General features: G+C 46.7%; 2 protein-coding genes across 4 annotated transcripts; one reads left to right on the top strand and one right to left on the bottom strand.

The window, feature by feature from the left end:
* Positions 1 to 18691: 18691 nt before the first annotated feature.
* TMEM218 (transmembrane protein 218) lies at positions 18692 to 35084 on the top strand. 2 transcript variants are annotated; one of them, XM_047072363.1, is made up of 5 exons: positions 18692 to 18739; positions 19630 to 19734; positions 29805 to 29914; positions 30795 to 30897; positions 34161 to 35084. In XM_047072363.1, exons 3-5 carry the CDS (start codon positions 29805 to 29807, stop codon positions 34293 to 34295), a joined length of 348 nt encoding a protein of 115 aa, XP_046928319.1. In that variant the 5' UTR covers positions 18692 to 18739; positions 19630 to 19734; the 3' UTR covers positions 34296 to 35084. The 2 variants fall into 2 exon arrangements, with proteins under 2 accessions (XP_046928319.1, XP_046928318.1); XM_047072362.1 differs by lacking the exon at positions 18692 to 18739 and adding an exon at positions 18771 to 18820.
* Positions 35085 to 37849: 2765 nt separating this feature from the next.
* On the bottom strand, positions 37850 to 67100 carry SLC37A2 (solute carrier family 37 member 2). Of its 2 annotated transcripts, XM_047070898.1 has the most exons (18): positions 66707 to 67097; positions 53193 to 53274; positions 52671 to 52764; positions 52461 to 52539; positions 50623 to 50758; positions 50126 to 50202; positions 49070 to 49236; positions 48426 to 48469; positions 47964 to 48116; positions 47530 to 47620; positions 46132 to 46194; positions 45726 to 45811; positions 45165 to 45213; positions 44885 to 44958; positions 44519 to 44597; positions 44278 to 44375; positions 43925 to 43989; positions 37850 to 42168 (listed from the first exon to the last, which is right to left on the bottom strand). In XM_047070898.1, the coding sequence occupies exons 1-18, from the start codon at positions 66763 to 66765 to the stop codon at positions 42153 to 42155; spliced, it is 1512 nt and encodes a 503-aa protein (XP_046926854.1). In that variant the 5' UTR covers positions 66766 to 67097; the 3' UTR covers positions 37850 to 42152. The 2 variants fall into 2 exon arrangements, 1 of the variants encoding a protein (XP_046926854.1); XR_006960563.1 differs by lacking the exons at positions 37850 to 42168; positions 43925 to 43989 and having other exon boundaries at positions 44355 to 44375; positions 44519 to 44785; positions 66707 to 67100.
* Between the last annotated feature and the right edge of the window lie 3411 nt (positions 67101 to 70511).

The following is a 70511-nucleotide window of genomic DNA, read 5'->3' as shown; positions in this document are numbered from 1 at the left end:
TAAGGCCCACTAGTCACCAAGACTAAGTAAACCCCCCCCACACACACACACACATATACACAGAATCTCTACCTGAGCTTTAGGGTATCATTAAAAAAAATTTTTTTATGCTTATTCATTTTTTCAGAGAGAGACAGAGAGACAGAAAGTGAGGAGGGGGAGAGACAGAGAGAGGAGGAGACACAGAATCGGAAGCAGGCTCCAGGCTCCGAGCTGTCAGCACAGAGCCTGACACAGGGCTTGAACTCACAAACCATCAGATCATGACCTGAGCCGAAGTCAGATGCTTAACTGACTAAGCCCCACAGGCACCCCTAGGGCATCATTTTTAAGTACTACTGCCAGGCAATAATTACTGAAAATTTGAGTGAAATCTCTAACACAAAGAACTAACAATCCAAATGAGTAAATTTAAGGAAACAGACAATGCAGAAAGAAAAGGCAACTTCAAAACTAGAATAACTGAAACTTAAGAGAATCAAGGGATGACACTGTATTCATAAAAAACATCAGGGGGCGCCTGGGTGGCTCAGTCGGTTAAGCGTCCAACTTCGGCTCAGGTCGTGATCTCGCGGTCCGTGAGTTCAAGCCCCGCGTCAGGCTCTGTGCTGACTGCTCAGAGCCTGGAGCCTGTTTCGGATTCTGTGTCTCCCTCTCTCTCTGACCCTCCCCCATTCATGCTCTGTCTCTCTCTGTCTCAAAAATAAATAAACATTAAAAAAAATTTTAAAAAAACATCAGGATGCTGAGGAAGAGAACAGAGAGCGGGAAAGAGCTTTTTCACATTGAAATAAAATATCCCCAATAAAACACTAAACAGAAAAGCTGGAAGAGGGCTGGGAAATTCTCACTGAAAATAGAACAAAACAGAAAACAAAAGAGAAAATAGAAGCAAAGAGGTAAGTACATTTGAGGATCAATTTAGAAGGTCCACAATCTAATAGGAACTCTAGAAGAAGAAAAGAGAGAGAAATGATAGGAAGGAATCACCAAAGAAATAATATTAGAGCATTTCCCAGAACTAGAGCTCACAGTTCCCTGGGCCGACAGGGTCTCTGGTGCCCAGCATGACAAATGAAGAAGTGGCACCAAGGATTGTCATTACAAAATTGCAGAAAGAGAAGGGGCAAAAACAAAATCCTATTCATGGAAGCGTTATTCATAATAGCCAAAAAATGTAAACAACCCAAGTATCCATCAATTTTTTTTTTAATTCTTTTAACGTTTATTTATTATTGAGAGACAGAGACAGAGCATGAGCAGGGGAGGGGCACAGAGAGGGGGAGACACAGAATCCGAAGCAGGCTCCAGGCTCCGAGCTGTAAGCACAGAGCCCGATGCGGGGCTCGAACTCACAAACTGCGAGATCATGACCTGAGCCGAAGTCAGACGCTTAACTGACTGAGCCACACAGGCGCCCCAAATTCTTAACAGATAAACAAAATGTGGTGTATCCATAGAACAGAATACTATTTGGGAGTACAAAGAAATGTGGTACTAAGACATGTTATAACATGGAGGAATCTTGACGATGTTTTGCTGAGCAAAAAAGCCATTCACAAAAGACCACATGCTGTATGATTCCATTTCTTTCTCTTTTTTTTAAAGTTTATTTATTATTTTGAGAGACAGAGCATGAGCGGGGGAGGGGTGGGGAGAGAGGGGGAGAGAGAGAATCCCAAGCAGGCTCCACAATGTTACTGAAGAGCCCAACGCGGGGCTCAATCTCACAAACCATGAGATCATGACCTGAGCCTAAATCAAGAGTCAGATGCTTAACCGACTGAGCCACCCAGGTGCCCCAGAAGTGGGTATTTTTGTGTGTGGAATGTGTTAAAGAGTTAAATTACCATCTGCTAGGGGCGTCTGGGTGGCGCAGTCGGTTAAGCGTCCGACTTCAGCCAGGTCACGATCTCGCGGTCCGGGAGTTTGAGCCCCGCGTCAGGCTCTGGGCTGATGGCTCAGAGCCTGGAGCCTGTTTCCGATTCTGTGTCTCCCTCTCTCTCTGCCCCTCCCCCGTTCATGCTCTGTCTCTCTCTGTCCCAAAAATAAATAAACGTTGAAAAAAAATTTTTTTAAATAAATAAATAAATAAATTACCATCTGCTAGAGGAAGAAGACAATGATGATGGCAAAGTTGGGGAGGGGGGCGGGAATTAAGCATTAGAAGCACCATGCTGTTTAGAAAATACAGACTAGATACCAGAAGAGAAATTTAATTTCAGAAAGGTCATAAGGCCCTGAGTCAGAGTAGTGGCTGGTGGGGATGGATTTGTGAAACTTGGAAGCTGGATTGAGGACCCAGTAAATGCAGAGAGCAAGGGGAAGGGAAGCCTAAAACAAATAAGAAACACACAAAATCATTCCATAGTTTTAAGCCTGGGTTACAATAATGGCGGTGGTTGGGAAAAAAGCTTGGGAGAAATTGGCTGCTTGGAAGAAAGATAAAGGTGGCCTCTACCTTGTTCTGGGGGGTGGGGTCCCTTCATCTGCACATCCTTTGGTATGCCTCTGTGGCTTCTGGAGGCACAGCGTTTTTTTTTAATGTTTATTTATTTTTGAGGGAGAGAGAGAGACAGACCATGAGCAGGAGGGGACCGAGAAAGAGGGAGACACAGAATCTGAAGCAGGCTCCAGGCTCTGAGCTGTCAGCACAAAGCCTGATCAGGGCTCGAACTCATGAACAGAGAGATCATGACCTGAGCCCAAGTCGGACGCTTAACCCCTTAACTGACTGAGCCACCCAGGGGTCCCAGTGGAGGCGTTCTGATTGCAGCTGTTCAGCAAACAGAAGCTTAGAGCATCTCAGATGTGTGAGATTCTGGCACCAACAGGGGTCTTAGAAACTACTTAAATTAATGCCTCTGACATTCAGCCCAGAGAAATTAAATCCAAGGAAACAGTTAACCAAGGGATGGTCAACTGTGTTAAGAGACTTAGAGAAGGAAAGAACTAAAGACCAAGAAAAGGCCCTTGGATCCAGCAATCAGGTGATCATCAGGAGAATCAGTGCCCTGGAGGGGAGAAGGAAGAGCCAGAGGGCAGGGGGTGAAAAGTGATGTGGGGGCTGGGGGAACAGAATCTACCTGACAGCGTCTTGCACATAGTAAGGGCTTCACAAATATTAGTTGTTGGTGGTTTTTCTTTTCTTTTTTTTTTTTTTTCAGAGAACCATGATGATATAAATGAAAAAACAAAACAAAAGCTGGTAGCTTTGTGAGGATAATGAAGTACTTAAAGATGATGTCTGAAGAAAAAATTAGTCGTGGAAACTTGCAGCTAGATGGGGGGGGTGGGGGGGTGGGTAGGCAGTGACATTTACTAAAGACACCAAGAAGAGCAATGCCTGATGGATGCAAGGGCCAGAGTACCTGGGTGGACTTTAACAAAGTATGTCACCATAACAATTAGCTGTGAAAAAGAGGACTAGTCAAGCTAAAAGAAAAGAGGAAAGAAAAAGCTAAAAGGAAAAGAAAAAAGGATGGAAAAATATCCACATGAATTTTGATAGGGAAGAAAGGAACACTGAAAAGCCCCACGTTGGGTGATCTCTTTCCAAGGAAAATGGGAGTCATGAACCACCGAATGGAAGCAGGTGGGGTTGCAAGCCAGAAGAAGACGGAAAAGCTTTGGAACAGTGGTTCTCCGCCCGGAGTAATTTTGCCCCCCACTCCCGCCTGCACCCCCAGGAGACCTTTGGCAATGAGACTGGAGACCTTTTTTTGCTGTCATGGTTGGGGAGACGGTGCTACTGGCATCTAGTTACGTTTTGTGGAGGTCAGGACGCTGCTAAACATCCCGCAATACACAGGCCAGCCGCCCACAACAAAAATGATGCTGCCCCAAATGTTAATTGTACCAAGGTTGAGAAACCACACTTTAGAGCAACTACTGAGGGAATTTCACAAAGAAGTCAACAAGAAATGTGTAGGAGGATGGCTCAGCAGCTGTACAGGCCAACCCAAGCTTAAATAGCATAAATTTTAGTAAATCCAATTGATGCTTTTTTTAAAGTTTTCTAGTTTACATTAAGCAGAGAGCACTCATATAAATAGACTGTCTCATTTTGTAGGGCTTTACACACATTTGTCATGAATCAATTGTGAAAGGTATAAATATGTAACATTCATTACCTTAAAGAAATCTTTGAGGTAGGTACCTTTTTTCTGGTTTTCCAAATGAGGAAATAAAAACACAGATAATAACAAATAAAAACAAATAAAAACATTTACCCAAAGTCACATGGCCAGTACAAGTAGAGAAAGGATTTAAGCCCTGGCATTTTAACACAACTATCTATTCTTATTAGGATGCCATGCCTTTCGGGGACCTCTAAAATCAACCCTGTTTCTCATCTCACACCCTTCCAATGACCTTCCAATTCTGGAATGTGAGTGTTCTAGAAAAGGGGTTTCTTTCAACAGCTCTGCACCAAACATATCTCTGCCCCTTAATGTGCAGGACCCAGTCTTGAGTTGAACAATCCAAATCCTAGATGCTAAGGGCCAGGAAGGCAGTCAAGATTTCCTTAGAGAGAAGTCAAGTATTTGATATATGACCTCTGAAATAACTACTTTGAATGAGATCAGCCCCTAACCCCTTAGAAATTCTGCAAACGGCCAGTCTGTTTTGTGAACCCACATGTTAGCTATACCCCTCTTTCTGAGATTACAGAGTGACTGAATGCCTCTGAGCATTATTCATTCTATCTCTAAAGGCCTTTATGACTATTAATCCCTGATGATATGCTCTGCTCAGCCCAGGTTTGGAATTATCAGCCTCCTAGGTCTGTGTTCATCAGGACTTGGCAAAAGTTCATCAGAACTTGCTAAATTTCTGCCTTCTACGTGCCTTAATTCAAGAACTCAGGGAAACCTAATGACTGGCTTACGACTAACGCTGTTATGAAAAATGCCCAAGAAACAGATGGGAATTAGACACTTCCAAGCATCATTAATTCATCCTCAGAACCAGTTTGACCTTTGACCCAGGTCTGGCTGCTGCCAGCAAGAGGGCTATAGGCTTGAGACTTCTGGCCTGTGGGTCTGTGGTAGCCTCCAGAGGGAAGGCTGTTGCAGTGGGAAGTGGAGGCACAAACAGCTTACCTCAAGGACTCGAGGTGGGGGGCAGCGAGAGGGGGCACAGGGACCAGGATACCCAGCAGAGAAAGACTGCATCCCTGCTCTGACCCCATTATTCCTCTCCCCAGCCTCTGTCAGCTCCTCCTCTAGGTCAAGGGGCTCACAGAAGACTCTAGGCCATCCATCTTCCAGCTCCTTCCTTTCTCTCCAGTTCTTCTCATGTCTCTGTTATCTGGCTCCTCTCCACTCCCCCCAACCCCAGGGGTCTCATGCTCTGCCCCATCCTAGCTGCCCTTGACCCCATTCAATCTGCATCCCCTGAGTCACCTGTTTTCCTTGTACACTCACTCTCAGAAAGCCTTTCTTGATTACATATTGACATATGAGAAAGACAGGTCCGGCATTGGAGAATGTTTTTATTTCAGTGTGAATTACTAAATCATTTAGGGTTTTTCCCCCTGCTCATGATTCTGGTTGTTGCTTAAGTACTTATTAGATAGAGCTTGTTCTTCTAGTCATTTTGTGTATTTCCCAGATAATTCACATTTGATGACTCCTGTTTACTCTGCAGCTATGATAAAATCATGACCGTTTTAGGGGTGCCTGGGTGGCTTAGTTGGTTAAGTGTCCGACTCTTGATCTCAGTTCAGGTCATGATTTCATGGTTTGTGGGATCAAGCCCCGCATTAAGCTCTGTGCTGACAATGCAGAGCCTGCTTGGGATTCTCTCTCCTTCTCTCTCTCCCCCTCCCCCCACTCATGACCTCTCTCTCTCTCCAAATAAAAAAATAAACATATTTTAAAAATCATAAAGATTTTAAATACTAGGACCTTCAGTTGACCCTCACTGACTAATAAATATTTGGGATTTTGAGATGACAGCATGATGGGGGTTACAAACCTCATTCAGGGCAAGAGCCTCCACTTAATCTGATCTTATATCCCTTGCCATTAGAAAAGTCTTGCTTTGTCTAACTTAAATGTATCATGCTCTCCAGAAATCCAGATTTTCATCATAGTATCCTTCTGGGAAGCATCTCTCAGCCCTTTACAAGAGTTACTATCCCAGCCTTCTCATGCTGTAGTAAGAGGACCTGGGACAAGAAGTAAAATCCATCTGTTCTTCTAACATCAAGAGGGAGAAGGAGCTTAATCAGAGTCAGGTACCTGAGAGAAAAGGCCAAGGATAGAGCCCTGAGGCTTTGGTCCCCAAACCTCTGCACCTCCGACGGCTATACACAGAGGGCTTCTCCCCTTCCCAAGTCTCCATGTTAGTCTCTTGGCCACTGCCTAATGCCATTCCCTGATGTCATTTCCTTTCTCTGATCCACCCCCTCCGTAGCTCTAACACCGAAGTTATGTTAGCTAGCTGGTTTACTTTGTCTTTGATTCTATCTCCCTGTTACCAGGCCTGTCCTGGTCCCTTTCTTAACCAAGAGGCCTGTGTTCATGAGCCCTTCATGTTGCCTGATCTCTGAGAAGGATACAGTTGTGCATGTCTGAAGCTGACTGCATCTTGATTTCCTGTCAGGATGATCAAAACTGTGTTCTACCAGGACATAAAGAAAGATGATCCAGCCAGGGCTCCTCTGGGGCCGAAGGCAGAGTCCCCAGGGTACCTCTGAACTCTTGAAATGATTTGGACTTTGAAGTGATCTGTTTAGACCCTTAGGTTAACTAAGAGCGGAGAAATATAATGTCTGCTGCCCTTTGCTTCTTCTAGGAGCTCCATAAGGAAAAGAAAAATAGAGGAGTCTAGGAGACCCACTATCCCAGTGAGCTGGAGAAGAGGAGTCACCAGCCAGGTCAGCCTCTCACCCAGCCATCACGGAGGCTTCTTGGAACACTTCTCATCCAAAGAAAGACCTACAGCAATGAATGTATATGGTAGGTGCCCTGTCAATATTTGTTGAATAAATGAAAAAGAAGTTTTAATATCTTACAATATCTCTTCACTATTTAGATTACCCTCACTCTGAAGTAGATGGAGGCAAAAGAGACAGAAAAGAAATTAAAATGAGTTTGGCACCGAGACAGAGTAAAGCTGTGTCTAAACACAAGATGGAAATCACATCCTCTCTTCGTGCCCCAGATTCTCCACATGCAATGACTCGGGAGGTAATATTGGCAGACAGAAGAAAATGAAAACTTATTCTAGACCCCCAGCCCAGTGACAGTGTTCCATCTCCATGATCCAAAGAGCACCCAGGCCTATTCTGACCCAAAGAGAGAGACAAAAATTCCTTCTCAGGAAACCCAAATTTCTGCAGACCTGAAGAACTTGCTATATCATGGCTTTAGCTAAACAACACTAGCTCGATTATCAAATATTAGAATTGGAAGAAACAAGCATTGATGCAAGTAAAAGAATATTCTGCTGCTGATTTAAAGACAAGTGAATCGCTAAATATTTTTATTAGCAGCAAATTTGCTGCTTGCTGGAACTAATTTCACGCCCCGTAGATATGGTGCTTAAGCTGGAAATGGCGTTAAATTGCTCTCTCCTCGAGGCGCGTAAGGCTTCTGGTAGCAACCACCGCTAGATGGCACAGAAAAGGTAGCTCCTCTAAGATAAGCAGCTTTGGAGCCAATCATGGGGAAGTCCACAGGAAGTCCCGCCCTACATTTCCCCTCCTTCCAAAGAAAGGTTTGTGTCTCAAATATCCAAACCTTCTAAAAAACGAAGTTGACTGGAAAAGACCATTCCTCTCAAGGTTCTTGAATTTCCCAGTTCAATCTTTTCTCTAAACTCACGCCTTTAGTGAATACATCCAATCAGTCAATCAACTGTAATTTATACAATTTCTTGCATGTTAGTCCTGTCTCTTCAAGGGCACCATATAGCTCCTTGAAAGGAAAGATTACATTTTATCACCAGAACAGAAACCACAGTGAGCAAACAGGTACAACTTGCAGATCAGGGAGCTAGAATAGAAGAACTGAGATAAAGATGGCAGTGCAAAGGATGAGACCGGGTTAGAACAAGACGGAACCAAACACGCAGAGGTTATGGGAGCCCCTGGAGAAATGAAAGCAGGTGAGCAAGTCAAAGTGGAGGCAACACCAGCTCTAAGAGTCAGAGAATTGCTGGGGCTCAGAAGCCACAGCCAGAGGACACATTAAACAGTAAAGGTCAGAGCAGGCTGCAGGTGAACAAATAGACCAACAAAATGCAGGACACAAATGCCTAAGGAGAAAAAAAGGCAAGAAGCCAAAGGTCAAAGCAGCAGTCAGGAAACGCATAGAAGCTAAAGAAGTAGGAGCAAAACATACACAGAAAGATCGAGGTGCTTATTACATAGATGCTTAAAAATCAGGTAACGAGAGCCCACACAGGTTCACTAAAATAAATTTTGCCAAAATGAACTCATTTCCCTGTAGAGTTATGAAATTGATAAATCAGATCATGTTATTGATTCTCTTACTGAAAGACTTCTGAGTTAGCTACAGAATGAAGCCCAAACTCATGGTATTTGAGACCCTTCATACGCCATCTTGTTTCCTGTCACTCATTTCCCTGAACCTGGCATTCCGCCCCCATTAGGAATTTGCTCTTTCTGAACCATTCCGAAGACATTCACTTCTCCATGGTTGGCTTATCTTAATCTCTCCTTTCTCCAGGTCCTCTGTAAACTCTGCTTATATTGCTAATGTGGAATATGATATAATATATATGATATCTATTATATTTTACATTGAAAAAATGTATATACCTCTAACATAAATTACATATTTAAATTATATACATATTAAATTTGGAGCTGATGCTTATATGGTTATCATCTCTGCTAAACTGTGAGCTCTTTAAGGTAAGAACAATATCTTGATCATTTTTGTGGCCTCACCACCTAACACAGAACCTAGCAGTTAGGGGGTCAACAATAAACATTTGTTGATTTGAATGGGAGTAAATGCCAGACATATATCTTCAAAGTTATCATTATGCATAATGTTGTAAAATGTGTCGGGGGGGGCGGGCCCTGGGTGGCTCAGTTGGTTAAGTATGTCAGCTCAGGCCATGAACTCACTACTGTGAGATCCAGCTCCGTGGCTGGTTCCTTGCTGAGCGTCGAGCCTGCCTGGGATTCTCTCTCTCCCTCTCTCTCTCCATGCTTCTCTCTCTCTCTCTCTCCCCCCCCCAAAACAAATAAACGTTTTTTTAAAAATAAAATAAAATGTGTCCTTAGGCAAAACTGAAGCTGTCTGAATATATACCCAGACAGGAAGGAGATTTTTCAATGCTGCCAAGTTTTATCCTAGACAACATATTTTTAATGTTTATTTATTTTTGAAAGAAAGAGACAGAGACAAAGTGCGAGTGGGGGATGGGCAGAGAAACAGGAAGGCACAGAATCCAAAGCAGGCTCCAGGCTTTGAGCTGTAAGCACAGAGCCCCACATGGGGCTCAAACCCACAAGCAGTGAGATCATGACCTGAGCCCAAGTTGGATGCTTAACCAACTGAGCCACCCAGGCACCCCCTAGACAACATTTGTTTTAATGTTTATTTATTTTTGAGAGAGAAGGCACATGTAAGTAGGAGAGGGGCAGAGAGAGAGGGAGAGAGAGGATCTGAAGCAGGCTCCGTACTGACAGCAGAGAGCCCAATGCGGGGCTCAAACTCCCGAACTGTGAGATCATGACCCAAGCCAAAGTCAGACGTTTAACTGACTGTGCCACCCAGGTGTCCCTAGACGACATTTTTAATAGTAATCCAACTTACATACAAAGAAAGTGTGCTAGGATACTAATGTCATAGGGGAAAGAATCAAGACTTTAACAATAAATCTAATAGGCTGGAATCTAGTACTCTAGAAAACTAACAAGATAAAATTGAAATAAATGTAAAGTTCTATATTTAGATTTCAAAAATAAATTGCACATAAGATACAGATTTCACTTGGCAGTAATAAATGTGCAGAAGAGTTAGAAGCTTTAGTTAATCATAAGCTTTAAAAGCAAACAGTGAGATGTGACCAGTAACATTCTAAGGACACTGGAGTCCTGATGGTTGTGGAGTGTCCAGCTCAAAAGAAGCAGTAAGAGTGCCACTGTACTCCAAGCTTATGTGATGCATTATGAGGAATTCTAGCACCAGATTCTAAATACGCCACAGTTCAAGTCCAGCCTAAAAGCAAACAAACAAATCACAGTTCATCCAAATCGCTGTGACCAGGAAGGTAAAGGAGTCTAGAAACAATGAAATGAAACAAGAACAGAAGAACTCTGTGTGTGCTTTACTTGGGAAGCTAAAAAGTAAGGGAAGGTTTCATTGGTATCTTCAAATATTTTAGAAGTGGCCTTTTATATGTTGCTACAAATGGCAAAGCTAGACACAGTGAGTAGGAATTATGAGGAGGCTGAGTTTGGCTCAGTGTAAGAAAGAACTTTGTAAGATTTACAGCCATCCAACAATCATGGGGGCAGCCTTGGGAGGTTGAGAGCTCTCCAACCCTGAACATATTCAAGTGGAGGCCAGATAACTAAGTAAATATCTATATGAGACTTACAGAAGAGATGGTTTATATATACAAAATATAAATACCTTCCCTTGTGAAATCTCTCAGTGGCTCATCAGAATCTGCAGGATGTCTAAATTCCTCATCATGTCATACAAGCTCTTCATGACACAGATCCCAGTGACCTCCCCCCTTCATCTTCTGCTTTTACCCACCTCCCATGCCTTCAGCCCCAGCCCATTCCATACCACGGACACTCTGAACTCCTCACCCGTCACCTATTTGCTATTCTCTCTCAAACTGCTAAATATTTGCATGTACCATTCTTTGTGCCCAGAACCCTCTCCTTCTTATCGTCTGCGGCTAATTTCCAGTCATCCATAAAGACCCAGTTCAAGTATCAACCTTCCCTGACTCCTCTATATACTGCCCTATACTTAGGAAGCGCCCCATATTTCCCTCTGATGTAGCCTTTATTGCACGGAGCATTTTTTCTTGTTTGTCTCAAACAACAGAATGTGAACAATTTGGAGAAAAAGACTATGTCTCATCTCCATACCTCCCATTTCTAGAACATTGCCTGATGGAGGGCAGATGTTCAGTTTTGGAAGTGAATTGCATCAGGCCTTTATTCCTTAGGTCAAAACATGACCAAGGGGTCAGGCAGAATGTAGAGTTTACTAAATAGGCAATCATCGCCAGAAACAGAGGGTTTAGAGAAATGACCAATTCTGGGAATGGCCATCCTTCTCAACCGTGGACCACCTAAATAATCACACATTGTGCTTTCTTCTTCTTTAAGGAATCTGGCTTCACTGTCTTCATTCCTCAAGTCTCCTGCCCTTTGTCACTCCCTTTCTTTCTTCTCCTTGTCCCCCCACTTAACATACTCCCTGACTCTCCTATCTCAACTGGGGGAATATTTTGGCAAAGCAATCAAAGAACCAATTCTATTTATCATCATTTATTTATTAGATTAACTTAAATCACATCTACTGTCCTCAGGGCCTCTGAGTTTGTGTAGCAAACTCATGTTAATATTTTCTATTGAGGATAGTTTGGCATGGTGCCCCAAAGGTTAGCAAAACACAGTTCTGGGGCAGAAAATCCCAGAGCTGAAATCCTCAAGGCTTCTCTTCCTCCTTAAGGACAAGGGTTCTTGCCAACAACAACAAAAAAATGTGGAATATTTATGAGACTACCCTTTCAAGCTGGGCCATACCTAGGTATTTGTGTGGCTTCTCAGAGAACTATATTCCTAATCCTGACTTACCTCTTAGATGTCCTTCCTAAGTAGTAGGTCTTTCAACCCCGGAACCCAGCACCAATCTACAAAAAGCCTTTCAATCTGAGTAGCTGAGAGCTCAAATAAGATTTGTGTTCATATTTCAAAATCCCTCCATTCTGGCCATCTCCTCTCACTCAGAGCCTAAGAACTTGTGACTACACTGCGGGCAGCCTCAGCTTGACCCTGTTCTGAAATGCCCTGATGGAACAGACTGAGTGCTCCCTGGCGGTTCAGTGACGTCAGCCCAACCGGAGCATTTTTCAGCTGCTTCTTGGGCACAGTGAACTTTCTCTCTTGTAAGGAAGCATGGGGCTCAGGCCTGTCATGGGCTGTAACAATGCCTCAAGACATCTGCTAATCCAGAAACCCCATGGTTCTTCTAATACTCTCACACTTGCCCATAAAGCATCGTGGGTTTCCTTCCCCCACCCACCAAATGTTCCTGTACAGGCTCCAGCTGAGTTTTGCCATATATATCCACCCAGCAGCTGCCTGGTATGTACCTCTTGGGCTGCCGGCCTCTCCTCCTTCACAAGAGTTGAGGAAATCAGAACTCACGGAATCCTTCTCTTGCTGGTTGGTCGCTTTATGTCAGCTCCGCAGAGAATGGCTGGACTGTGAACCCAGAGGCTAGGGCCAGTGGTAACAGCTCTTCCTGCTGTTCGATGCTCTGTAGCCTCCTCTCAGTCTGTAGGAGAACAAAGGGACATTAAACTCCACCTTATCATCACCCTTGGCACTCTCCAGAAGAGGATGCCAGTTTACAAAGAACAAAGAAATCCACACCCACGAGAGACGAGGAGAAATGGAATGAGCCTTCTCAGTCCACACTCTGGGGAGGAATCACCAAAAGCTGGTTAAGGGCTTGGTATGATGGAATCAGGCCTCATTCTGACCATAGATTGTACTGACTAGTATCTGGCATACTCCTGTTGTTTTTTGGCAAGTCAGATCGAGTCGCCCCTCTGCTCAAAAATCCTCCAAATGCTTCCCATGTCACTCAGGGGAAAGCCCGGGCCCTACAAGGCCTCCTGCAGACCTCCCCCCACCCCCCAGGGCCTTTTGTCTGCTTGGGCATTGGCTCTTCACTCTCTCACTTCCTTCAGGTCGCGGCTAAGACATCACCTCAGCAGAGAGGTCTTCCTTTACTACCCTGTGTAAAATAACACGCCTCAACCTACACACCCCTTCATTATTCTTTATTCCTGTATCCTCCTTTTCATCCTCATAGCACTTGAAACCAGCAGGTATTTTACATGTTTATTTGTTGCTTATCTGGCTTCTCCCATTAGAATGTAAGTGCCATGAGAGCAGGGACTTTTTTGTGCATTCTTTATCCCCTCAGGCTGCAACAGTGCAAGCCATCCAGTAACACTCAGTCTAAACACCCTTAGGCATCCATACTAATGACATATGATCACTTGCCTTGAGCCAATAGGTAGGCACTGCCCTACCAGGAAACAGAGCCTCTTGCCCTTTAGCCCAGCTACTCCCCTATTTTCCAGAACTCCAGCTTTTCAAATGATTACTAGCATAATCCGAATTCAACGGCCCCTCTGCCAACCAGCCTCTTCCTGTTCTTCAGCTTAAGAAACAGACCTTAGAACTCCTCCAGCATGAGAAACCTTCCCAAGTATCAAACAAGCCAAACGGACCCCATCTTTAGGCAGATGAATACACTAAAACATTTAATTTGGTATTCTTTTTTTTTTTTAATGTTTATTTATTTTGAGAGAAAGCACAAGAAGGGGAGGAGCAGAGAGAGAGGGAGACAGAATCTGAAGCAGGCTTCAGGCTTTGAGCTGTCAGCACAGAGCCTGACACAGGGCTTGAACTCATGAACTGCGAGATCATGACCTGAGCTAAAGTCAGACACTTAACTGACTGAGCCACCTAGGCGCCCCTAATTTGGTATTTCTTTTTTTTTTTTTTTTAAGTATTTTATTTATTTTTCAGAGAGAGAGACAGACAGAGTATGAGGGGCAGAGAGAGAGGAAGACACAGAATCCGAGGCAGGCTCCAGGCTCCAAACTGTCAGCACAGGGCCTGACGTGGGGCTCGAACTTGTGAACCACGAGATCATGACCTGAGACAAAGTCAGATACTTAACCAACTGAGCCACCCTGGCACTCCTAATTTGTTATTTCTTAATGCTAAAGCAGAACAACTTCTTCCTTGTATGGGCAAAGCGGTCCTTTTAGAAAACAGACAAAATACCTGGCTCTCAGTTGCTGAGCCAACAGGTTGAATTTTCTGAGGGACATCCTGATCTGTAACGACAGACAAATAATTCAAAATCAAAAACTGTTACTCGTCTCATCCAGTTCTGAGTCCCACCAAAGAGGGAACTCACCTTCTTCTCTAAACCAGGGGAAGCAGAGGCTTTCACAAGACACAGGGCTACAGTGATGCTGAAGGAAGCTGTCCAGGTTTGCTTTTGATCCTATTGTCTTATTCTGTCTGCTCCCTCCTCTCCCAGAATCCAGGTTTCATAATGTACAGCGGAAAGACATTTAATAAATAAAACGGCCAGATTGCAGCCGTCAGCTCTACACAATGGGGCTTTCGGCATCTTCCGCTCGGCTTCAGCACCCGCTCTCCCGGCTTGCTTCAGCTAAAACAATCCCATTTGCTATTTTCATAAAATTAGTTCCTCTGCAGTTTCTATTAATCAGAACATTCTTTGGAGAGAATGATACTGGGATTTCATCACCATCTGAGTTCAATCGTTATGTGAATCTGATGAATTTTTATCACCTTTATGAGCACCAGAGAAGGTAAAAAAAACTTGGGTGGGCTGATGTAAGTGGGCACAGAGTTTTTCCCTCGTATCAGCTGAGGTCTCACAGACATTAGAGCCCAGATCAGTCTCCCCGTCACACGTCTGAGTAGCTTTCTGCCCCAAACACGTCTCTTTTTATAGGTCTGTAATTCTTCTTGGGGTCACGGGCTCTTAAAAATCTTAAGATATGGATACTCCCCCCAGGAAAGCCTACATATGCACATACACACTAACTGTTGTCATTCCGGGGGACTGTGGACACCCCCCTTCCCTTTCCACACATGCGGTCCATCCACATACTTCAGAGTAATAACTGTGTCCTACGGCTTCTTAACCATCCTCATCTCCCTGAAGAAACTTAGACTGGGGTAGAAACTCAGCCACCTCTGAATTCCTTTGTTGACGCAGAAAGAGATTTTTTAAAAGAGAAAAAGAGCATGGAAGTGAGAAAGTTTTTCATGACGGTAATACATCTTTTGAGAAATGAGAAAAAATGAAAAAGAGAAGACACCATCATATTGGCAGAAATAATGAAAGTCCAAGTATCCATAAATTGATCATAGTGTACTGTATTTGTCCAGATGAGACATGAAATCAAAATTTGGAAAGATGTGATGAATTCTCCTTGCCTCCAGAGTATACAACACCTATTCCATCCTAAGAAAGATAAGCTCTACATGGGAAAAGACTCAGCATGGATGAAAGAAACCTTGGGCCAATGGAACCAGGATTCTAGTACTAGCTCTGTTCACTGACTGTATGATTTTAGGCCAAGGAATAACTTATCTCTATCAGTGTTGTTTTTGTTTTGTTTTGCTTTTTATTAACATGATTTCCAAAGTCTGTTTCAGTTCCAACATTCCATGGGACTTGATTCATTAGAGACTTCTAAGACAGTAAGGCTCAAAACATTTTCCTAAGGGCTCAGCAATAAATATTTTAGGCTTACGGGCCATACTGTCTCTGTATTAATTACTCAGCTCTGCTGTTGTGAAGTGAAAGCCACCATAGATACTGTGCAAATATGCCTGTGTTCCAATACAACCTTACTTATAGACACTGAGACTTGAATTTCGTATCATTTTCACACCTTTCTCTTTTTTTCTCCCCCAACCATTTAAAAACATAAAATTCATTCTTAGCTTGCAGGTCTTACAAAAAATAGATGGCAGGTCAGATTGGACCCCCAGATCACAGTTTGCTGACCCCTGGTCTACAGCATCAGGTAAATATTATGAGCTGGAAAACCATGGTGATGATTCTGGATGAGCTTGAAAAGCCAGTAACTTGCGTTCAACAACAGACAATAGTACGGGGGGCGGGGGGGAATTTTTGTTTACCCAGTTGCCTAATTAGCAGGATAGAACAATAGTCGCTTTTGCGTCTCAGCTAATAACCAACAATTACTTAAGTTTTGGGTACATTTTCAGACCTACAGAAATGCTCACATAATCATACATCAGAAAATGTACATAAAAAATTCAGGACTCTCTGGCAGAAAAAAAAAATGACTATAAAATGAACCAGACAACTCTATGTCTTCTCCTGAAATCACTCCTTGCACGCCACATCCTGATGACCTCTTTTTGCTACCCTACCTCTATCAGATAGCATAACAAATGATTTTACACGTTTAAAAAAGAGGAAAATAAGACACTGGTTTTTATTGTTATTGCTCGAGCTTTTTGGTTTGTTTAGGAGGAAAGAAAATTGTAATTAAATGATAGGCATATATCACCTATGTATAAGCACAGTATTAGCAATACATACACAGCAGAGATTTGGAGCCACATGGAGAGGCACTGTGTAACACTTGACACAGGAGACAATTTGTGAAAAGAGAAAGATTGGATAGTCAAGTAATCAATCTTCTCTAGAGTGAACTTTGATTAAGAGATGGCAAAAGATGGAGTGCTATGGTGACAGCACTTCTCCCAATATCAATGAGAGGTAGATTATCATTATTTAATCAGAAAACTCATACCTTGTCCCAGTTAGGGGGTGAAATAGGGATGGGGCTTGCAGGGCAGGTCCCTTGATGGGAGAGAAAACCGAAAATGTTATATCCATTCAGGAAGATGTAAGAGCTTTGGAGGGCCTTCTCAGTCATGCCTTATTCTTAATTTATAATTAAGTCAGCCTGATCAATAGACATAGAAGAAGGTCAACTTTCCCAATCTCAAACTTTTAAACACTCTCTCCCCCAAAATACGAAGAACTGGTCCTGACCAGCTGGTCTAAACAGTGTTCTTTTGGGGGGTGGGAGGGAGGGGAGGGTGGGTGATGGGCATTGAGGAGGGCACCTGTTGGGATGAGCACTGGGTGTTGTATGGAAACCAATTTGACAATAAATTTCACATTAAAAAATAAAATAAACAGTGTTTTTTCCATTATTTGCCTCCACTCTACCTTACACCAGTCTCCAAATTGTTCCCCAGACACTCAGTCCTCCTCATCTCCAACTCTTTGTTCAGACTATTTTCTCTCCCTGGATTCCCTTCCATCTCTGTTCCACCTTTTCTATTCCTACCCATATGCCAGGACCCAGCATTAGTTCTAGCTATGTCATGAAGACCCCCATTAACTCCAGCCAAAACAATATTTCCCCCAAATAATACAAGCGAAGATGTGCTCTGAAAACTACAAAATGCTCTGCAAATATGAAGTATTATTATTATCTTGGGGAGCATTTAAGTTTAGCACGTTATATTTTCTCTAAAAGTGTTTCCTAAGTGTTTCATATGCTGTTGGTGGTAACAACACAACAGCCTGTTAAGGAAGGCAGGAATCACATGGTATTTTTTTGCACCCTCAGAGTCCCTACCGGTGCCTAGCTACAGTTAACACTCAATTCCAATGGAATGAATTAATTAAAACAATGGCTTTCTTCACCTCAAAGCTTCTCATTGGGCCAGTGGTGATGTTGTTAAACACGTAAGAAGTAGTTGGTTAAGACACAGGACTGCAAACGAAACCTTGAAAGTAGAGTAAATTTGAGACTTACATTCAGTGGAATTCAACCATCTTCTTCCATTTTACTCATAAAGCTATGACCTGGGAGCTAAATTCCCTAAATCACAGATTCAGTGTTCCAAGAATGGTTTGCTTCACGATGTTTCAGAACTTTGTCTCAGGTCAAAGGTTCAGATACTGTAGTTCTCAAATTTGGCATTGTTTGTTTTGATTGTTGTCTGTTTTCGCTTCCTGATTCATTAGTGGAGCATGCGTCCTCTGTCCTATTTCCTTTGGTTGGCCTGATTTATGGATGTTTTGGTCTAACAGCCATACATAGCTTTGGAGCAAAATCACGGCAAGTTTTAGTCTGCAGTTAGGTAAGAGCAGTTCCAGCTGCCTGGAGGTGTGGCTACAGATTTACTTTATGACCCCGACCTTGCTTCCTCAGTCTGCCCCATGAGAAAAATGACCCTTGCCATAGTCTACTTCCTAGGGCTGACGGAAGAATAACCCCAAATAAAATAGGGCGAGGTAAGGACAAATGAAAACATGATGCTGTCACAACTGGTGCTTCGGCCTCTGTTCCCTTCGCGGGGTGGGGGTGGGGTTTAGGGACCCTTAATGACTGGGCCTCACCCCACCTCTCCGAGGCCTAATCTGACTTGCCCCCAGAGTCCCGAGCCCCACCCGAACCACTGTGTCGGGGACTGAGATGTCTATCAGAATCCGAAACAGACATTAACGTATAGATTGCTGTACAAATCTCCGGACTTTCCGATGAGGGGAAGGGGTCGCCTTCCTGCGCTACGCAACCTGGCTGTACGGTCTCCATGGTAACAGCGAGGCCGAGAGAAGCAGCTCTCCCTCGCCTGACAACCCGCCCCCAGGCAGGACTGACCAATGGTCCTGTGGGTTACCTAAAGGATAGTATGATTGACAACGGGATGGGACGGGGGCGGAGTCAGGACTGCCTCGACCCAATCTAACTTGAGCCTCGACCAAAAGCACCGACCAATCGGAGGGCGTAAAGAAGAGCGACGTGCCCACCCACCCCGCTCCGCGTTGCCTGGAGGCCCTGTGGACGTAAGCAAATAAGAAGGAAACTGGGCGTTGAAAGAGTGGCGCTGATTAGCGGATCTGGAATCGCCTGGATGAAAACCCACTTGTGATTCGTCGTAAGTAGATCAAAGCCCCTGTGGGCTGGAACTGGCCGGACAGTGAGGTGTGAGTAGGGGACCTGGGAGAAGGAGAGCCAGGTGAGGGGGAGGTGGGAAAAGTGGGGGCGGCTGAGAAGGGAGAATGGCGGAGGCTGGGGCTGAGGAGTATGGAAGAAAGCGTGGGTGGGTGGCTGTGCGTGGACTCTCAGAGCACCCTTACCCTTAGCGTAGATCTGGACCCGAGGCCCGGTGGCTAATAAATACTTAATTGGGAAATTAATTAGGAAAGAAGGAATGGTTTAATTTTCATGCTCCTAAGAAAGTGAAATGTCAGTGCCTGATTCCAATACCTTGTGATCGAGACCATCTTTCCAGTCTGGGAGGTAGCTGGGCGAACATTCTTCAAATGAGACCTGGGGGCGAGGTTTTCCTGCGCCAGTTTGAACCAGCTACAGGGCTGGGGAGAGACGCTAGAGCCCTGGTTCCTGGGGTATTGACGCTCCAGCACTGGGGTGCTGCTGTCCGGAGAGCCCATGGTGATGCAGCTAATAGTCGCTATGGTACCTTCAAGTCCAAACACCACCCAGGAAAGGAGGTGGGAGGACGAGATCTGGATCCATCGATCCCCTTTTTCTCTCAGTGCGTTGAGATGATGTCATATGGATGGCATTTAGGTAGCTCCACGATTGATTTTTCCCAGACTTGCGTTCTACTTAATTACAAAGGTGAGAGCATTATCCTAATATATTAAAATTAAAGCCATAGTGGAATGTTTAATGTAGAAAAATAAATGATTCCCCCCCCCCCCCGCATTATAGTTGAAGGTTTGGAAGGCTATAAAGGAAAGGGAAAAGGAATCCTCGAAGAAGGGCCATTCACCCCTGTAATCCCTGTTTTCTGCCTTCAAGGGCTTGAGCCAGTGACAGTCCAGGAATGGGTGAACTACCTATCTCCCACCACCAGCAGCACTAGGGCCAAGTTACCCTCTATGGAATCCACATTTGTATTGAACTGTAAGTCATCTTGTAATTGCCATTATTATTCTCACACATGATTGACAGCGGTGGTGAACAGTGTATTTTTAATCTATAAGGCTGTACATGCAGGGGTCAGGCACCTTAACGTATGCCTCTCTGTTTTCTCTGATTGCTGCATGAAAGGGTATGAAGAACCAATGGTAAATGAATGAGGACTGCACTCTATGTACCTCTAAAAGTTTTGGGCAATCTCTTTCCAAAGAAGGGCCTCACAACATGAGCACAGAGGGGGGAAATTGGCCTCATAACTGTTCTGCTGGTCAGCTACTAAACAGGGTGTTCAAATAGAGACATTATTTTATTCTGATTCTAGTCTACCTGCTTTAAATGCCATAGACTTAGGTAAATGGACTTTGGAAACCAGGTTGGCTAAACCATCCATTCTCCAGGTTTGAAAAAGTCCTGGACATTAATCAAAAACACCATGGTTTTAATCATTTTGCATATTTATAATACATATTTTATTACAAGCATTATTCCCACGCTGAATTTAACAATATAAAATGACTAGATGTTCACTCCTTTCCCATAACAGCACTCTATATGCTATATCCAGCCTTTCCTTTCCAAGCTTAGTGCGAAAATGTATAGATTGGTTATAAAGTGATGAACCTCATTCTTATTTAAAAAAAATTTTTTTAATCTTTATTTTTGAGAGAGCGAGAGAGACAGAGTGCGAGTGGGGGAAGGGCAGAGAGAGAGGGAGACACAGAATCCCAAGCAGGCTCCAGACTCCGAGCCATTAGCACAGAGCCCAAACCAGGGCTAGAACCTACGAACCCTGAGATCATGACCTGAGCCGAAGTCAGATGCTTAACTGACCGAGCCACCCAGGCCTGTGATGAACCTCATTCCTATAAGAACTTGGGGATATTTATCTCCTTACTTTAAAGCCATGTCCTATATGGACCCCAATGTCTCATGAACATTTAAGCTTCCATGGGGGATTGAAGCACAATGTTTCTAATAGAACCAGCTTCGGCTACCACTTGCCCTGTATTCTAGGTGTTAGAGTTGGTCCAAGTTTTACAGGTTATTTGTGCAATATCCAAGACAGCAGCAATTAAACTTAACTAGTTACCTTGTTAGGGTAGTACAAGTCAGCTCAGTCAAACAAGCAGGAAACCTGAGTCTTCTCTAACACCTTTTCTCTCCACCCCTTTCCATTTTCACAGGTAAGGCAGGAGTCCAGACCCTCATCATCCCTTACCCAGAGAGTCCCCTATTGGTCACTAATCTCTGGTCTCTGAGTTCGATTCATATGCACTGAGCCACCAGCTACCAGGTTAAAAATTAAGAATTATCTCAAAAATTTCATAAACAGACAATCACACTGGGTAGTATAATGAATACCTATGCCCTATTAACTGGATTAACAAACATTAACATTTGGGCACCTCGGCTTCAGTTTTTTCTTTGAAATAAATAAAACATCCCAGATTTAATCCTCAGATCCCTTTTGTTCTCTTTTCTGGCCCCATTTACCTTCCTCCCTTCTTCCCTCCCAGAGGCAAACATTCTTTTGAAATTGTTGTACATCATTCATGCCCATGTATTTGTATTTCTGTGGTATATCTGTACATTATAAATGATATAAATTGCTTTTTTTAATTTTAAAAATACAAGTAGTGTCATACTGTGGGCTTCATTTTGTAATTTGCTTTTATTACTCAACATTAAAAAAAAATTTTTTTAATGCTTACTTATTTTTGAGAGAGAGAGAGGGAGAGAGATTGTGAGCGGGGAAGGGGCAGAGAGGGATACAGAGAATACCAAGCAGGCTCCGCACCATCAGCACAGAGCCCAACATGGGGCTTGAACCCACGAACCGTGAGATCATGACCTGAGCCAAGATCAGTTGGACATTCAACCAACTGAGCCACCCTGGCGCCCCTCAACATTGTTTTTGAGATACGTTCATATCAATACAGATAGCCAAGTTCATTTATTCTAAGTGTTTCTTATGAGTATAATGTTGTATCCGTTCTTATGAGTGTAACATCATATCCATTCCCTTATTGGTGGACACTTAATGTTTTTTCAGATGTTTTGCTATTATGAAAAAAGCTGCAATAAACATCCCTGTACATGTCTCTTAATGCAAGAATTTTTCTAGAACAGTGATTCTCCAAGGGGATGGTACTGCCCTGTTGGTCATTTTGGAATTTGTGAGAGCATACTTGGTTATAATTGTGATTTTGGCAGCATTACTGGGGTTTACAGAGCAGGGTGGGATGCTAGATGTTCTGCAGTGAAGAACTGTCCTGCATCCTGCACAATTTTTGAGTGTCCCACAGGGTAGCCATTTATAATCTGAGCCTAGAGCCTAACTCCATTTTTCATATAAACATTATATATATGTGTGTGTGTGTATATATATATATATTTTTTTTTTTTTTTTTTTTTTGGCACAGCTTGCTATAGTAAAATTTCCAGGAATGCAACTCAAATGTAAATCAAGGGGAAATTATACTTACTTGTGTTTTGGAACTTTAACAAGAGTTGTTCATCACTTGAGAAGATCGCATAACCGAAGGCAGCCCAGCTCGTGGTATTTGAGTTGCCATACAACACACCTGCATGAGCCTGCATTTGTAGCTTTTGCGTTCGTGGCGATTCTAAGTTTAGGTGCAAGCATCTGACTGCTGTACTTCATTATGTATTCTAGTGTAGTCAGCCTGAACATTTGTATATTTAAACATATGCTGCTTTATTATGAATTACTTTCCATTTAAAATTGGCTCGTATAGGATATAAAGTAGAGGTCGAGTATTACTCTTTTCTGATTGGATAATCATTTGTCCCAACACCATCTATGAAATCCTTTACCTGCTGAAGCCAAGCCGACTCTGTCCTGTACAAAGTTCTCATAAATACACGGATCTGTTTCTGGATTCTCTATTTTATTCCGCTGATCCATGTGTCTTTATGCCATATCACACTGTTTTAATTACCTTGGTTTTATAATGTGTCTTGCGGCAGTTGGTAACAAGAAAGGCAAGTCTCCATCCTAGTTCTCAAAATTGTTTTCGCTATTCTTGGGCTTTTGCTCTTCCATATGAATTGAGGATCCGTTTTCAAGTTCCATGAGTTCCACAAAAATTTATTTTGAGATTTTGGTTAGAACTGCATTGAATTGATATTGAGATCTTTTAATATTGAACCATTCTGTCCAGGAAGGTAGGTTATTTCTCTGTTCAGGTCTGTTTTGTTAGTCTCCTAGGGCCTTTAAAAACATATACCTTTTAATAAAGTTGAACAATTTTTGCTGTAAAAACCATACACACATTTTTTTGGATTTATTCCTACTTATACACACACATATCTTTCTATTACAAAAGTTTCAAATACATTCAAAAGTATAAAAAATATTAGAGCCAACACTTGTGTACTCATGATCCAGCTTCAACAATTCCCCCACGACCAGTCTTATTTCATGTTACCCTCCCCTCCCCTCCTCTCCCTGGATAATTATGAAGTTCCCAGACACAATTTTCTGTTCTCTGTGTTATGTGTATGTATGTATGTGTGTATGTGTGTGTGTGTATATGTATATGTATATATATATAAATGTGGTCACATGGCTAAAAGATGGTGATAGATATAAAGATGGTGAGATATATATATATATATATATATATATATATATATATATATATATCTTTTAGCCATGTGACCACAATGTCACCACAGTTTAACAAATAAATAATTATTCCCTAATACCATTGACTATCCAGATACTGGTCAGATTTCCCAAGTTGTGACATTTGGCTTGTTTGAATCAGGGTTCTAATTTCTCCATGTCTTTGTCAACACTTGGTGGTGTTGCCTCCTCCAGAACAAAAAGATAATAGATGATTTAATTTTGAACTGTCCTTTCTCATCCTCCACACAACTGTAGACAAATATTTTAGCTCTACCTTTTTTTTTATTATTGAAGTATAATTGGCCTACAGTGTTATATTAGTTTCAGGTATACAACGTATTGAATCACTGTGACTTATTTATTTCATACTGGAAGTTTGTAGCTCCCTAGCCATTCTGGTGGCTATCTAGAGGGATTGCAATTTGGTTTTCATTTGCAAGTTCCTAATGACTAATGTAATTGAGCACCTTTTCACACATTCATTGGCTGTTCGTATATCCACTTTAAGTTTCTGAGAGAGAGATACTAAAATCTCCACTAAATTTGTGGGTCTGTCCATTTATTGCAGTGGTTTTGGCTTTATATATTTTGAGGCTTTGTTTGAGATTCACATTTGTCCTGAGTTGTATCTATTCACTATGCTCTTTGTGAATATTGCTATTAATACCTTTCAAAGCTTCCCATTCTATTTTGCTCGATACTCATTGTTTCAGATTTTTTTAAATTGTGGTTAAAAAAACACATAAAATTTACCATCTTAACCATTTTTAAACATTCAATTAAGTAGTCTTAAGTATATTCACGTTGTTGTGCAACAGATCTCTAGAACTTTTTCATTTTACAGAACTGAAATTCTATATCCATTGAACATCACCCCATTTCCCCTGTCCCCTTGTTTTTGTTTTGTTTGTATTTGCTTTTTCAATCTGTTTATTAGCAGCCTTTGCTTTCCTTGCAAAGAGCTGGTTTAAAAAAAAAAATCTAAGGGCACCTGGATGGCTCAGTTGGTTAAGCATCTGACTCTTGATTTCAGCTCAGTTCATCTCATGATTTGTGGGATCTTAATCCCCTTCATCTATTTCACCCACCCTCCACCTACCTCCCCTAAGGCAACCACCAGTTTGTTCTCTGTATTTAAGAGTCTGGTTTTTTTGTTTGTTCACTTGTTTTGTTTGTTCAGTTCCACATATGGTGACATTATATGTTATTTGTCTTTCTCTAGTTTATTTCACTTAGCATAATGCTCTCTAGCTTCATCCATGTTGTTGCAAATGGCAAGATTTAATTCTTTTTTATGGCTGAGTAATATTCCAGTGTTTGTGTGTGTGTGTGTGTGTGTGTGTGTGTGTGTGTGTGTCACATCTTCTTTATCCATTCATCTATTGATGGACACTTAGGTTGCTTCCATATTTTGGCTACTGTAAATAAATGCTGCAATAAACATATGGGTGCATGTATCATTTCAAATTAGTGTTTCCATTTTTTTGGGGTACATACCCAAATATTAAGTCATACGGTCTGTCTTTCTTTCTTTCTTTCTTTCTTTCTTTCTTTCTTTTTTTTAGAGTTTATTTATTTTGAGAGGTGAGGAAAGAGAGAGCATGAGCTGGGGAGAGGGCAAACAGGGGAGAGAGAATCCTAAGTAGGCTCCACAGTGTCAGCCAGAGCCCAAGGTGGGGCTCGATCTCCTGAACCATGAGATCATGACCTGAGCTGAGATCAAGCATTGGACACTCAACCGATTGAGCCACCCAAGTGCCCCAGATCATATGATATATCTATTTTTGATTTTTTGAGGAACCTCTGTGCCGTTTTCCACAGTAGTTGTACCAATTTGTTTCACCAATAGTGTATGAGGCTTCCTTTTTATCCACATCCTCACCAACACTTACTATCTCTTGTCTTTTTAATCCCAGCCATTCTGGTTAGTGTGATGTCGTATCTCATTGTGGTTTTGATTTGCATTTCCCTGATGAGTAATGTTGAGCATTTTCTCATGTGTCTGTTGGCCATCTGTAGGTCTTTTTTGGAAAAATGTTTCTTCATGTCCTCTACCCATTTTTTTTCTTTCTTAAAAATGATTTTATTTACTTATTTTGAGAGAGAGAGAGAGAGAGAGAAAGAGCATGAGATGGGAAGGGCAGAGAGAGAGGGAGAGGGAGAATCTCAAGCAGGCTTGTTGTCAGTGCAGAGGCCAATGTGGGGCTCAATCTCATGAACCGTGAGACCATGACCTGAGCAGAAATCAAGAGTCAGAGGCCTAACTGAGTGAGCCACCCAGGCGCCCCTACCCAGTTTTTAATTAGAGTGGGTTTTTTGGTGTTGAGTTATAGTTCTTTACATGTTTTGGGCATTAACCCCTTATGGGACATATCATTTGCAAATATCTTCTCCCATTCACTAGGTTGCCTTTTTGTTTTGTTGATAGTTTCCTTTGTTGCACGAAAGCTTTTTATTTTGGTGTAGTCCCAATATTTTCTTTTTGCTTTTGGTTTCCTTGCCTGAGGAGACATATCCATAAATATGTTGCTGTTGTTCTTTGTTTTTAACTCTTCAAAAAGTGTGCCCTTCTTATCGTTACAGAAATCTTTACCATCAATATTTCCCAGTATCCTTCTCACCATTACTCCTTACATCTCATGCCTTCTTTCTTGGTTCATTTTCATTCTTGCTCAAGTACACCTATGACAGGTGAGCTCCATTTCAGTCTTTGTATGTCTGAAAACATCTTTATTTTATACCCAGTCTCACAGGAGCCTTGCATGCCGACTTGTGCAGCATCCCTACAGAAAGGTTTCAGTTGTCTCTGCCGGGCTCTTATGGGTTTCTCACTTTTGGACTGGTTTTATGTTGACCTTACTACTTGCGATTCCCATAGCACTTTGGTAGTATGATTTGAACCCCACACCTGCATGTGGTATGGGATTAGGAATCAGATTCCTCTTGGGTTATTCTTTTTTCATCCATGGCCTGAGGTCCTTGGCCAACTTTCTTCCAACCTAAGTCAGCAGCAGATGTTTTAGTCCCTATTTCAAAGAGAGGTGAGCCCTTTCAGGGCTTAGCTTTAGGCCTTGATCTTTTCTTATTTTTTCAAATTTTTATTTAAATTGTAATTAGTTAATGGAGCGCCTGGGTGGCTCAGTTGGTTAAGTGTCCCACTCTTGATTTCAGCTCAGGTCATGATCTCAAGGTTCATGAGTTTGAGTCCTGCATCAGGCTCTGCACTAATAGTGTGGAGCATGCTTGGGATTCTCTGTCTTCCTCTCTCTCTGCCCCTTCCCCGCTCATGTACACTGTCTTTCTCTCTCTTAAAATAAATAAATATTAAAAAAATAAATTCTAGTTAGTTAACATATAGTGCAATATTGGTTTCAGTAGTAGAATTCAGAGATTCATTACTTACATACAACACCCAGTGCTCATTATAAGAAGTACTCTTTTTCATACCCATCACCCATCTGCCCATCCCCCCACCTCCCTCCATCAACACTCAGTTTGTTCTCTATCATCAAGAGTCTCTTATGATTTGTGTCTACTTCTCTTTTTTCTCCCCCCCCATATGTTCATCTGTTTTGTTTCTTAAATTCCACATGTGAATGAAATCTTACGGTATTTGTCTTTCTCTGGCTGACTTATCATTTCACTTAGCATAATGCACTGTAGCTCCATCCATGTTGTTGCAAATGGCAAGATTTCATTCTTTTTGATGGTTGAGTAATATTCCATCACACACACACACACACACACACACACACACACACACACACACACCACATCTTTATCCATTCATCAGTCAGTGGACATTTGGGCCTTTCCGTAGTTTGGCTATTATCAATAATGCTGTTGATGCCTTGTCTCATTTTCAGTTCTCTGTATCATGGGTCTAAGACTTTATCTGTCTGGGAGAGGACCACTGCAAAGGTCTGCAGCTGGTTTTGGTACCCTGTAGACCTTTGGGCTCAGCTCCTGCTTACACTCAGGCTTTGAATTACACTTTCATTTATAGCACTTAAGGATTTTCCTTTATTGCTTCTGAGCTCCACTGTGTATTGAATTCTTTTTGCTCTATTTTATTAAGCATTTCTATGTGTTCACTGTTGTGTGAGGTACTTTCCTTGTTAGGTCTGTCCAGCATATCGACCAGAAGTTACAGTCATCTTTCTAAAGCTAAGTATGATCCTATCACCCCTTTACTTGATTTCTGTGGACTTGTTAGCACTGCTTCATTTATTCATCCAACAAATATTTCTTGCTCATAACATCAGTGGTGAGAGCTGGGGATACTGTGGCGAGCAAGAAATAACGTCTCTGCCCTCCTGGAGTTCACCATACTGACTGGAGACACAGAAAGTCAGCCTGTAAACAATAAGTAAAAATGGGAACTACAGTTAGTGAAATGTCCCCTGAAGGAAATAAGGAGTGATGGAGAGCAGTTGTTTGGGGGTTACGTTAGCAAGAGCCGACAGGTGAGACCTCTCTGAGGAAGTTACATTTAAAGCTGAAATCAGGAGGATGAGGAGAGGCCAGCCGTGCAAATATTAGAGGGCTTGTTGGGGGCCGGGGGCTAATTCCAGGTAGTGGAAACAGCAAGTACAAGGAGCCAGAGGTGGAGAACACCTTGCAGTTTAGAATTACCGAGATGAAACCATGTGCTCGAATGGGGGGGTGTGTGCCCCAGTTAGAGAGGCAAGTGGGAACCCAGCCTCATCTGCTGCCACTCCTCTCTCTGCCCACCCCATTCCTACCCATCATCTTGCCGCACTGATTCTTCCCCAAAGGGGTCTGTGTGAAGTCACCTCCCTGGTAAAGCCCTCCTCACTATCTCAGTTCCCACCGTACTTTGTCTCCTATCACAATATGGTGTGGAGAGCTGTTCACATGATGGTGTTCTCCAGGGGGCCTGCAGCTTCTGTCACAAGGTATGTCTTATTTACCCTCATGATCCCCAGACTGTGACACAATGCTTTACGTGGTAGGCACATAATAGATGTTGATTGAATAAGTGTTTGTTTGGTTTTTTGACAGTTCATACTTAGGGCTTCCTTTCTGATCTTTCCAATGCCTTTATAACAGAACTTCTCATAGATCATAATTTTTGTGGTATTTAGACCATCAGGGTAAGGAAAACCATCAACTGAGGAGGTATTTATTTGCTTAAGACTTGTCTCTGATCCAGAAGGGGAAGATCGGGGGAGGTGCTATAGAATCAGTGGAGTGGGTCCAGTGGTGGCCCCTGAAAAGATTGTGCCCACCTCCTAATCCCTGGAAACTGAATGTGACTTTATGTGGAAGAAGGGTCTGCACAGACATAGTTGAGGATCTTGAGGATGAGATCAAACCAGATTCTTCAGGGGGACCCTAAATCCACCACAAGTGTCCTCATAAGGGACAGAAGAGGAGGAGACAGAGACACACAGGAGAAGGCCATGGGAAGACAGAAGCAGAGACTGAAGCCATGCAGCCACAAGCCAAGAAATACCTGGACCTCCAGAAGCTATAAGAGCCAGGAAGCATTCTCCCCTAGAGCCTTTGGAGAAAGCTGGGCCTGGCTGACACCTTGATTTCAGACTTCTGGCCTCCAGAACTATGAGAGAACAATGTTTTGTTGTAAGCCACTGGTTTGTTAACACATATCCCTTCACCTTATACCTCAGTTACCTCTTCTGTAACGTGGCTATAATAATATCTACCTCAGAAGCCTGCTTCCATGATTAAATGAAATATGTGTGTAAGGTACTTAGCAAACTGTGGATGCTCAAAATAGTGACGGCTCCTCTCTTCATCATCGCTGTCTTCAAGGACTTAGGAGTTTGCTTCCTTTTATGAATAAAAACTCAACCATAGAGTGGGACATTTCTGTCTTGTGACTGGGAAGTCAAAGCTCACACCACAGACTTGGCCTGAGGGCTTCAACTTCCACATTGGCTCCGTAGTGCTTGACTTGAGTCCTGGTGCCTTCACAGCCCTCCGTTAGCATTTTATATCAAGAGTGAGTTCAGCTTGATGCTGTGGGTTGGGGAAGCCAAACTAGAACTCACATACCAAATTTGAAATGACCCACATGGAGCAAAAAGCAACCTCTCTGTCCTCACTGAAAAGAAAGGTTTGGGGATTTTAAATTTCTAATTCCTATTGAGGGATTGGACATTCCCAAAGACCTGTACTGATGCATCCTATCACACCAGTCATCAGAAGTTCATCATAATGAGTTTGGACTTTCTGTATTTGTATTTGTGTTTATATGTGTATTTGTATTTGTTTTTGTCTGAACACCATTATAAAAGCAGGGAGTGTGTGGAAGACAGGCAGTACCTGCACACAGAGGGCAGACACTTTATGGTGGTGGGAAGGCCCCAGGGCTGAGCTGGGGTGCAGTGCTTATGCTTCCTTTCTCCCACAGATGGCTGGCACAGTGCTCGGAGTGGGGGCTGGCGTGTTCATCTTAGCCCTGCTCTGGGTGTTAGTGCTGCTGCTGTGTGTGCTGCTGTCCAGAGCGTCTGGTGTAGCGAGGTAAGGCTTTCTCTCTAGCTGAGAGTCCAAGGTAAAAGCAATTAGAAGCGAAATCGCTGATGCTTATTAAACATTTAGAATCCAGAAGACCATTTCTGCAATTACTGGCAGTTTGAATGAATTGTATTTTAACCTGTTGTCATAAGCACTGACTGTATTATTGATGCTTTGAAGCAGAGGTGAGAGAAGGGAAGTGGTGGTTTCTAGTTTTCACGGTAGAGGAGATGGGGGGACATGAGAGATGAAAAGGAAATCTGCTTTTGCTGCCTGTGAACTTCTTGGGGTGTGTGTGTGTGTGTGTGTGTGTGTGTGTGTGTGTCTTAATTGTTCAGACTTAGGGCACATGCAGGTCCAGTCTTGAGGCTCTAACCTGGGCCTAGGGACACTTCAGGAGCACCAAGGGCTTGGGCTGGTTCTCTCTCGGGCACTGGCCTCAGAACACTGACTTTAACAAGGCTATAGAGCTGTGCTCTGGCCAGACAGTATCGGTATGAAGCAGCGAACTATGTGATTTACCAAAGTATTCCAGTCTGAAAACAAACTGAGAGATTGAGAAGAGGGGAGGGCTGCTTTGATTTTTCATGATTATGACATTTTTTGCAGAGGCAAAAATTAAAACTACCAATTCCCATTCTTAGGAATTGGGAATTATGGGAATAAATAGGAATGAATCCAGCTGGGGACCTGTCTAGAAAGAAGGGCTTTGGGATGAAGGAGAGACCATTTCTAAATTCGCTGGACAGTGTGGACAGCAGGTCTCTAGGCCTTGTTAATAGACTGAAACTTAGAATATTGGCTCCAAGGAAGAGCCAGTCCAGACCTCACTGATTAGAGAGGAATCTGTAAAGCGTGCTTGTGACATTCTGTCTTTTGACCCCAGGTTCTCTGTCATTTTTGTATTCCTCGGTGCTCTGATCATCACATCAGTTCTGCTGGTCTTCCCTCGAGCCAGTGAAGTCCCAGCCCCAGAGGTCGAAATGAAGGTAAAACTATTGGTTTTATTTTGCCCTCCTGAGTTATAACTCTTGCTTCTCTCGGTCTAGACCTCCATCCTGCCCTGAGGTGTTCCCCGATGTCAGGTCGGCCGACATGTGTTAGAAGTGTAAAGTTAAAACAAAGGTGGGGAAAGCCGAGAGGGAGTTTTAAATTCCCCTCTCCTTCCACCCAGACTGAGAATCTCACTCTGATTCCCACGTGCAAGACCACTGGGCAGTTATTTGCCTGATTGGAGTGCATCCCCACTGTGCATCGAGTTGAACAAGCAGTGTGTCCAAAAGCCACCTGATCCTGTGGGGCCGGAGAGGAGGCAGTGAGTTAGGAACAGGAACAGGGCCTGGCCCTGAAATGAAAGCATCCTCATCCTGGTAGTCTGGGCTCAGGAAGTCGGATCCTGGCCAAAGTGTATGCAGCGCCCTCGGGGTTGCCCTCCCCGTGTTTGATTTTCTCCACTTGTGATGTGAAGAGAGTACTTTCCGTAGAGATCAGTGGGGAAAGAGAATTTCTGTGGAAGGCAGTAATTGTAGAGACAGGTGAATTCAGCACTGACAGTAGTCTGGGAGATCAGCTGGCCCTAGTTCCTGGAACACCATCCGCCAGCACCCACCTCTCTAGGGGGCTTGTTAACCTCTCTCTCATAGCCCTTCTCTGGAGACCCCACCTATTCTAGTCCATCCTGGGCTGGGGCTCTGACTTTACCCTCAGATCTTGGTAATGGCATTGACTTCCTACCTCCCATCTACCTTCTAGCAGCTCCTCCCAACCCCCCATTTTCATTTTTAAAGTGGTAATAATAATAATAGCTAATATTGTTTAAGGGGTTACTGTGCGTGAGGTTGTTTGCTAAACACGTTGTTTGCATGATCTCACTTAAACCTTAAGACAAGCCTAAATAGTATGAAGTAGGTGCTGTTATTATCCCCATTTTATAGGTAAGGACACTGAGGCTATAAGAGGTTAAAGTAACTTGCCCAAGGTCATACATATATGGGAAGAGGCAGAGCAAGGATTCAAGCTGAGGTCTGTCTGCAAAACCTTCATTGTTGGGGACTCAACAGAATATTGGGGGCCATCCCAGAGAGTTCATGGGTGAGTATTTGACACCAGACAACAGTACACAAAATTATACAACTTCTGAACTAAAATTGGAACACATTTCTAACTCTATCTAGGACTAGTCCTGGCAAAAGGGAGGCAATTTGCTCTGAAAAGTCCAAGGAACCACACAAATTTAAGGAATTATTTCCATACACATCAGGTGTTTATCAGCATTTGAAAACCACCCTGTCAGTGTAAGTACCACGTGTGGGAGCCAGGAATAGACTCCCACCTCCATTTCCCTGTCTGAAAGGGAGAGAGTGATGAAGGCAACTATATTTCTGGATTGCTGCAGATGTGAATATTCGAAGAAGGACACAGAGCAAACACTGTTTCGAATTTAATCCCTCTATCCTCTGTCATAGGAGTTTCAGACCCACGAGACAAGAATGAGGTTTGAGCAAAATATGTCTGTCAGCATGGCCAGCAGAATTGGTGTTCTCATTTTCAGGTTTTGAGAACCGGCCCCTGCAGCAGCCTGGCTCAATACCGTATCAATAATACATGACCTGGGCCTTCTGCACCCAAGGCCTGCTAATTGGCTAATTAAAAAGTGAAACGTGTCAAACGAGCAAACATGTAGCCCGCAAGAGACTTGTTCAGTACTGGAGCCAAGGTCAAAGTTATGTTAAAGCTGTTTTATCAAACTGACCTTTGTTGTAAGTTGGCTGTTGGGGTAATCTCTGGAGCGGCCCTTTTCTTCTTGGTATCTTTGGATCTCAGCAATCAGAGCAGCACTAGGACTTGACAGGTACTTTGTGTATTGCCACTGTATTAGTTTCCTATTGCTGCTGTAACAAAGCAGCAACTTAGGTTTGCAACACAGATGTACTGTCTTACAGTTCTGTAAGTTAGAAGTCCAAATGCAGCCTCACTGCACTAAAATCAAGGGGTTGGCAGGGCTGTACTCCTTCCTGGAGGTTCTGGGGAAGAATCTGTTTCTTTGCCCTTCCTAGCTTCTAGAGTCCACCCTTGGCTAGTGGCCCCCTGGCTCCATCTTTAGAACCAGCAAGGTAACATCCCATTGACTCTACTTCCATCTTGACATCTCTTTCTTTGACCTTCTCTTCCACCTCACTCTTCCATGTTTAAGGACCCATGTGATTAGACCGGGCCCACCTGGATTGGATAACTCAGGCTAATCTCCCTATTTTAAGGTCAGCCAATCAGCAACCTTAATTCCTTTGCCATGTAATCTAACATATTCACCATTTCTGGAGATTAGGATATAGACATTTTTGGGTCACTATCCTGTCTACCTCCATTGCCTTTCAAGCATTTGGGATTCTATTCCCTTTGGGAAGCTGTGAAATCACCCTGTCATTTGGTTCATATTCCCTCTCCATTAGATCGATAAATTCAGTTGTTTTTTCCTGTCCCAATTTAAGCATTGGGACCATTTGGGTCTGGGGAGAGTAGAGCCCTGGCAGTGGACAGTGGACAAGTGGGCAGAGCCAACTCTGAAGTATACGTTTTGTCAGCAAAGACCAACAGCTTTGGGGCCTCAAGTATGACTGGTTGCCAGACAGCCAACTGTATGATTAGGGCACGTTATTTATCCTGTAAGGATTTTAGTGTCTCAGGCAAAAGGCCATTTAACCTAACCCTTGGAGTACTGGGTTATGAATGTTAGGGTTCAGGACACTTCTGATGAAAATTTTCAAGAATCACCTTTCCATTTTGAAAATGAGCCCTCCTGAAACAGCAGCAGGTTGATGAGTTGGGGGCTTCGATCTTGGATACAGGGGGTTATGCTGTTATATTTTTATATATATTTAAAATTCTCCATAATAAAAAGTTAACAACAACAAAAATGAGACTTTCTAAGACCAAGGAAGCAAGCTTCTCATGAACTCCTTCAGATAACTGATTTCAGAACATAAAAGAGCTCATCTAAGGTCTTTGGAGTGTTTATGAAACCTCCTATATCGAGCCTTTTTTTTCCCCCCTGTACTTCATTAATCTTTTCTTTATCTTGTATTTCCAGCTCAGGGAGTTATTTCCCAACCATTTACAGAAGAGACTCAGATCAGGATGTTTCTGGAAGTCACAAATACAAACAGACTCTGGGCCCACTCATCAAAGATTTCAGATGAGCACAACCAGGGTGCTGAAGTGATAGTAATTTCCTTTTTGATGTTTCTTTCTGCAGATTGTGGATTCCTTTTTCATTGGCCGCTATGTCCTGCTGGCTTTCCTCACTGCTGTCTTCCTTGGAGGCCTCTTTTTGGTTCTCATTCATCATATCCTGGAGCCAATCTATGCCAAACCACTGCGGTCCTACTGAGCACTATTCAGGAAAGCCAAGACCCTGTTCTGTCCTTCGCTTTTGATGTCATTAATGAGCAGAAAGGTACTGTTCAGAGCCTTGTTTTGACAGCCTTCATGCCTTAAGATCAGAGAAGTATCCATTCATGACTAGGATAAATCTCTTGAATCCTGGATTCCAAAACTGGGGTTGCAAAATTGGCCCTGCAGAGGCGATTCTCACCATCTTCCGAGGGATACTGCTATCTTCTTAGCACTTGTTCCTCAGGTTTTCTGTTTTGACAGGGAAATAAAGATAGTGATCTGCTTCTGGTAGATTTTCAATCAAGACATCATTAAGTGGATTTTGGGAAAAGGAGCACTTTGGCTTCCCCTGTCCAGTAGACAGAAGAATCTCATCCTTTTGATAATACACAAGATTCTTAGTTACAAGGTTGGGATCAGTTGGAAAGGAAAGGCACTCCAAGTTCGAAAGCTTATTTTAATGTGATGAGTTGGAAGACTTACCCAGATGTTGGTTGTTGACCAGTGTGCATATGGTGTCACAGAATCTATACAAGCAATGGATGTCACTTCTCTCTGCTATAATAAAGCAATAAACAACCGAAGGACCGACTTTCACCTCAGACTCTTGGCCAAGACTTTCTCAGTCTATATTCTATATTTCAAGTTTGCTTGGGGATTAGAAGAAGGGTATGGAAATGTTGATTGTTTGTCTTGTTTCTGTGGATCTCTGGATTCTTTCAGGATTTGATAGCCTTTGTGTGCCTTCTTTAATTACTATAAAGTCCATTTTGGATTATTATCATTTCTTTTCATCTTTGTAGCTCTTTCTCCAAAGCTGGTAAGAAATGTATGTTCCTAGGAATAGATACAACTTTATGCCTATCTGAAATCCTAGATCACCCAAGATTTGTCATTAAATGGAGGGGCTCTGGGCTGTTTCTACTTTGGAAGTCTCTCCTGACTCCCTAGAACTAAATGAAGAAGGATCTTCTGACTTAAAATTAAGAACCAGAAAACAAGTTGGAAGGAGAACTTTGAGCACGTACTTTATGCCAATATGACACTAGTTACCCTGAAACCCAATTTATTTAAATTTTAGGTTTAAAGATTATATATATAATATATATGTTATATATGTAATTATTATAGATTATTATCTATTTTTATCATTCCATTTTAAAGTAGAAAAAAATTAAGGCTTAAGGAGATGAACTAACTTGCCCAGGCATCATATAACATCCAGTGTGTGTGCCCAGGCATAACAGACTCCAGGGCCTGTCTCTGGACTGAAAAGAAAACACGCTGAGCTTTGTGGGACTTTGAGAGCTTGAGGAAGTCAGGGCCACATCTCCTTCACTTTCTCTCCTGGATCCTCTTGTCAGTGTAGAGAAGATCCCATCCCACCACCCCAGTGGGAGCTAAGCTCTAAGTTAAAAGAGGAGAGAATGGGTGACTTTTGGGAGTCATGGGCTGGTGAGGGCCAGATATATTTATTTCTGCATTTGAACTGTATCTTATTCAGTTCAGAAAACCTTTGCAGATAAGGCTTTGCCATAGAACCATTCAAAGGAAATCGTCTCTTCGTCTAGCCTAGGGCCCACAGGTAAGGAAAGAAGAAATATCCCTCCAACCAGATTGGAGGGGAGAAAGGAGAATGCAAACATATGGAGGGAAGTTGGGCAAGCTGGGAGTCAGGCTTTGTCCTCCTCTCTGAACACTTGCACTGAAGCTTCCAGATACCTGTGAGTCTCTGTGCAGAGACATTGAACCAGCCCAAGTGGAGCACGGACTCCTAACAAGCACGGGCTGCCATTTGTCACCTCCTGAGAGACTTGCTGACAAATCAAATCTGGGAAAACTTGTAGATCTTGACCTTGAATCATCCTTTTTTATTCCCAAACAAAGGTGTCCAACTTTGAGATCAATGGATAATAGCTATGAAGTTTTGGGTGACTGCTTACACAGGGAAAAATGTGTGAAGGTTGGAAACTAAATCCCTTCCCAAATACCATGGCTACCTAATGCGTGCGTGTGTGTGTGTGTGTGTGTGTGTGTGTGTGTTGCACAGATATAAATGACAGGGGGAAAAATATATACTTTGTACAAAGTATTTTAGGTTGGCCTGCCTCCTATAGATCCCAAATCCATAACTACCAAGTGTGGGGAAATGATAGATTACTCTCTACCTTCATGCTCAGAGCAGTTGTGGCCAACCCCCTGTGTGTGGGATAAGAAGTAGAAGGCTGAAACGTGAATTTCACTGAGAGTTCTACATGGGCCACCCCTACAATGTCTAATATGGCACCCCTTGTGCCCACTGCCTTCCTAGAGACAGGGCTTAGAGGTCATCTTAATGTCCCATTCATCATTCTTTGATCAATGGCCTTAGAGCAGGTTGTGCTATACTGTTCCTTACCCAGAGGGGATCCTGTAGCCGAGAGACTTGTGATCCCCACTGTTTACAAGTTGGAGAGGGAGAGCAAATCAAGAGTTCCACATAAAAAGTAGATGATTTCATAGCCTCTTAAAATTGTATCCTGACAAAAGCTAAATTAGCTAAAATTGTATCCTGACAAAAGTGATGCCACACTACCCCACAATGGACACATTGATCTAGTCTGCTAGGTGGTGCTGTGTGATATATGTTAGAAGTCCCTCAAGCCCACAAAACACACCTCCTAGGTCATTTTTTGGCAAGTTCCTTAAATCTCTCGTTTATAAAAATGGGAGTAATATTAACATTCTTTACTGACACATGGTATCAGCTATTTGATCTAAAAATTCATCAAAATTATTGTACCAAAGTTCAGGTATGAGAGAATGCATAGCCATTCAGTCATGCTTCATCCAGCATGCACTGCCATTCATTCAATATCTACTGTGTACCTGTTGGGTATAAAGCATCAGTCCTGGTGGGATAGACTAGCCTAAGAAGTAGCCTCTGAGCTGTCTAGGCTGTCTTCCTAACCATCCCTGGATAAAAGCCGCCAAATTATTTTTTAATGTTTTTATTCTAACATAAAGCAATCCATGTCTTGTTCTAGAACTTCTCTAAGACATAAACTGTTCCATCAACCATTTCGTTGCTGCTTCAGTTGAAGAATTTTTATTTTACTTTGATTTTTATTCAACATGTAAAGAAACCTGCTGCAATTATCTTACGGAAGAACAACAGGCAGAGAGGTGAAAGGGATTTTAAAAGTTTCCCTAGTTAGTGGGGCTCAAACTTGACATGGGGATTCCTGACATCTCACTCTTCAGATAACTTAAAGATCATTTTTGGCTGTCAAACAACTCCTTGTTTCTACATTGGTTAATACTATTTTTTTTAGCTCTTGGTACCCATCTTTTCCCTAACCCGTGTCTAAAAAAGGTAAAACTTTCATTAAAGAATCTCTAGTTAACATCTACAGTACAAATAATAAATATTTTGTCATAACTTCTTGGCTTAAACCTTTAAGTATTTGGCTGTTGTCACATAGGAGCAAGTTTCCAGATGTGGAAACGGTATGGAAATGAAGTGTTGATTATCCTCACAGGAGCGCAAAAAGTCAAGGTTGGACAGGATTTCATAGTTCATAGGGTTCAATCTTTATTCTCTGTTTCCATCCCAATACTTGGAAATATTCTATTCCTCACAGGCTGAAATCACAATTTTCATTATATTTACCAAACGTGTTCTAAGCATTTTCCTAAATGCTTTGTAAATATTAAGTCATCCTCATAAGCAACCCTATGAGGTAGGTACTCTTACTATCCCCATTTCACGGATGGGGACAGGGTACAGAGTGGTGAGGTGATTTGCTTGAGGTCACTTAGCTCAAGGTTAAATAGGAGTCAGGATTTCAAATCAGATGGTTTGGCTCCAGTCTAAGCTTTTACATACTTTATATTACACTATCTTGCTCCATAAAATAAAAATAAAGAAAAACGGGGGACCAAGGTCAAGTGATGTAAATCCAGTTGATAGAAATACCAAAAAAGCAGCAACTGAGTCTAGTGGAAAACCCAGAATCTTAGGATTGGGCAAGAGTCCGAGACAAAGAGACAAAAGCTACATAGGACCTCACAGACAAGTGCTCTCATCCACCCTGTGTTTTTGGTGGGTCTTTGCCCTGTTGGACTTGGCTCCTCAGTGGCTGAGAGAGAGATTCAGTGGAGCAGCCCATACATGGAGTTTTCAAGGACACACACAGCCATCTCTCTCTTAAGCACGGTCCACTGGAATGTTTGATACTTGGGTTGGTTTTCAGAAGCGCCACTGGAAGAATCGAAGCCACAAACCAAGAATGTATTTGTTTCTTGATCTCTCTTTCTAACATCATTATTGGTGGTTGCCGTTTACTCAAGGAAAAAAGTTTCCAGAACCCCAGCCCCCAACCCCACCCCAACACACACCCTTCTTGTCTCAGTTTCTTGGGACCGAAGAAATGACAGGGATCAAAATCTGGGCCCAACACCACAGAACAAGAAAGTTTCTTTTTCTGGTATTCATCACATCATGTTGGGAATCCTGAAGAATGTGCATTTAGCACAGGCCCTGCCTTCAGAAGAACTCAGGGTAGTTAACATGGGTAGCGTTTATGCTGTACCTAAATGCTACATAGCCATCCCCTCCACTTGTTTTCTTTTAATCTTTGGGGATTTCTTTGGTTTTTCTGTCTTCAAATTGATGTCCCAGTTTTACACTGGGAACATGTAATAACTTCCTACTGCTGTAGTAACAAATTACCACCAACTTGGCAGTTTCGAAGAATACAGATTTATTATTATACAGTTTGGGAGATCAGAAATCTGAAATAGGTTTCATGAGGCTAATATAAAGGTTTTGGAGGCTCTCGGGGAGAATCCCATTTCCTTTCCTTTTCTAGTGTCTAGAGGCTGCCCACACTCTTGCACCAGTATACCCTTCTCTGTCTTCAGAGCCAGCATCTTCTAATCCGACAACAGACACTCCTGCCTGCCTCTTTGATTAAGGAGCGCACCCTGATAATCCAGCATAGTCTCCCCATCTCATGGTCCTTAATCACATCTGCGCTTAACATATTCATGGCCCCGGGAATTAGGCTGTGAGCATCTTTGGGGGCGGGGGCATTGTTCTGCCAGCACAGAATATCAGGCCCCACCCTCCATGTCTAAGGATCGCTTCCTTACACCCTCCCCACCTCACTGCCCCCTTATCTCCAGGAGCACTCTCTGGTCCCCAGGGCCCCCACCCCACACCCATGATGTGTTGAGTCTCCTTTCCCCCAACTTCAGTCTTGCTGAAAGCCTCAGAGTGCCAAAGGTTCCCTTTCTTTTCATTACTTCTTTCCCGCACCCCCCCCAACCACACACCACCCCAGCCTCCCAATGGCTCTCTAAAGGAGAAATGCAAAGAGTTATTGCTTTTTAATTACAAGTGCTATTGTAACATCTATAAGGAAGAACACTTTAAGCTTAATTGAGACCAAATGTGAAGTTAAATTAAATGAATAACTAATTAACGTAATGCTCCTGCATTAGCCCCAAGTGAGTGCTGAGGCCCAGAGAGAAGGCAGGTAGCAGGCTTGTGGGGGAACGGTCCGAGCACAGAGCTGAAGAAGGGCAGGGAACCTGAGACCTGGGAGACGAGGGCAGAGGGACAGATCTCAGGGCTGGGGATTTTCCACCTTTGGTGTTTCCCCCAAACTCCCTCCCACAGCCCAAGTCCTCATTTCTGAGCCAGGCGTTGAGCTCCACAAGCCTTCTGCTGATCGCGGGTGCCATGCCTACCCTGGGCCCAGGCACCACCTGGCACCTCTTGTTTCTTTTCCAGTCCCCATGCTGCACTTGTAGGGGCTTGCTCTGTATTGGTATTAACTCCCTTCCTCTTCCAGGTCCCCTCCAGACCTTATCAAACTGACCACCTGCCCAAGTCCCAGGCATTCCTCCTTCTGACACCTTACACATTCTTTCCTCCTGCCCCGGGATCACCCACCCTCTGGCCCCTCTCCCTTCAGGCATAGGGAGGGATGTCTCTGCTCCAGTCACTACCTCCAGTGTTTTTCTCCTATTGTTTTCATATTTCTCACTTACCCCTCCCCCAGACAAGCTCCTGGGGGACGGGGAGTGTGTTTACCACTGACTCCTCTCCCTTCACACCAGTCCTTCGAGGTAGGCAAAGGTAGGACTATTTTCTCTCCGTGAGGACACAGGCTTAAAGGTAGCCAGTGGTGGGGCCAGGGACGCGGAAGTCCCCCACCACCAGAGGAGGTCTCCCAGGGCTCCTACCCCAACCTGGTGCAGTGGAAAGAAGGCCGAAAGTTGGCTAACGAAGCACCCTCTGCTCCCGCCTCCCCATCTGGAAGCAGGAACGGTGTGTGGCCCATGCCAGGCTTTGCCGGGGGATGGTGGCACCATCTAGTGTCTGCTCTGAAAGAAGCATCTGAGAATGCTGGATGTAAGGCCTGGCCCTGGGGCTCCCGAGGACAAGGTCCCTGACTGGCTCCAAGTCAGGGTGAACGGCAGGCAAGTCAAAGGCTTACCGGTGTGCCACCGCAGCAGTGGGAGCCACCTATCTCAGTGCTGCACTGGCCCAGGTGTCCCAGTGAATGTGACGGCTGTACCTGGTATGTGGCTCCAGCTCCCCATTTGACCCGCAGGTCATCAGCGTGGCCATGAGCATCTCCCCAGGGAATGCCCGCTGTAAGCAGCCCCAGTACACGAACCCCGTGGTCCCGGGACCCCAACAACCCATGCGACTGGGCCAGGCCCTAATGAGGGCGAGCACAGGCACAGTGGGCAACAGGAATCTGTACTGTGCTGATGGGTGGCTCCGGAGGACAGGGAGAAACGCCAAGAGCCGGCCTGGCAGGCAGCATTCCAGGATTGGGGGGGTGGGCTGGGATAAGTACATGGGGAACATGGGGGAGAAAAGGCAGGCTGCAGAGCACTCCAGGCATCTACACATGTGACAGCTGCGGGAATGAACCACGCAACCTTCTTTCCTGCTAGTCTCGTCACGCTGGTGCCTGTGCTCAGGGCAGAAGTCCTTGCTCTGTGTCCACCGTCTGCTCCGTTCCTGGAGTAGGGCTAGCAAGCAGTGAGCACTCTGCAACTACCATCCACACGCTGGTGTTTTCAGTCATGCCTCCCTCCCTCCCCAGCACTGCACTGGTGTTTGCTCTTCCCCTGGGGACGCAGAGGGCTGGCAGGAGACTGAGGCAAGGGAGGCCTTCACTCTCCAGGGCGGCGCAGGCCCAGGCCCAAGCCCAAGAGTGATGCCTCCCTAACTTTTGCACCATTGGCACCTCCCTTGCGTCTCCCTAGTCCTGGCCCCGGAGGATATAGCAGTAACACTTTAATCGACTCAGGTCAGGAGTTAGAGACAGGATCAAATGCAAGGGAGAAGAGTTTCCAACATGGGGGAATACACGAGAAAACCGGCTGGTGGATGAAGAAGCCAGGTGAGGCTGGGCAGCTCCGAAACAGGGTCGGAAATCCACCGACAGGTACAGGCTGGTCACGGAGGTTCAAACTGAACACGGGAAGGAGAACACACCTTTGCCAAGCCTTGGTCCATGTCAAGCCTCTGCCTTCGGTCTTGGAATCTGAACAAGCTAGAGTCTGAGCATATCCTCCCCTTAGCAAGCTGGAGACACCGCTCAGCTCTGATCCCCATCCTTTCTGCTTGCGGCTTCCAGAGCGCAGGCCCTTGAGTCTTCCATTCCCCATGTTGGTGGTCCCTTCCCATGGAGAATCGCCTAGCCCCTTAGCAGCCCTGTGGGCTGGCTGGTGTTAGGTCAAGAGGCTTCCATCAGCCATCGCTGGCAGTTTCCATAGTCTTGCCCCCGGTGGCGGGAGGGGGAGAGCTCTTTGGGAATCAGCTGCCTCTCTTCCAATCAAGGCCTCATATTTCTTTATACCTGCAGGAGAGAGGGGCAGTGGAAGAGAAAGTGAGGCACAGGTTAATAAGCCAATGGTCTGAGCAGGGAAGATGGGTTTGTAGGGTCCCTTAATAATTGCCTCTCATCCCTATTCTCTACCATTAGGGAGCCCTCGCACCTCTTCAGCAAGCCAGGATAATAGCGAAAACCTTACAACGTTTGTACCACATCTGACAGTTTTACAAAGCAGTATCACATATCCCGTCTCATCGCAGCCTCCTATCGATCTTGTTGGGTATTTAGGGATAAGCATCTCCATGTTATACACATAAGGATGTGGAAGCTCAGAGGATACGCCCAAGGTCTTATAAATGAAAGTGAGCAGAGAAGTCAGGATTGCCCAGGGATTTCTGGTTCTAGGCCCAGTGCTCCCTCTACCCTAGTACGTTCCTCCGCTCCCCCACACACTGGCCTTCTGCAGACAAGGCCCAGCCTAGGATGGCAGCAGTACAGAGCAAAGCAGAGTCTGCTGGGACAAGCTGAAGGCCTTAGGCACATTCCATGAGTTCTGAGCCTCTCATCTAGAGATCAGAGAACCAACCTCACGGTTGCTGAGAGATAAGTGGGTATGTCTGAAGTCAGACTCAGTTCCAGGCACAGAGCAGATGCTTACCAAGTATTCATCCCCCTTTCCTGCTTCCTTCTTCCTCTCCCAGCCTCCCCTCAGGCCTGGCCTGGGGAAGGCAGAAGGGAGGAGCACCGATCCCCTGCCCCCTCCTCCAGGGCAGGCAGATAGATACTCTGCTAATGCCTCCTGCTCTCAGTTCCTCTCCCCCTGAACCTGGAAGATGCCATCCGTAAGTGGGAGTGCTTCCCCAGATACGATGCTGGTCATCATGACCCCAGGGGCTTCTTCCACACATTTACCATCTAGGACCAGGTCCACGGCTCCGGCCAGCTCATTAGCCAGAGCCTCCTGCTCAAAAGGAGAGCCAGAAAGGCCAGAGAGAGCGTTACCCTCAGCACCAGCACACAGCCCAACCTCTTGCTGGCTCTGCCTCAGCCACTAGCCTATCTGTGCGGCCTCCACACCCGCCACCAGTGGGCAGTACACAGAGAACACACCAGGCCAACCACCGAGACTTGATCGGAATTTTCTCCCAGAGGCTTTGATTGGTAGTTGCTTTTTTCTGTACACCCCAGGCAGAGGGGCTGGATGATCTCGGTTTCTGAACTTCAGGAGGTACGTACGGCTCAGAGTCCGAGTTCAGAGGGAAAACTATTTCCCTGGATCCTGCCTCTGTCCTCGGGGTACATCCAAAGCCCTAAGGAGAGGAGTCTGCCAACCTCTGTGGCAGCTCGGGCTCCTTAGGAAACAGATCCCAAGCACCATGCTCTGCTCGGGGAGAGAGTCTTTGGAGTTGGCCCCCAAGAAAAACAAAAAGGAAGTTGGAAAAATCACAGTGGAGGAGAGAGGATTTGCATGCAGGCCCCATTCTAATGGCATATTAGTCACCGACTTGAAGAAAATACTCACAAAAGTCATGGGACTTGAGGAAAATACTATCGCGGGTGGGTTAGGGCCAGACTAGAGCTATGGAGACATATGGGGACAACAGAGGACACATTAGCAGGGTTGGGGGTAGGGGTGGGGGGGCCACGGAGCACATCCAGGGTCTGGCTCCACTCTGGGCTACAGGTGGGCTCAGACTGGGTGCTGAGCACCAGAGCACTGGTTTTAATGCCCACAAGAGGTAAGGTTGGGGATACAGCTATAGCTGTCTGGAGGACTCACCCTCTGTCTCTGCCCAGGGATGACTTCCAGGCTAGGATCTCTTTGTACACCAACCGGCAGAGGAGCTGTAGGGAGTTCGAGTACCCAAGGGAAGGGAGGGAAATATTAGCAATGAACACATGGTTAGTCCCCGGTGCTACGTGACCAGGGGGCTGGCAGGAAGGAAGGTTGTGGGCACAGTTTCACCTGGCAGGGGCTCACTCATGGGAGGAAAGTGGTTCTGAGTGAAAGGCAGCTGTTCTCATGTTCCAGAGCCCCTCACGGCCAATGATTTGGACCTCCCGGGTTCTAGCCTGGCAGGACAGGACATTCACTCCCACCAGTGCCCATGTGTGTACCCCAAGAACTCGTACCAAGCAGGCCAGGATGTCAGCAGAGATGAGCATGTAGAAGACATTGTTCCAGCCTGTGGGTGAAATAAGGCCAGCCAGGAGGGGCCCCAGAGCCGCACCTGCAAAGAACACAATGTCAGAGAAGGGAACCCAACAAGGGGCCCTGAACCTCCCTGCCCACCTGTGGGCAGCATTCCAAGAAATGTGCTAAAAACAAGGCTCAGGGCTCAGCCTCCAGGAACCAAAAGCTAGAGTCACAGACCTATGGACCCAGTGCCGTCGATGATGGCCGTGACGGTGGAGAGTGCCTTTGCGTTGCCTTTCAGGCTCTGGTGAGTTCCCTGGGGAGAGAGAATGGAGCGGGGAGGAGCACCAGGAGATGGAGAGGCAGCACCAGGCAGGACCAGGGCTGGGAGTGGGGCTAACTTGGGGAAAGGCAGCAATTGGGCTTGGAGTTGAGAGAAAAGGCCAGGGCCGATGGCAGATTCTGAAGGACTTTGAAGATCTCATATGCCAGGATCTCTGTGCACTGGGAGGGGGTAGGGATGTTGAGAAATGGATCTGGAGCCCCCAGGCCCTGACCAAGCCCCCAGAGTCATCCCCGGCCCCAGGGGGGCAGCCCGCTTACCAGGTCAGCAGAGACTGCAGTGGTGATGAGCGCATAAGGGCCATTGACCAAGGCCCCACAGATGATCAGCATTACTGAGGCAGTAACAGAGACAGCTGGTTAGGGATGAGGGACCACCACCAGCCCCAGCCCCAAAGCAGGTGAGACCACCCCCTCCAGGCATCAGGCTGAGAACCTCCACTTCCCTGTGCCTCCCACCGATGTCCCCAAGCCAGCTTCCTGGGGTCCCCAAGGCAATGCTTTTCCTGTGGGCTGCCAGGACTTGCATCCATGCCCTCACCTATGGAGTTGATAATCCCACTCTGACCAATGAAGTTATACAGGAACATCTGGGAGGGGAGAGGGGAGAGACAGTCACGCCCAGGCTTTCCCATGGGCTGCCTGGGTTAGATGGAGCCCAGAAGTCTGGCACACCCCCTCCTGCCAGGGAACCTCAGAGGTCACCTTACTCCTTTTCTTTCTCGAACCCAGACCTCTTGGTCTTTAAATGTCCCAGGGATGGAGGGTCCAACACATGGTAATATACTGTTGCCCTTTTTTTCACAAAGATTTCTCTCTTACCTAACCTTAATTTCCTATACTCTCCTTGACCAAGAACTTTAGCAGCTGGCCTCCCCTTTCTCCACCAAGGCCAAGTCGTCGCTAATCCCTTTCCAAAATTCTCAGTCCAAATCTCTTTCCTGTGTTCACCCTGGCTTCTCCCCCGCCCCTGGGTGTGCACAAGGATGGACACACACGCAAAGAGACAGGCGTGTGCATAAATGCCCGGGTGTGCACACATTTCAACAGCCCGCATGAGTCCATGTGAGCACATGTGCTTCACTCTTGAGGTTATACACACCATGGGGGCAGCCAAGATCAGCATGATGCAGCAGGTGGTGGCCCTGCCATTGGTGTAGTCAGAGATGAGCCCTGCCATGATGCCACCTAGAACACAAACCAACTCACACGTTGCTGCCCCAGGTATGGCCACGGCCTCCCACTACATGGCACCCCAAGCTTTGCCCCATCCTCTACCCGGTGCTAGCTTGGGCATGGGCATCCAGAACCAACAGAGCTTCTCCCTCTCAAGCCCTCCCGGCACCCATTGCTCATGAGAAGATCAAACTCAAGAGCCAACTTTCTTAGGGCCACCCAACTGGGCAGGAGCTGCCCAGGTCATGTCGCATTGGCCCTGTCCCGTCCTTCTGCACCCGCATAAGAGAAAAGGAGAATGAAGCCTGAGGCAGAACAGGGAAGGGCCTTACCTATGATGCCACCAACATCAAAGAGGGTAGACAGGTCCCCAGCCTGTTTGGCATTGAAATGAGCTATGCAAAACACAAATATGTGGTCAGACCTGGGGGCTCGGAGCAAACGTCCTGGAGTGCCACTGCCATAAGAACCCCTATAGAGCACCTGATTTGGTCCACTTCCTCCTTTTTCAGATGAAGGAGTGAAGACTCATGGGGAAGTCATTGGCCAGGGTCACAAGTAAATTTGCAGCACTTTTGGACTGGACACCCTTTCTGCCCCTCCATCCCATCCTGTAATTCCTTCTCCCCCTGCAGGTTGGCCTTGACCCCTTGGAAAAGCCTTCCCCTGAAAGCACTGGGATCTGGCCCATAAGAACCCTGTCCCACTGGGCCACTTTTACCCTGGGGACACAACTCTCACTGAGCTGCAGCTCAACCAGCCACATTCCTGCTCTGCTCCTGAACAACTGGCCTCCTCTGCCAGGAGCCTTCCCACCCATTTGAGACCTCTGCTAATAAACAGAGCCAGGAAGGAGACTCACAGGCAAATGGGGACCTCAGGTCTTAGCCCTTGTCCTAGGATTAGAAAAAGGAATGTCCAGAAGCTTGAGTTGTAGCTTAACCCTCAAGGTTGACTCATACAAGGCCACAAAACAAAGAGTCACAGTGTCCACAGAGCCACCCTGATGCTCTACTTCTATCTTTGAAAGAGGACCTATGACAGGGCTGTTGGGCAAGATATGAGCTGGGATTTGGCCTTGCATAATCTGGCCTTGCAGCATCCCGTTCAGAGCAAGTACGGTGCATGTAAAGCAGCCTTGGCCCTCCCACAGGGCTTGGAGGGAGCAGCAAAGCCCTGGAGCAGAGGGCCTCAGCCCTGCAGGGCTCTGTGGTCAGGGGCGGGGGACAGGGGGCCCAGAGGAGGGCAGTGCAGCTGACCCAGGCACAAGCCATCCGTCCCAGGAGGCTCCCGGCAGCCCCTGGGGTGAGAAAAGCAGGCGGTGGGTAGCTCACTAGGCCCTCTCCTGGGGTTTGGGGAGGCATTCAAAGGCAGATCCTTCCTAGCACCATCTATCCACTCATCTGGGAGCCAAGCAGGCCTGAGGTGGGTGCTCCTGTACTTAAGGCTAGAGAAGTTAGGCAGGATTACAGAATAAAACTTGGGTGTTCCTAATCTCCAAGGAGGAGAGGTGGCTGGCATTGGGGTCTCTGAGGCCGTGTACAAGGTCTAACTTCCTACTTAACCAAATTTTTTTTTTAAGTCTCCTTTTGCCCTACGAGAGGTTCAGCAGACATCCTGCCCATACTCTGGAGTCACGCACATCCCATGACAGGTTTCCTCTCCCTGCCAAAGATGGCCTTGGCCTCCTCAGAGACCCCCATCCTCACCTCTTCTTCCCCTTTACTTACCCACATTGAAGATGTAGAGGGGCAGCCAGTAGAGGAAGGTGTAACTGACCAGCTTGGCAAAGAGCAGACACAAAGAGAACTCAACCACACCCTGGAGAGCATAACAGAAGGCATGAGGGAAGAGATACAAGAGATCCCTGGCCCAGGGTAGCCCCAGGGGCTGACTCAGCACCCCAGGGCTGCCACCACCTAGCCACAAAGCAACCTCAAGTACACCTCCATCCAATCCCAGTAAAAGCGATGTGCCTATGCTCCAGGGCTGTGTCAAGGCAAGCCTCCCATGTTACTCCCCCCAAGTTGGCTATTCACCCTAAGCATCTCATGTAAAGAAATTCTGGAAGCCATAGGTCACCCCGAGCATCCCCCCATCTCCTGACATCCAGCAGAGAAATCTAGAGAGCCTCTCTCTTCCCTCCATCCTGCAAGCTTCTCACCGGGATCCGGAGCGCCCCGAGGAAGCTGATGGCGGCAGGCTGAGCGCTTGGCTCCTTGGAGCATCTGGCGGGGGTCTCCAGGCTGCTCTCCTTGTTAGTGTACGGACCACTCCCAAGGTTCTCAGGGTTGTGCTGGTTCTCTTCCAACCCATCCTGAACAGAGATGAGCCCTTGCTGTGAGCACATTTGCGTACCACCTCCCACCAGCTGGAGGTATAAGCCACGTGAGAGGTAGGGGTTCCCAGGCTGGAAGAGGTACGTGCTCCTCTCCTGGACTGAACTACCATCCGGCGAGGCCCGATCAGGCTGTCGGGGAGCCAACCTGAGGGCCTGACACTGAGCCCGTGAGGTAACCCACTGAGCTCGTGGGTACACGAGCCCCTCCTCCAACTCCCTAGTCCCCTCTGGGACCTGTCTCTGAGGATGGACTGGCAGGGTGGGGGTCGGGCTGGGGGCACTCACACTCGTGTGGTGCTGAGGAGGCGTGCAGTCCACATCTTCGGGGTCTGAAAAAAACAACCCGCTAAGAAGCTTCCTGGCGGGCCAGCCCCCGCTGCCTAAGGTGGCCAGTCTACTTCCCAGCACAAGAGAGCCTGCAACCCAGGCTCGAGAGACACATTCTAAGCGTGGCTCCCCTAACAACCACCTGGGTCACTACTGCCTTGTGGACTTCCGTTCTCTTGCTACAAAGTGGCCACCCTGCCTGGCCTAGCTCTGTCTCCGAAGGCTGTCAGGGAATGGGGAAGAGGACAGGGAATGGGGAAGAGGACAGCATATGGGGAGTGTCCCGTCACCCCCACTCTCCCCTTCTCACACTTCAGAGTCAGCTGGCACTTGCCGAGCACAACTACAGGCCGTGCGTCCCAACTGTACGTCTCACTGACACCTTAACCAACCCCCAACCCTAGGAAGTAGATGCTATTATTCTTAATTTACAAATGAGAAAACTGAGGCCCAGAGAGGTTGTCTGTCCCGGGCCACATACAGGTCCTCCAGCTCCACGACCAGTAATCCTCCCCCTCGAGCCAGCTGCCTTCTCTCAGACCCCGAGAGGAGAAGAGGGAGGTTCAGTTCTGAACCCTGTGGGGAGGGTGGGGTCCGCTCACATTCGATGAGGAAGAGGAAGGTGATGACACCCATAGCAGCGGTGATGATGCCAGGCACCACAAACGACAGGCCCCACTGCTCATTCACCCAGATGCCAGCGATCAGGGAGCCCAGGATGTTGCCCACAGACGTGTGTGAGTTCCAGATGCCCATGATAAGCCCCCGCCTGGAGGGGAGGGAGCAATGGCGGGGAAAGGAAGGGGAGGAGAGTAAATAAATAAATAAATAAATAAATAAAAAGTCAGAGAAGCACAGGGTTCATCACAACTGCCCTGGCCAAGTGCAAAACGCTGGCTGCCTCCAGCCTCCAAGCCCAAAGACAACCAGTCAGGGAGGAGGCGGAAGGCTTGCCTAGCGTCAAGCAAGTGACAACAAGGCCTGGGGTCCTGCTCCCCTCTGCCAGCAACCAGAGGCAGCACACGCGGGGGCTTCCAGATGGAGCTCTCCCTGTCCTGAGGACATCAAGCCCCCCCACCCCCAACCCCACTATGGCTGCTGGTCCTCCACCAGGGCCACTCTGCCTCCAGGGGACATTGGCAAAGTCTGGAGATTTTGCACTGGCCCAGCCCCAGGTGTGCTACTGGCATCTAGTGGGTAGGTGCTGCTAAACCCTCTACAGTGTGTCAGGTGGCCCCACAGCAAAGAATGATCCAGGCCCGAATGTCGGTAGGGCTGAGCTGGACAATCTCTGCTCTAAAGCAACATTTTTTTTTTTTTTTTTTTGCACAAAAGCCAGTTCAAGTACAAAATAATAATAATAACAACAATAATAAAGTTTTAACAGTCTCCATTTTTATCTTCATGCAAGATGAGAATTTGTCTGTTATGAGGCGAAAGCATAACTAAGGTCGCCTGTTTTTATGGATTAAAACCTTATCAAGGAGCAAATCAGCACTGCTTTTTAGTCACCAAATGTGACTAAACGTGAAAGTCAGCGAGACAGACACAGGTTCTAACCCTTCTCCCTGAAATTATACCGGGACCGTGAGTGACCTCCTCACTCCCCGCAGCCCTCCCAGGGTAACCCCCCTCTCCTCCTCCCTCGCCACACTCACTTCCCCTTCCCGAACCAGTTGCCAACGCAGGTCACCACAGAGGGCCAGCCTGTGGTCTGGACAAGCCCATTACAGATCTGCAGGGAGACCAGAAGTTAGTGGGACAGGCCTGGGCCGGGCAGCAAACTCCCAGCTCTGACCCCTCCCAGGCCGAGGGGCCTCCACGGCCCACCCTGCAAGTGCCCTCTTCCCTCACACACACCCTAATGCCACAGGTTGGTTTCTCCTCTGGCCCAAGATCCTTCCCTGCAGAGACCGAGCCCCTCAGGCATCTCAGGGACCTCGGGGTAGTGCTCAGTGCAGACTTAGGGAGGATCTGTGTGATCCTGAGAAGTGGGAAGTAGGACCCCAAGGCTCAACAGAGGAGCACTGGGCTGTGAAGAAGTTATCCCCAGCCCAAATCTGCCACCACCTGGGGGTGTCTGGGAAGGACTAGCAGCCTCCGCAATCCTTCCCATGATGGAGCAGAGGTCTGAATGCAAGACGGAGGCTCGTACCTGGATGAGCACAAAGTACCAGAGCATGTGGATGTTCCAGAAATATCCTAGGCCAAAGAGCGAGGTGAAGAGGCCACTGAGCAGCATTCCAGCTGAAAGGTAATAACGGAGGGGGAGCCGCTCCCCAAAAATCCCGCTGGAGAACAGAGGGTAGGATTTGTGGTTAGTCACCATCTGCACTCCTCACCTCTGCCACATACTTCCTCCCCCGCCACACCACTGACACAGCTGTGGCCCAGGTGACCACCAATGACCTCTGTGTTGCCTGCCACACGCCAGGGATGCTCTCCGGCCTCCACTCACTGGACTTCCCTGTCTTAGCTGCCACTGCTGAACATGCTCCTTAAAGTGTCTCCGTGGCCTCCTCCCCTCGCTCCCCTCGGCTCCCCACTGGACATTTACTTTCCCTGGGGCACAGTTTCCTGCATCAGTTTTGTGGTTGTAACTACCACCTAGATATAAAATAGCTCCAACCACATATTTTCCATCCTGATCTCTCACCCTGCAGGATCACACCCAGGTGCCTTCTGGACATCTTAACTTGGGTACCCCCGAAACATCTGCAACTCAACACCCTGAACTCTCCCTCCTCCTTCCCCATTCAGTCCCTTGGCCTGAGCCCTCTTCTGAGTGAGTGTGGTGAGTGAGTATCTTCTGAGTGAGCCCCTCTTCTGAGTGAGTATCTTGAGCCCCTCCAGCCAGAGACCATGGAGCTTCCTGCTTCCTGCCTCCCCTCCCATGCCTCGCAATTCAGCCTCCAAGACCCTACCTCTTAGATAGTTCTCCAGGACATCAGCTCTCTTCAGCTCTATTACTGCTGTTCTAACTCAACTTCTCAAAGCCCATCTGGGCCATTGTCAAATCTGTTCCTAAGTGTGAGTGAGCAGGCCTTCAGTCTCGTCCTCCATCTGTACTATCTTCCATCATGCCCAGAATGATCTGTCTGAAATATCTGGCTATATCCGAACATGACACCCCTGGGTACCACCTTCAATGGCTCTCCTGTGCCCGCATCTGGCACACAATAGCCTGGCTCTTCAGCCCCATCTCCTGCCACTACTTCAAATTTTACTCTGTTATTAAAGCTGTTAGGAGTACACCCCCAGTCAGATCGTGCTGTTTCCCACCTGCCTTTCTCTGCCCATGCTAGTCCTTCTGCCCAGCTACTTCTCCACTGCTCTTCCTCAGTATCATCTCCTTCCAGAAGTCTTCCCTAACCCCTCTTCTCTAATCCCAGCTGGCATGAGGTGACTACCCCTGAGCCCCAGAGCGGCCTGTAGCCACCTCCTTCAGAGAGCCACCATACTGGTTTGTAACCAGCTGCTGATGAGTTGGGCACCTCCATTAGGCTGTGAGCCTTTGGAAAGCAGTACCCTACCTTTTCATCTTTGGTCCCTGGCAACAAACACCAGGATTGCTATGTAAAAGCCATGCCTGTTGGGCTAATTTAGGCCCAGGACAGGAGAGTGGTTTTCCTTGCCATCTCTGTGTGCAGGGCTACCTTTGAAGGATCCCAGTTCAGGACAAGCCGTATTTGTCCAGCCACACCAACACCACTGTCATCTGAGAGAATAACCTCAGAAGGAGCATCCAGGAAAGACTTTCCAGGAAAAGAAGAGTCTGTCTGCCAGGTGACGGAGGAGGCCGGGTGACCATGGTAAGGAAATGAGGATGGCCAGGGGTTGGTGGTATGTGCCCAAGTCTTGGTCTCATTTCCACCTGGGGCGGGGCATCGGCTTTTTCACTTCAACCCTGCTGCCCGCAGGTTCGTCAAGGGGAGGCAGCAGCTCTGATCCCCCCTGACTCGGGGACAGTCACAGGCTCTGCCAGTCTCTTACCTGATAAACATGCCGATGGCATAGGCCACAAGGAAGGCATTGTCCACGGCCCCCAGTAACTCCTTGTAGTTGTTCTTGTCTGAAAACAGATGGCAGAGACAGAAAGCTGGTGCTTGGCTGCCCCTGCAAGAAGTCCTTACCGGCACTGGACAAACTCTCCCTGGGGAGGGGAGCTGGGGAGTGGGGAAGAGCAACTTGCCCTGTTCGTACCAAAGGGAGCCCAGTCGCACCACGTAGTGTCGTTGAGACTGTGGCTGTCATTAATGGGCTTGATCAGCTCCGAGCAGTTCTGGTGCAGACGGCTCTGAAAAGGCAATAGGACGCGTGGGTCAGGGGTCATCAGCAAGCAATCTGCCTCCCCACTGGGCTCCATGCTCCTTCGGCTGGCATGACATCCTGCCTACCGTGACTGGTTATAGGGCTAGTGGCCACATCAGGCCCTCAGTGAAGGGGAAGAGGAGTCTATGAGCAGAGCCCATAGTGCCCAGGGTCCCTGCCCTCTCATTCCACCCACAGCCAGCAACACTGCTGTCAAAAGGAACACACAGGGAAAGTTCCATAGGAAGAACAACTACTGAGAATGGGGCTTGGCCATGGGAAGGGGTCGTCTCCTGACTATGGTTGAGGGAATAAAGATGGTTATGGGCCAAGTTCCAGACCATTCTACCAGAGTTTATTTCAGCGGGGGCCCAGCATCTCCTGCATTCTTCCTTACCACCAGGCCAGCCTCACCTTGACAACACTGATGGGCTTCCTGGACATGTGATAACAGGTATAAATGAAGAAGGTGAGTAGCAGGATGAAGCCTCGGAACCTGCAGGAAAAGGCAGGCATCTGGGTCAGCAGGAAGTTGGCCTCAGCCAGAAGCTCAGACACGGTATCCCCACAGGACTTGCTCTGGCAACCCCAGGGCCTCAGCACCACCAACTCTCTACCTTCAGTCTCCCCTCCAGACAGTTCCTTGGACAGAGGCCAAGGGGAGGGTAGGAACAGATGCCCGGGGTCCAGGGCACTCAGGGAGCCCTATCTCTCTGGTCCCACCTCCTGAGGCCCTTCAGCAGAGCTGGCTCAGTACCAGCACCCTAGACAACACAAGTTACGCCTGCCCCTCCCCCCACCCCCGACTCTTGTCACCCCCCACACCTCTATTATCCTTTAACCTCGCCAAGGTCAGGACGCCTCTGTGTCTACCTGTATGAGACATGGTGGCGGCGAAGTAGAATTGTTTTTAATAAGAATACCAGAAATGGTGGGAACAGGTGGGAGGCTGACACTGGAGAAGGTCTGTCTCTAAAGTGAGCTCAACTCCTCTCAAGCCTTGAACACAGCAGAGACAGCACCTGCTGCAGTCCAGTTAGGGCAGTAGCCAAAAGTGGGAAATCTGGTGACACAATCCACATCCTCTTCCCAGGCCCGATCTGGTCTATCCCACTGGACAGAAGGATCATTCTTTCCATCTGTGGCTCACACATCACATGTACCCTCTCCTACCCCCACTTCTCATCCCAAGGACCGGTCTGGAATGGAAAGAACGGTTCATCCAGGCACCACTGAAGTTTCCACCACACGCCTGGCCACTGCCCTTCTCCTGAGAGCCTGGGAAAAGGACCTCGATGTCCTCCTGAGTCAGCGTCTGCGCCCCTAGCAGAGCATCAGCTGAGCTGAGTCAGCCACCAGGAGCCAGGAAGTACTTGGAAAATAGACCCAGGAGAAAAGGCTAGACATTAGGAAAGAGCCAGAGCCTTGGTTTATTCACGATCTCATGGAGAAGGGTGGGGAAGGGTGGGAGGGGCCCTGAAGCCCTTTCCATCCCTCAGTTCCATGAACCTGAAGGGCAGGACACCGGAGGCTTACTCTGCCGTCTTTAGAGATCTGCCTCCAAACCCCAAACTCACTTCCCCCAAACATGTCATGAAGGCTACCGCTTGTGAAATACAAGGGAATTTCAGAAGAGCCTGAATTTAGGTTGGGCTCCCAGGACCCTTCTTACCTCACCCTGGACTTGAGCTGCCTACCTGGGTTCTCTGACTCCATTCTCTCCGCTACCTCACAGTGTATCTTCTGAAGAGAATGTAGTTACACACCCTCCGTCACCTGGCTACACATTTTTTCAGTGGCTCTCCATTCTGCTAAGAGTGAAGTTCCAACTATTTAGCCTGGATTTTATGCTTCTCTACAAACAGGTCCCTCTGGCTACCAGTTTCCAAGGTAGCCACAGAGGTCCTTCAGGGACTTGAGCCTCAGGGAATGTGGGGTTACTCCAAGTGACTGTTACAGTGACTGACATCAGAAGGCTTAGTGGCCTTCCAGGTCCCACCAATTGGCATATGCTTCATAATTCCTATGAGGGACTTGTTAATAGTTCCAAGTTCAGGGACTTGTAAAATCTGGGGGAAATTCTCTGAGAAGGTGGCCTTCTTCAAAGAGTAATGGATGAAAGAAAACTATACCCTGCAGATAACCGGTCTAGTGCCCTGGCTGGGAAGCTACTTGGTTCAGGAAAAAAGCTAAAAGCTTTGAGTGATGCTTCTAATGTATTGTGTAACCAAAGGCAAGTTCCTAAATCTTTTCTCCCTCTGGTTTCCTCATCAGCTGCACATGGATAATAGCACCGACCACATCTATCTCAAAGACAGGTGAACACAACAATTCTCTCACCCTAGTCCCTAGGTCCCTGTTGTACCATCTTTAAGATCCCCACCCCCGTCTGCAGGGCTCAGCTGAGCCTATCCTGGCTGCTACATGGATACAGCCACTGACCATGGAGACAAATCAGATTTCCTCTGGGTCTGAGAGATCCTTGTAGCCCCACTGAGGCTCCCGACTCTGTTCTCTCATGATAGGCCCAGCAGTGAGGAAGGCCTTTGCTAGCTAGAGAGCCTGGTGTTGCCTGGGAAGCCCTCTCAGGAGCTGGTGAGAGCCAACGAGGGGCCTAAAGGTCTAGCACGGTTTCCAGCCACACTGCTCTTCTCACATGCACCGCCCACCATCACTCTGCTTCAACTCCAAGCTTGTGACGCGATGGAGCAGAGACTCTGGCCTTCAGTGGCCTGCTCATGTGCTCCCTTGGGAGCGGATCCAGAAGATCCACAGGGGCCCACACTGGTATCCTCATCTGTGAGATTCCAGCCTGTCCCCTTCCAGCAGCCTGGCCTGCCCCTTCTCCCAGCTCTGACCCCAACCTCCAGTAGAAAACCTGATACCCAAGAGAGCAGAAGGGCATGATTCTGGGGGTAGGGGGGACAGGAGGTGAGACAGGAGGATCAAACGTGTTGTGATGCCAGGCCCGGCATGGATACCCTTTGGAACTTCCTTCCTGGACTCCAAAGAGGCAGTGGGATGAGCTCAGAATCCCATGGCTACCCGGGCAGAGCACCTGTTCACCCAATCCATCTTCACTCCACAGTCTTCTTTCCATTCCATTCTGCTTTAGCAGCTATTCTGAGGAAAAGGCCAAGGTGCCACAGTTCAAAGGGGACTAGGGTCATCAATCAGGTGAAGGGCTGAGCTAGGCTGAGGCAAAGGCTGCCAAACTCATAGTCTCTCACAGGAAAGATAGCGATGGTCGCTTGGGCGTGAAGAAGAAGTTTCACTTCTCTTCTCTTGAACCGTTTCTTCAGAATCAAGAGGCCCCAGGAAGGGAGCGGGGAAATATACACAGCTGGTCTGGGGAGGTGGGGGGTGCTGTGAGGGGACGGATGGCAGCCCGGGTGGCAGGCCAGGCTGGGCAAACATGCTAGGCACGAAGGAACGTGCACGGTGAGGCCCCCATACTGTTCCAGGTGAGGCCGGCTGTCCCACCATCCTCTAAATCCTTGTTAGCAAAAAGTGGCACTTTGCAGAGTCCCACCTCCCCCACCTCCCAACACTGGACACTCAGTGACTGGGCTAGATGGAGAGGCTAATGAGCTATCTCTTAACTGCTAGCTGACAGTCCAAATACCGACCTTATCAAGACTTTGCACTAGGACTTCTTCTGAGGTAAGGACAAGGAACAATGTGTCCCAAAGCAGCAAGGGGTTAAAAACAAACAAAAACCTCAAAGGACCTATTATCACCACCAGCACAACAACAAAAAACTCCAAGAAACAGCACAGCAGTGGGATATTGGCCTTGGGAGACGGTGGAAAGGAGCCCCCTTTCCCCAGTAGCTACCCAGTCAACACCCCACCCCCACCCGCATACCTGCATCCTGACTCCTTGCTTTGCGACCAGACCACATCGCTACCCCCCTGTAAGGCCAGTCCCTCATCAACCACTCCTTACCTCCCCCTGCCTCAGCCAGCGGCTGCTAGTAAGGGTCTGCTCAGGTAGCCATGTGACAGGCTGGGCTGGCTGTGGCTGCAGGTAAGCTTGGCACTTGCCCTGAGGAAAGGGACTCGGTGGCCTGTCCTTGGAAGTGCCCTGTTCTGGGACTCAGCAAATCTGCAAAGGATAGAGGCTGGGAACAGTAAGAACAGGCCGATGGCGAGAGTGCCACCACCCACCCCCTGCCAAATCCCCCACTGCCACTGGGAGACACCCTGGTAGGGGGAGGCCAGCCTGGAACAGACAGCATGGGGCAGAGCCCTGAGCCAGGCCTCCCAGCACACAGGATGGGACAGGAACAGGCCACATCTGGGAGGGCCCGTCAGGACTGAGGCCACAAACCCCTCTTGGGGGCAGAAAGTCAACCCAAGGAATCCTCTACTTGTTCCCCTTCCCCCAGCTGGGTCTCAGGAGCTTGCTCGGAGAGATCAATTTGACTCAGGGCTTGGTCCCAAGATCCCTTCCAGCCATTGGCAGGTAGCCACAAGAAGCCACAGGAGTTTATAGGATAAATGAATAGATAAGATAATGATCACTTTAAGGAAAGAAGAAAGCTTTGAGAAGGAAGCTCTGTAAGGGAACCCCCCAGTGCTCAAACAGAATGAAAAGACAAGGCTTTAAGCTACAGCTACAGCATGATGTTTTATTTGGGCAAGTGGAAAACATGGAAGAGTGTGAGGGTTGTGAAGGGTTTGGAAGAGGTGGTGAACACTATGCAGACAGCACAGATGGAAATGTGCTGATGGTGGAGGAGTTGTGGTCCTGCCCAGCGATCTTCCTCTCAAGATTCTCTACGGGCCTAGCCCCACGCCTCACCCTCATCCACCACTCTCCTGAGCATGAAGGATCCAGGGTAGGGGGCGCGAGGCGGAGGCCAAAAGGAGAAGAGCAGTACTGCCCCTCCCCCACCACGACCCAAGGACCAACTCAGGCACAGCCAGATGGGGGAGTGGTGGGCTTCGGGGACTCTACCCCTGGTGTCCGTCCTCAATTCTGTTGTTACTTGGGGACAGCTCCACTCTGATCTCAGCATTCGGTTGGTACAGTTTGAAGAAGAAATAAGGCCTTGACAGACCATTCCAGACCAGTTCAGGGGCTCTAGGTCAGACAGCCCCGCCCAAAGCCAGGGAGGTACCAATCTGCTCAGTAAGAAGGGAAAGAGGAAACAGCAGGGAGGAAGAGGAAGTAGAAGGCAGCAATCACGAGTGGTGGTGGGAAGGGAGGGCGACCACCACAGGGTCATGTGCTCTCAACCAGCTCTGACCCTGAGGGGCCCAAGGGGATGGGGCGGGAATAATAATTTTCCCTCCGGTTTCTCCTCCTGGATCTCCCATTCCTTTCCAGAGCAGCGCCTTGGCACCACAGCTCATTTTAAGGAGCCCTTTCTGCTGCCCTTCCCAAGCACTTCTTTGCAGTTACCAGGAAAATCAGACAAGACAGCTGCTTCGCAGCATCTGGGGCCCCTGATCTGAGGCCACGACGGAATAAGGAAAAGAACGTCAGACTTAGACCCAAAGAGGCTGAGTCCTGCTGCTTGCTGTGGCCTTGGGCAAGTTGTTTAACTCTCTAAGCCTCAGTTTGATCTTCTTTAAATAAGATAATAAGCTCCTGCACACAAGATTGTTATAGGATTAAATGAGATGTAATGGATGTGGAAGCATCTGGCGTACAGCGGGTTCTTGGGATGCATTTGAATGTCTTATGTGTCTACTAAGGGTGGGCTCTAGGATCTGGCAGTGTGAGCCCTCAGCAAACTCCGGAACGAGAGCCACTCAGTTTGCAGCCACCAGGCAGCCTCGGCCTCCAGCTCCCACGGGAAGGTTAGGGTGTGGGGAAAACAGTGACGTGGGAGTTCACAGCTCCGGCCTTCCTGAAGCCTTCCTCCTCCCTGTTCCTGCTCATCCAGCCGGGCCTCCTCCCACAGACTTTTCTTCTCCTTGTCTCGAGCGGTTCCCCCTCACAGGGCCCCAGGAAATGGGCCCAGCCCCGTAAGCACCAGCCACAGTCATCTCTGGCAAGGTGCCCACGTTGCCGGCTGCCCCCAGACATGCCCATGCAGACGCAAAGCAGAATTCTGGCAGGGCACCAGCCCGGTCCAGGGCTGGGGTGACTCTTTCAGCCATGAACAAGTTATCCACCCCATCCTGACACAGAGGGGGAAGGGCAGTAGTATTGGCTTCCTGGGCAGAGACCTCTCAGTCTCTGACTTTTGCTTGCACACTTCCGGCTGCCTGTCTCTCTCAGCCTCGTCTCCAGGGACTGCTCCTTCCGCACCCTACGCCCCTGCCAGCTGCAGTTACACGTTGTTAGTCCTGAACAGACAGACTGTCTTCACTTCTGTGCCTTTGCTGGCTCCACGGCCTCCAGACCCAACAAGTCCAATGCTACTTTTCCCTCCTGGCGAGGCTGGATCCATCCCTCCCTCCACAGAACTGCCCAAGCACTTAGCAATGACCAAGGGCTAACTGTATGCCTGGCACTGGGCCAAGGGCTTTAAATACCTTCTCATGTAATCTCACCCAAACCCCGTGGTATAGGTACATCATCATTTCCATTTTGTGGACAAGGACCTGGAACCTTTTTACATTTATTTATTTTTGGGAAACAGAGTGAGACAAAGAGTAAGCGGGGAGGGGCAGAGAGAGGGAGACACAGAATCCCAAACAGGCTCCAGGCTCCAAGCTCTGAGCTGTCAGCACAGAGCCCGATGCGGGGCTCGAACCTGCGAACTGCGAGATCATGACCTGAGCCGAAGTCGGACGCTCAACCGACTGAGCCACCCAGGTGCGCCAGGACCTGGAGCCTTTAAAGGGTTAAAGTGATTCGTGTGAGGCCAAAGGGCCCTGTGATCTTTCCCCTCCCTCGCTCTCACCCAGAGGGCAGCAGAAAGACCCCGGGCCTGAGAGTCTGACTGACCTGGATGCAAACTCCAGCCCAGTCACGTCCCTAGCTACGCGGTGTTGGACAAGCCACGTTACTTCTCTGTGCCTCCTTATACCCATAGGTTAGGTGGCGAAACGAATAATCGCCTGGCAGTGAACTACAAACAAACAATGTCTGGCAGAAAGTAGTAGAAACAGTGAGCAGAATAACAGTCAATAATTAATGTGTAGTCAATGCTTAACAGGAGCCTGGAACTGGTCTGAGTACTTTACACACTGTACCTCATTTGCTCCTCACGACAGTCTTGTGAGGTAGGTATTACCAGTGTCCTCACTTCACAGACAAGGTATCCAAAGCTCAGAGCCAGTCCACCCTCTGGTGTCCTAGTCTAGGGAGGTCTGCCTAGGTCAGCTTTCTTCACTTCTGCTTAATTGACATGCCCTCCTTCGGGACCCATGAAGTAGTAAGTCCGAAAACTGCACACATCCTCTCTCCGGTTTGAGCCTCAGTTCCATCCAGGAAGGTAGGACCGTGTTTTCATCACTGCGGGCCTCAGAGTTCAAAATAATAATGTGCCTCCAGCAGGAAGTACGTTAACGTTTAGTGTTTGATAGGAGTCCAAACCTACACTCATCGGGAAAGAAGTGAAAGAACACTTCCTGAGTGCCACTGGAAGTCAAGGATTTTCACACATCATGATTATCCTCAGGAACCCACCTGGCTGGGGGGCGCCTGGATGGCTCAGTTGGCTAAAGCATCTGGCTAAAGCATCCGGCTCAGGCTGTGACCCCACAGTGCCTAAGTTTGAGCCCCACGTCAGGCTCGGCACTGACAGCACGGAACCTGCTTGGGGTTCTCTGTCTCCCTCCCCCACCTCGGCACATCCTCTCAAAAATACAAAAAAACATTTAAAGAAAAAAAGAACCCACCTGTTTTTTACTGATGGGGAAACCAAGGCTTAGAGAAGTTAACTGCACAGGGCATACAATTTCAATCCAGCTCCGTCTTAAATCTGGGAGATGTTGGAGAACACAGGACATTGCTGGAGTCACACTTTCAAAAGTGTGTAAAGGACACGTGTGGTTGTAGAAAGCTGTGTTATGTGTATTCGTGAGCTCTTCTAAAATGCTGGTGTGGGGGCATCTGGGTGGCTCAGTCGGTTAAGCACCCAACTTCAGCTCAGGTCATGATCTCATGGTTCATGTGTTCAAGCCCTGCATCAGGCTCTGTGCTAACAGCTCAGAGCCTAGAGCCTGCTTCGGATTCTGTGTCTCCCTCTCTCTGCCCCTAGCCCGCTCACGTTCTGTCTCTCTCTCACAAATAAATAAACGTTAAAAAAAATGTTTTAAATATTGGTGTGGGACAGGCTGTTTACCGTTATCTACCCTCCCAACCCCCTTTTCTCTAAAATGTAAGTTATTTGGTTAAAGGACATAAGTAATGTGTATGAATGAAACTCTGTTAGGAACAACAGTGGCAGATAGGTACAACTTGGTATATACAGTGATGAGATGCCTTTTTGTTTATTAAGAAGAAAAAAAGGAAAGTAATTTATACAAATGTAAAATGATGGGTCATTCCGGAATAAGAAAAAGGACAATGAGGGATAAAACCCGACTAGATAAATGTGTACGTTTGTGAAAAGAGAATTTGACTTGCCTTAGATTATAGTATGTGCAAATGATGAGTCTGAACACAAGTAATTATGGTAAAATTTTGTTAAAATCTGGCACAGTTTTTATTTTATTCATACTATTTTCAGAAAGAGGCTCTAGTTCCTTTAATATCAAATATGTCAGTGCAAAAGTAGAATTTGGTTTTTGTTCTGTTAAAATGACAAAATTTTTTTGACCATTGGTTATTGGTCTGCTCTTAAAGAAAGGTTGTAAAATGTTATGCTCTTTCCTCCTGTGTAATCTGCCTACATGGCAGAATTTGTGTGTCTTCACAGAATAATTTTCCACACTTTTTAAAACAAAGATTTCCCGCTTAGGAAATGACTTAAGTTTCCTTACAATGTTACTTTCTATGTTTATTTTTTCATGTATTATTGTCACTTTCAAGTGGGTAGACAAGAACTATTTCTTAGGCACTTATGATAAGCATTCAAATGTCCTAACAACTTTTGATTTTTGCCTTCCCCAAATCAAGTCCTACGTGCAAAATAAAATTTCCTGGATATCTTTTATACCTAAAACTATCTATGAGATGTCCAAGAGGGCCCCTAGAAAATCACAAAGATTTGTGGGGTTTTTTTTCACTTTTTAAAAAGAGAGGTGCTACAAATAATTAGGTTTATTTGATATGTTGCTACTGACCAACTGCATGAAAATAACTGTGAAATCAGAAGAGACTCAGCCTTCTCTAGGTTAAATTTCTCGAGGTAAAAGGTTATTATTTACATAAATATTTCACAAATTGCATGCTGTATGAGAAGTTTCTACAGATCTCTCAGTGCCCTCTGGGCCCATGATCTGCCACCATGTATCAGCACCCCCAGTGGTGCTTTGCCTGATGATAACAACACAGTGTTACCAGTCATGGTTTCAGTTTTGATTTAAAATGTTACCTGGGCTGCAATCCTACTTTAATTTGAACCTAACATCTGCTAGGTCAGTGGTTTTCAACTCAGGATGCACATCAGACTTTCCTATGGAGTTTTATTAAAATTCAGATGTGAAGGGGCACCTGGCTGGCTCAGGTGGAAGGGCGTGCGACTCCTGATCTCAGGGCCATGAGTTCGAGCCCCACGTTGGGTGTCGAGATTACTTAAATAAACAAAATGCAGATGCACAGGACTTACTCCAGACTTACTGAATCTCTTTAGTTGATATTCTTGGTACATCCTTGGTATATTATATGAATTCTGTCTCAGGATTTTTAAATATCTCAAGATTCTTTTCCTCTATAAAAATTGGGTTCGTTCATTTTTATAAACCAGGTGTCATGTTCACCATCTTTGAATTTACCTTACTACGTTTTAAGACATTGTCTAGATTTTTAATTGGCCTTATTTTGTTTTGCATATCTCAGGAACAACCAAATTTCCTGGGTAGCCACATTATTCTTGTCATGAATTCTCATCAGGTTGTTCACTTTTGAAAATTATCGTAGTAAGTTAATTCATACCTTTTAACGTCTCTGTCACCTACAGACAAATTTTTTTTTTACTCTGCTGTTGCGGCTGCTGCTTCCTAAAGGCTCTTCAGTCAGCTATGGGCCAAAGGTTTTATCTCTACCAATGAAGGACTAACTGTCTCAGAAAGACACTGCACCAGGCACTTATTCTTGTGTATAGGCTTCCCATGGCACAGCTCACACATCTTTAAGAACATACCAGTGGAGGGAGTCAGGATTTCCAGAACTCGAGTGAAGAAGCAGATAGGTTTATGAGATTGCTAACCCAAGATTCAGTGGAAGGAGAATTAATGATATAGGCCTAAATGAACTGATGAGGGATGGCAGTCATTTATGTCTGGAATATTGTTAAGGTTAGAGTGTTTGATGATATGTAAGGAAGCCCTTTCTATTTCTTCTTCAGCTGTCTATAACCCAAAACACTTTAGTACATTCTGTTTTTTGTAAACTGAAATGAAATACTTGCAAATATCTTATTCTCCTTACCTGACCACCATGCCCCCTAAATTCAGAAACTTTTGTTGAGTCTTCCTGCTTTTCGTAGCAATATGGTTATTAGCAAAAGTTCAGTAAGAATCCATCCTTTTTAAATTTTTTCATTTTCACTTAATTTTTTAAGCTTATTTTTTTTTCAACGTTTATTTATTTTTGGGACAGAGAGAGACAGAGCATGAATGGGGGAGGGGCAGAGAGAGAGGGAGACACAGAATCGGAAACAGGCTCCAGGCTCCGAGCCATCAGCCCAGAGCCCGACGCGGGGCTCGAACTCACGGACCGCGAGATCGTGACCTGGCTGAAGTCGGACGCTTAACCGACTGCGCCACCCAGGCGCCCCAAACTTATTTATTTTGAGATAGAGAGCATGAGCAGGGGAGGCGCAGAGACAGAGGGAGAGAGAGAGAATCCCAAACAGGCTCCACAGTGTCAGCGCAGAGCCTAATGCGGAGCTGGAGCCCACAAAGTGTGAGATCATGACCTGAGCGGAAATCAAGAGTTGGATGCTTAGGGGCACCTGGGTGGCTCAGTCAGTTGAGTGACCGACTTCGGCTCAGGTCATGATCTCACGGTTTGTGGGTTCGAGCCCCGCGTTGGGCTCTGTGCTGACAGCTCAGAGCCTGGAGCCTGCTTTGGATTCTGTGTCTCCCTCTCTCTCTGACCCTCCCCCACTCATGCTCTGTCTCTCTCTGTCTCAGAAATAAATAAACATTAAAAAGAAAAAAAAAATTTAAAGAGTTGGATGCTTAACCTACTAAGCCACCCAGGTTCCCCTGTCTTTTTTTTTTTTTTTTTAAACCAGGATGTAATTAGAAAAATTGGTTATATAACCAAGGCTTTGCCTGGGCTGTCATATTTGACAATGATGATCGCTTAATCAGACATAACCAGCCCCATTTAAGGAACGAAGGCTGCCTGCATGGAGCCAATACTAATAAAACCCTCCCAAGAAACCTGGCTTACTGTGTTCTCTTACAGGCAAATAAGGAAGGTTATTCCCTGGCAGGCCCAGGGGTCTTAGGATATTTTCGGGGCTTCGAGTAAAGAGGAATTTGCCCAAATTTATAGGTACAGCAGGTAAAACCTAGTGTAAAGACCAGTGTCTTGGCTTGACTTCCAATCTCAAAACAGTAAATAATACAGAGATGATAGATAGATAGATAGATAGATAGATAGGGGCTTTTAAAAGGCCAATCTAACATTCCTTACGAAAACTTCTAGCAAAGCAAACTTAACAAGGTCTGTATTATAGATTAACACTATTGTTGCACCTATATACATAATCAGATCAAATTTAATGAGATCAAACTCATTTTGTGATTAAGAATAACCTTTGAGGGGCGCCTGGGTAGCTCAGTCGGTTAAACATCCAACTTAAGCTTGGGTCATGATCTCACAGTCCATGAGTTCGAGCCCTGTGTCAGGCTTTGTGCTGTCAGCTCAGAGCCTGGAGCCTGCTTCAGATTTTGCGTCTCCCTCTCTCTCTGTTCCTCCTCTGCTCGCACTCTGTCTCTCTCTCTCTCTCAAAAATAAATAAAGAAAAAAAAATTTTTTTTTAAAGAATAATCTTTGAGACTATTTTTGATCAAAGCAGGGGAGACTGTAGAAAAAAAATGTTTCACTGGAAAACTGTGTATTATCTAGAGGACACCCCTCCAATTATTGAATTCTATCTAGCCTTTCACTGACTTTGGGCTATAATTCTTTGAAGTGGTAGGTAACTGATAAGTCATACAAACTATGTGTATGAAACGACAGTCTCAGATTAATAGCCTTTTCTCCCTCCCAACCTGTGGAAAAACCAGTTTTGCCTCAATATTCCTGACTTATAAATGGGCATGCTCTTTGGATACTTCTTTTTATTTTTTTAAAAAAAATTTTTTTTTCAACGTTTATTTATTTTTGGGACAGAGAGAGACAGAGCATGAACGGGCGAGGGGCAGAGAGAGAGGGAGACACAGAATCGGAAACAGGCTCCAGGCTCCGAGCCATCAGCCCAGAGCCTGACGCGGGGCTCAAACTCACGGACCGCGAGATCGTGACCTGGCTGAAGTCGGACGCTTAACCGACTGCGCCACCCAGGCGCCCCTGGATACTTCTTTTTAAAGGTTATTTTATTTTGAGAGAGAGAGAGAGAGAGAGAGCGCTCACACGGGAGGGGCAGAGAGAGAGGGAGAGAGAATCCCAAGCGGGCTCTGCACTGTCATCTCAGAGCCCGATGCAGGGCTCAAACTCACAGACTGGACTGTGAGATCACGACCTGAGCCGAAATCAAGAGTCAGACGCTTAACCGACTGAGCCACGCTGGTGCCCCTGGATTTTTCTCAAATTGTGGTAAGATGCACAACACATGAAATTTACTATTTTTAAGTGAACAGTTCAGTGGCAGTAAGTACATTCACATTGTTGTGCAACCATCGCCAGCATCCATCCCCGGAACTTCTCATCTTCCCAAGCCGAAACTCCACGCCCGTTAAACACTAACTCCCTATTCCCCTCTTCCTGAACTTTTTCTTAACTGATCATAACATCTTCTGGCGCCCTCATTATGAGTAAAATAAAATCTTTACCACATGTTCATTTTTATATCCTATCAGAGTCATGGTTTCATCTTTTTCTGAAAATATCTCTTCACAGTCCTAAACTCAAGAAAGATCAAATACATAACGTAAATGAGCGAAAAAGGCTGGAAGTGGTGAGGGCTGTCACCGGTGAGGGCGGCCACCGACTGCAAAGCACCGTGGGTGATCAACCATCCCAATTTGCCCAGGACTGAGGGGGCTGGGTATGTAGGGTTTTCCATCTAAAACTGGAATAAGTCGGTCATCTTAAGAGCACCCATGCTCTGGAAAGGTACTCCTCAACCCCTAGTAATATAATCTGAGAATTTAGGCCTGACGTCTGTTTTTCCAGAGGAGCCAGGAATCTGGGTATGTCAAATTTTACAACTTGTAAATGATGGCAACTAACCCAATGTTAAAAATAAACACGGTGCAGACCCCCCAAATCGCTCCAGTGGTGGCCTCTGATGAAGAGGGGGCTGAAGGCCCTCCACCCACCACACACCCCAACATGTTGTGGCCTCCACAGCCTCCCCCTATGTGGTCAGGAGGAAAGCTACTGCGGAAGCCCCCGCACTCATTGTTGGGGTGCTAAGGGACGGCTGAGATCAGAGAGGTATGCCCTCCGCTGGTATGTCCCTTGGGGCCTGGACCCCCTCCCCTCCCCCCAGGTGAGGTCCCAGGACCACTGAGTTCTGGCTTTTGTGTTATTCAAGGAGTAGGAGACAACAAAAGGGCCACTCAAAACTCCAGCTCCCGCCGGCCTCCGTTCCCCGGCAAGCCAGCCCAGGCCAGGTGTCAGGCTGGCCCCGGAGCGCCCCGGACGCAGGCAGCTGCTCCCCATGCCCCGGCCCTGCTCACCAGCTGTCCCTGGAGAAGGCGCGGAGGAACCAGACACCCGGGGCCAAGGCAGACCGCATCGCGCCGGCCGGTGTCCGAAGCGGAGAGGGTGGCCGAAGATGGGGACGGCGCGGGGCGCGTGTCCTTCGCGGGCAGACTGCCGGGTTTAAATGCCCCGCGGCTCGGCCCGCCCCGGCTCCGCGGCCGGACGCCTGCAGCCCCCGCCCCCTTGCACCTGAAGGCCCTCGGGGTCGGGCGGCGCGCAAACCGCCCGGCCAACCTCCTCCGGCACCTGCATTTTCTCCCGCTCAGTCTCCAGGCTAGCGACCGACCGCCCTCAGAGATTCTAGGGGCTCCTCCGTCGGCCTTTTACTTTCTGCTCACTTCCCTCCTGGGCACCGAAAGCGGCGAGCCCAGACTAGCCAGCTGTACGCGACCTTCCGTCCGCCCGCAGCCTGTTCCTGAAGCGCCCTTCTCTCCGGAGGAGCGGCTCCCGACACACACCGGGAAACTGAGGCACGCTGGGAAACCTGACACCCAGTGGTCCCCAGCATTACACTGACCTGAGTTGGGGCGCACCCTCAGAGCAAAGGAGGTTTTCAGGGAGCTATGATGTTGGCCCAAATATATCTCCCAGGCCTGGCAGGGGCTTCCTGTCCCACTCAGGTTCCAGGCTGTGTATTGAGCCAGGCAGGATTCTAGCATTCCCCTTCCCCAGAAGGACTGGCCTTCCACGCACTCTTGCAGGGACAATCTTGCAGCCATTCCTTCTCTCCCTTCTGGAGGCGAGCAGCCAGGCAGCAATGAAGGAGCACAGAATTCTGTGCCTTAAAAGTGCTCTGCAGGTAGCCTAAAGATTTCCAGGGTGTTTCCACCTCTAAAGAGAAGACATTGTGGGGCACCTGGGTGGCTCAGTAGGTTAAGGGTCCGACTTGGGCTCAGGCCATGATCTCGAGGTTGGTGGGTTTGAGCTCCACATGTGGGTCTGTGCTGACAGGTCAGAGCCTTGAGCCTGCTTCGGATTCTGTGTGTCCCTCTCTCTCTCTGCCCCTCATGCTCCCCAACTGTCACCCTCTCTCTCAAAAATAAATTTAAAAACCATTAAAAAAAATTTTTTTAAGAAGATATTGTGAGATCTTTGGATACAAGCCCACAGGTGAATTGTACGGGGAGGGGGGGGGGGGAGAGAGGAAGCATTCACTTGGAAAATAAAGTTGTTAATAGAGCATAAAATAGAAACGGGTCTGTGCAAATTGGCTTCAGCCCCAACACCGCACTGCCCCCAAGTCCTAGGGGTGGCCAGACCCTACGCACAAGGTCAGCAAAAGAAGGCAACAATTCCACCAAACAGGTCAGGGCCCAGAATGAAGGGCCTGGCTGTTCCCAGCCCTAGAATCAAGCAAAAAGAGGGTAAGCAGAGTTGTGAAACCTTGTTGATGCCAGGCAGTCAGAGGCTGAGGTCTGGTGGCAGAAATGAAGACAACAAGGAGAGGACAGGAGGTAAAGGGGCGGAGAGAAAAGAGGAAAGGAGGCGGAAGGAGCCAATGCTAGATTAGGTGCAGTACAGAGAGGTGAAACACCAACGGGAGAGCATAGCAAACAGCAGCTAACTTAACCCCCAATTATACCACTCACTATGCCTAGATGTCCATTCATTTCATTCTCACAAGTCAGTGAGATGGGCATTATCCATCTGGGATCCATTCTGGTTTACCTGGGATAATCCCAGGAGACGCCTGATGTTTCAGAATGTATGACAGACCAGTTCTGGGGTCAGCAACACCCAGTAGACATTAGGCCTGAATGAAAGCAGGTTAAGGGGTAGAAAACAAACTAGAATAATGAGCTGATATCCCCAGGAAGACAGCTACTTGTTCCTAAGGGACTAAAGAGAAGGATAGAGTTGAAATACAAATGAGCCAAGGAAGCCGCTGAGTTACTTGATGCTATACGGGAGGAGAACATGGACATCACTTGAGGAATGGAGGGGACCATCTCCATGGCTCCAGAGGTGCCACCCAGTCTTCAGTGGTGTGGAACATCTCTTTTGATTTCAGACAGTAAGAAGACAAGTAATAACTCTCATCACTGCTCGTTTCACATGCCTCTCAGGAGACATGGTGTTTGTGCCTCTTAGCGGACCATGCTTGCCTGGGGCTGGAGCTCTCAGAGAGACATTACTAATATGCCCTCGTCGTGGTATGGCTAATGTGCCCCGAGTGCCAACAAGTAGCTGGGAGCAGGGCCAGTCCTGAGATAGTCTTTGCCTTGTTCCAGTTCCTTCCCTGTGAGTTCCAGCCACATACTCCTGTTCAGGGGCCAGGATGGCAGCTTGGTAATGTCTTTGGTAATAATAGACTCTTACCAATGTCCCTTACTTGCTCCTGTGGGTGAGCGGGACAATCTCCTTGTTTCCTGCAGCTTGGGGGAGTGACAAAGAGGATGTTATGGCTCAGATAATCCTTTCACTCACCTACACAAGCTCTCCACTCTTGACTCACCTTCCTGTTCTCTGGCACCCCTTACACACTCCTCAAACCCTGCAGGGTGCGGACAGCAGTATCTGATGGCAATAAGAAGGGAATGGATGAGTTACTGAATCTGAAACTAAAGGAAAAGATCTCTAGTTCTTATTGTGGATAGTCCTCCATCATTTGTCAAAAATGCTTACTGTGGTTTAGGGGCACCTGGGTGGCTCGGTCGGTTGGGCGTCCGGCTTCAGCTGGGGTTGTGATCTCGCAGTTCATGGGTTTGGACCCCATGTCGGGCTCTGTGCTGACAGCTCAAAGCCTGGAGCCTGCTTTGGATTCTGTGTTTCCCTCTCTCTCTGCCCCTCCCCTGCTCGCGCTTTGTCTCTCTCTGTCTCTCAAGGATAAATAAACATTAAAAAAAAATGCTTGCTGTGGTTTAGTATCATGCGCTTATAGGACAGGAGATGGGCCTTTTTGTCCATTAAATGCCAGTTCTTACTGCTAGCAAGTGTCACTGATCACCCACAGGACTTTCTGGGTAGCCAGTAAGCTGTACTGGCCCTTTTAGATATGGCAACAGCATCCTCCCTGTTTTTTTCTAAGGGACCCAGAGACCCAAAGGCTGGAGGAAGCCTATGAGAAGTGCCATGAGAATAAGCCATTAGGCAACAGAACTCCAAAATCCAACCACACACATACAAGTGTTATTCTCACTGCCCTCCTCCCCACTTTTGTCTTACTAAACAGAAAGTGGCATCATTTTTTATGACAATTATTGTGAAATTTCTTGATAGAATCAAGACCCAGACCCTTGATTAATGGGGTAGGAGTTGGGATATTAGGAGACATAGAGATTATCCAACCTTTTAAAGAATCAATTTCAGAGTGCCTGGGTGACTCAGTCAGGTAAGCGTCAGACTCTTGGTTTTGGCTCGGTCATGATCTCAGTTGGTGAGTTCAAGCCCCACATCGGGCTCTGCACTGACAGCTAGCTGCAGAGGCTGCTTGGGATTCTCTGTCTCCCTCTCTCTCTGCCCACCACCCCCACGCTGTCTCTGTCTCTCTCTCTCTCAGAAATAAACATTAAAAAAAATAAAGATTCAAGTTCATATTAGACCTTTTTATTAAGATGCTGAGTATTGTAGTGAAAACAACACAGGCTTTGAGACAGAGTCAATCCTAAGAAATTACTACTTCTCTGAACCTCAGTTCTTTCAGCTGTGAAATGTGGGTCATAATATCTACCCTGCAGGGTGGCTGTAAGAATTAAAAATTGTGCATATAAGGGAGCCTGGGTGGCTCAGTCAGTTGAGCATCTGACTTTTGATTTCCATTAAGGTCATGATCTCACAGTT

The sequence above is a fragment of the Lynx rufus genome, unplaced genomic scaffold, assembly GCF_022079265.1.
Source record: "Lynx rufus isolate CCGP_SWC_20201006 ecotype Redwood Valley unplaced genomic scaffold, mLynRuf1.p SCAF_9, whole genome shotgun sequence".
Taxonomy (NCBI): domain Eukaryota; kingdom Metazoa; phylum Chordata; class Mammalia; order Carnivora; family Felidae; genus Lynx; species Lynx rufus.
The sequence above is the reverse complement of the archived record's forward strand: the minus strand, read 5'-3'. Positions and strand labels throughout refer to the sequence as shown.

Bases quoted from the DNA above. Each gene is read 5' to 3' on its own strand.
- TMEM218 (XM_047072363.1), top strand. From the start codon at position 29,805: ATGGCTGGCACAGTGCTCGGAGTGGGGGCTGGCGTGTTCATCTTAGCC. The intron at 29,915-30,794 runs GTAAGGCTTTCT...TTTTGACCCCAG, and splicing joins AGAGCGTCTGGTGTAGCGAG to GTTCTCTGTCATTTTTGTAT. The intron at 30,898-34,160 runs GTAAAACTATTG...TTCTTTCTGCAG, and splicing joins CCCCAGAGGTCGAAATGAAG to ATTGTGGATTCCTTTTTCAT.
- SLC37A2 (XM_047070898.1), bottom strand. From the start codon at position 66,765: ATGCGGTCTGCCTTGGCCCCGGGTGTCTGGTTCCTCCGCGCCTTCTCC. The intron at 50,203-50,622 runs GTACGAGCCTCC...GTCTCCCTGCAG, and splicing joins GGTACTTTGTGCTCATCCAG to ATCTGTAATGGGCTTGTCCA. The intron at 48,470-49,069 runs GTGAGCGGACCC...TGTTTTTTTCAG, and splicing joins CTTCCTCTTCCTCATCGAAT to ACCCCGAAGATGTGGACTGC.